Raw genomic sequence first — 72,089 nt, forward strand, 5'->3', positions numbered from 1 at the left:
GGGTGATGTCAGCAGAAAGTTAGCCAGCAGGGAGCTGCCTGTGTGACAGTCTAGCCATATTTCCTAATACTCCCAATTACTGAGAAGCTGGGAAAACATATAGTGAACACTATCAGAGTTTCTAGATTCAATTTCCTCCATTAATTGTTTTCAATTTTAGACCAATGGTCAGGGCAAGAAGAAGAGTAGAAGTTTAGACTAGAATTTAAAGAAATTCCCAGGCTTAGAGCTGCACATACCACTCTCTTTCCTTCCTGAGACATCAGAAATTAGAAAACCATCTGTTATGAACTTTTTTGTCTTTGTCCTTTTTATCTGTTGGTATTAGCATAGACAGCCCTATTCAGGCAAAAGTACTAAAACCAAGGAGGAATTCATAGAATTACTCCAGGAACTGTTTTAGGGTACTTAGGCATATTCTATAAATGCTGACACGCTCCTCAATTGCATTGACTTTATTATCACTTCCATTTCTTTGTCCGTTTTCATTTTTTGCCTTTGGAAATGAGATGAGAATGTAAGATCAAATGTAGATTTTTAACAAATGAACTTATAAAATGTGTTTTTTTCTAATCATAAAAAACATGCATGATGATTGGGAATATAAATTATTAATAATCTTGCTACCCAGAGAAAACTCCCCTTAATATTTTGGTTTTGTTTCTTGTAGTCATTTACACATGTTGTTTGTGTATATGTTTGTATTTCTCTGTGCAATTAAATATTCTTCTACAGCTGGAGTTTTCTTGGCTAGATAATGTAAAATTTACATAAACATTCATGAAATTTTAGACTTTCAATGTATTCCTGATTTTTTTCCATTATGGATATCACTACAGTGAACCGTCTGGTAGTTCAATTTTTGTTCACGTATATGTTTCCTTAGGGTAGATTAGTGAAATTAAGATGTACCAGGTCAAAGGGTATGAACATTCTTCAGACTTTTAATACATGTTGCCAAATTGCCCTCCAGAAATGTATACCAATTCAGGCCCATCAACTATGCAAATGAATGGAAATCTGGATGTTCCAACCACAAGAAATAACACATCATGTTGAGTGAAATAAGCCAGACACAAAAGGACAAATATTGCATTATTTCACTAATATGAAATAATCAGAATATGCAATTCATAGAGACCAGAAAGTAATTACAGGTTATGGTGGAGGATGAGGGGCAGGGGTGGAGAACGGGAAGTTAATGCTTAATGGATACAGTTTCTGTTTGGAGTGATGGAAAAGTTTTGGTAATTGATGGTGGTGATGTTAGCACAACAATGTGAATGTAATTAGCACCACTGAACTGTATACTTGAAAGCAGTTAAAATGGGAAATTTTATGTTGTGTATATGTTACCACAATGAAAAATTTAAAACACAGAATAAAAAAAGAAACAACACAAAAACTATAATAAAATTTGATTCTGATGAAAATCAAAGAAATAAAAATGAATCCTGCTTTAGCAACATTTACATGCATAAGTACCAAAGATTATTACCTATTCTGACTGGGATGCCTTTTAGGAAATAGAAAAATATTTATGTTGGTATCCAGTTTATTGAACAGTGGTGGATAAAAACATGAATTTATTTTCCCTGATAACTGCCTTCCACCATGGTCTGTTGACTCTCCATTTCTTGTCCCTTAAAAACACCTCAGGCATATACCACATCTTCTTAGTCACTTTTCGTTATTAAAAAGTCCAACTTGCCTAACCCAGGTTAAAACTTCGCTTCATTGCCAATTTAATATTCATCGTCTCTCCTTCCCCAAGTAACAACCAAACTTCAGCCCTAAGGAATTGGAATGATGAGTGGATATAACCTGATCTTTACTACATGCACAGATAACATCTCTTGAACTTCCTAACAATTCCATGAAACAGATAGCAAAGGTAGCACTGTCCTGATTTTACAAAAAAAAGAACCTGAAACACAAGGAGTGTAAGATTCTCTAGTGTTGCATTTTCATAGGTCTCATAGGTGAGTGGCAGAGCCAGAAGTAAATCCTGGTTCTTTGATTCCTAGGCCTGTGCTCTTTCCAGGACACTACTGGAATACCATTCTACCCTGCCTTCCAGGTTTCTGCATAATACTTCCAACTGCAATAACATGACATTTGGAACTTCTGTAATGAAAACTGCTTGGGCAGGGTCGATTGAAGACAGAGAATCTCATCCTACTATATTAAAGAAAGTTTCCAGTAAATAAAAGTGTACTCATTACATACTCTATACTAAGTGTTATGGGGAAGCTGTCCATAAGGAGCTGGCAGTCTTGCTCAGAAGAGTGTTGGAGTTAAATAAGACAATGAATAATCAGGTACTAAATTGTGGGTACAGATTCTAGTGCTCAGAAGATCAGAATAGCTAGGGAGAGCTTCACAGGAGACTTGAGATAAGCCTTGACTGAAAGAATTAGGACTTATGGGATGAGAAACCTGTCATCAGGCAGGAATGAGCATAAAGCAACATGATTACAAGTCTGACGAGAGCAAAAGATTTTGTGTTGGGGAGGAGTAGAAGAAATGATTGGCTCATTGCAGTAGGATTACCCGACTGCAAGCTTCATGAAGGAGGGAACTTGCTTTTCCACCACTGTAACCCAGTGCCTTGAACAGGACCCGGAGCATAGCTGGCTCAATAGATTGTTGTTTGCTGTGCATGAGGATAGAGTTGCTTGAATCTGGATTCCACCCTGTGGGTAAGAAGGAGCTTTCAGACTCAGCATAAATAACAAAATCACTTGAGAATATTCCAAGGGGCCTTTAGCATTATTTCATATTTTATTTTGTACTCAGTCTTCTTCCTATACTGTTATTCTATCTAAGGATATCTCAAAGTAAATTAGGGCAAAACTGTAGTCCCAGTACATGATTTCCTTAGAGATGAGGTAGCAAAGGATTGGGAGTTAATCTCTCTAAAGGGCATGATATTTAAGAGCTATGGCACATAGTTCTGATCAAGTTCATTATTGTACAAGCAAACCAGCAGTAGGAATGCCTTACAGTGATGGTTTTAAAAGAAGAAATACCAGTATATCAAAGGTGAAAATTAAGCATTCCTGTCCTTTAATGCATTATTACAATATTATCAGATAACTAGATCAAGTTAAAATGTTTATTTATTGTTGCTAACAATTTAAAGAGTTTTTCTAGTGGCTATATAATCAAAGTTTCAGTGTGAAGGAAAGAATGATTATTGATGTCCTGAAGAAAGAAACTCTCTGTCCTGGGTGAGAAAATTCTCAATTTTTTTAAGCCATTTTAGTTCCATTAACCAGAATGATTCAGGGATGCCTTATATTAATGCTTTGGAACTATATTAAACTAGTTTTAATGGAAGATTTTAAAATATAGCCAAAAGACTGTCTTATTTATTATATGGTGTTACATCTTTCACATTTCTTCTAAAAATCAGTATACCATATTGGCTCTCAATTTTTAATGGTCATATCATTTGGGTCATTGATAATCTAAGACTCTTTCAATCCCTTCTTTCTCTCTTGCCCAAGGTTAGGAAAGAAACAAGAAATTTGAATTTGTCAAATATAAATAGAAGAAGAGACCAGGTTAAAAAATATGATCAGGTTTGCAAAATTGTTGCTAGAATTTGAAAACGTTTTTTACTTTTAGGCTGTCTTTGACAGTTTAAGAAACAGAAGTCTCATACCACCTTAGGGTTTAGGTCAGCAATAGTAACAACTAGTGTCCCCTATAGCATCTTAAAATTTATTAATTATAGTTATTATTAATAAAATAATATAATGGGTAGAAATGCATATATGACATGTGTATTAGTTAGGGTTCTCCTTGGAAACAGAATCAATGAGAGATGTCTCTTATTATCAAACTGTAAAAGTGACTCACGCAACACCAGTCGAAATTCTGCAGAGCCGTCAACAAGCTGTCAACTCCAAGGAAGACGTCTGATGAACTCTTCGGGAAACGAACCGACAACTTTGACGAACTCCTCAGGAAACGAACCAGCAACTTTGAAGAACTCCTCAGGAAACAAACCGACAACTTTGACAAACTCCTCAGGAAACGAACTGGCAACTTCGATGAGCTCCCCAGGCAAAGCTTCACTGAGCAGCTGAAGAAGAAGTGAAGGTTCTCTAACCGTCGGGCTTATAAGCCTCCAACTGATCACCTGGACCAAATCCAGCCAATTGCATTCTCTCACTGTGGAAGCACGCCCCTTGATGAGTCATCAGTCAGCTGCAGTCAATTGACTGATGATCCGACAAACCAACCAGCCTCAAATAGCCTCACAGCAATCGTCAGGCCAGTGCCTGCTTGACCAGACAGCTAGGCCACCTAGCCAAGTTGACACATGAACCCAACCATCACAGTCCACCCCTTGTCAACTTGGCAGTCGTACACATCACCTAAAACCATATCTTCAAAATGAACGTTACAGCTTATGCCATATGATAAGGGGATAAGACAGAGAAGAAAGCAAAAATATTTTCTTCACAGACAAATACAAACATAATCATCACAAAACGAGGAGGAAATATTCATATCATCATAGCCCTCGTTTCTGTAACTGGTCACGTGGCCGTAGTTCATATTTATCACAACCTTCTTCCACTACCCATTCCATGTTCCCTTTACCCTCAGCAAGCACTTCAGCTGGCCGTGGTTTTTTGCCTGGTGGGGTGACCCAAACCTTCATTCCTGAAGTTTCTTGGCCATTGGTAGTCCTGCCTGGATTGGGTTGTTGCAGTTTTCCATTGACTTGAATCACGGGGCATGGTAGTACTAAGAGACGCCCCAGGGGATCTCCTGTATGCCAGGAAAACTCTTCTTTACTTCCATTGTGTAGTTGCAGTGCTATTTCCCCTTGATAGTCAGGATCAATCACCCCAGCCAGTACAGTAATCCCCTTACTTGCCTGTTGATTCAGAGGCATAAGAAGCCCAAAGTGGCCAGGTGGCAGCCTTAACTTCCAGTTCAATGGGATTATTGTTGTGTTTCCTGGTGGAAGCACTCCTCCTTTTGGAACCAAGACTTGTAGACCAGCAGAGCTTAAACTTGCAGGGACAGGAAGCAAAAATTTCCCTAGTGGATCACTAGGAGTGATAGTGAATGGTGCTACTCCTGTTTCCACCCCTTGATTCCTGGACCCATGAATCCTGGCTATGGGAGAAACAGCACCATAGAGTGGACGCTGATTCAGAGCATACACAGCCTCCTGAAGAACACTGCCCCAGCCCTGCAAGGTATTGCCACCTAATTGGCGCTGTAATTGAGTCTTCAATAGGCCATTCCATCGTTCTATCAACCCAGCTGCTTCTGGATGATGGGGAACATGGTAAGACCACAGAATTGCATGAGCATGTGCCCATCCCCTCACTTCATTTGCTGTGAAGTGGGTTCCTTGGTCCAAAGCAATGCTGTGTGGAATACCATGACGGTGGATGAGGCATTCTGTAAGTCCACGTATTGTAGTTTTGGCAGAAGCATGTCGTGCAGGGAAGGCAAACCCATATCCGGAGTATGTGTCTATTCCAGTAAGAACAAATTGCTGCCCTTTCCGTGATGGAAGTGGTCCGATGTAATCAACCTGCCACCAGGTAGCAGGCTGATCACCCCGAGGAATGGTGCCATATCGGGGACTGAGTGTGGGTCTCTGCAGCTGGCAAATTGGACACTCAGCAGTGGCTGTGGCCAGGTCAGCCTTGGTGAGTGGAAGTCCATGTTGCTGAGCCCATGCATAACGTCCATCCCTACCACCATGACCACTTTGTTCATGAGCCCATTGGGCAATGACAGGAGTTGCTGGGGAAAGAGGCTGATTGGTATCCACCAAATGGGTCATTTTATCCACTTGGTTATTAAAACCTTCTTCTTCTGAAGTCACCCTCTGGTGAGCATCCACATGGGATACAAATATCTTCATGTTGTTTGCCCACTCAGAAAGGTCTATCCACATACCCTGTCCCCAGACTTCTTTGTCACCAATCTTCCAATCATGTTCCTTCCAAGTCCCTGACCATCCAGCCAAACCATTAGCAACAGCCCAGGAATCAGTATACAGATGCACCTCTGGCCAGTTCTCCTTCCAAGCAAAGTGAACAACCAGGTGCACTGCTCGAAGTTCTGCCCACTGGGAGGATTTCCCCTCGCCACTGTCCTTCAGGGATATCCCAGAAAGGGGCTGCAGTGCTGCAGCTGTCCACTTTCATGTGGTACCTGCATATTGTGCAGAACCATCTGTAAACCAGGCCCGAGTCTTCTCTTCCTCAGTCAACTGACTGTAAGGAACTCCCCCAAATGCCATAGCTGTGGGCTGGGAAAGAGAAGGTAAGGTGGAAGGAGTGGGGGCCATGGGCATTTGGGCCACTTCCTCATGTACCTTACTTGTACCTTCAGGACCTGCTCAAGCTCTATCTCGTATATACCATTTCCATTTTATGATGGAGTGCTGCTGTGCACACCCAACTTTATGGCTTGGTGGGTCAGATAACACCCAGCTCATTATAGGTAACTCAGGTCTCATGGTAACTTGGTGGCCCATGGTTAAGCGTTCTGTCTCTAATAAGGCCCAGTAGCAGGCCAACAGTTGTTTCTCAAATGGAGAGTAGTTATCTGCAGAAGATGGTAAAGCTTTACTCCAAAATCCTAAGGGCCTGCGTTGTGATTGTCCTATAGGAGCCTGCCAAAGGCTCCAAACAGCATCTCTATTTGCCACTGACACTTCCAGCACCATTGGATCAGCTGGATCATATGGTCCAAGCGGCAGAGCAGCTTGCACAGCAGCCTGGACCTGTTGCAGAGCCTCATCTTGCTCCGGTCCCCACTCAAAACTAGAAGCTTTTCTAGTCACTTGGTAAATGGGCCGGAGTAGCACACCTAAATGAGGAATATGTTGTCTCCAAAACCCAAAGAGGCCAACTAAACGTTGTGCCTCTTTTTTGGTTGTAGGAGGGGCCAGATGCAGCAGCTTATCCTTCACCTTAGAAGGAATATCTCGACAGGCCCCACACCACTGAACACCTAGAAATTTTACTGAGGTGGAAGGCCCCTGTATTTTTTTTGGATTTATCTCCCATCCTCTGCCACGCAAATACCTTACCAACAAATCTAGAGTAGTTGCTACTTCTTGCTCACTAGGTCCAATCAACATGATATCATCAATATAATGGACCAGTGTGATGTCTTGTGGGAGGGAGAAATGATCAAGATCCCTGCGGACAATATTATGACATAGGGCTGGAGAGTTGATATAACCCTGAGGTAGCACGGTGAATGTAAACTGCTGTCCTTGCCAGCTAAATGCAAACTGTTTCTGGTGGTCCTTGCTGACAGCAATTGAGAAAAAAGCATTTGCCAGATCAATAGCTGCATACCAGGTACCAGGGGATGTGTTGATTTGCTCAAGCAATGATACCACATCTGGGACAGCAGCTGCAATTGGAGTCACCACCTGGTTAAGCTTACAATAATCCACTGTCATCCTCCAAGACCCATCTGTTTTCTGCACAGGCCAAATAGGAGAGTTGAATGGGGATGTGGTGGGAATCACCACCCCTGTATCCTTCAAGTCCTTAAGAGTGGCATTAATCTCTGAAATCCCTCCAGGAATCCGGTATTGCTTCTGGTTCACTACTTTGCTAGGCAGAGGCAGCTCTAGTGGCTTCCACTTGGCCTTTCCCACCATAATAGCCCTCACTCCAGGAGTCAGGGAACCAATGTTAGGATTCTGCCAGTTGCTGAGTATGTCTATTCCAATTATGCATTCCAGCACTGGGGAAATAACCACAGAATGGGTCCAGGGACCCACTGGACCCACTGTGAGATGGACCTGGGCTAAAACTCCATCAATCATCTGACCTCCATAAGCCCCAACTCTGACTGGTGGACCAGAGTGACGTTTTGGGTCTCCAGGAATAAATGTCACTTCTGACCCAGTGTCTAATAATCCACGAAATATCTAATCATTTCCTTTTCCCCAATGCACAGTCACCCTGGTAAAAGGCCGTAGGTCCCCCTGGGGAAGGCTGGGATGAAGATTAACAGTGTAAATTTTTGGCAGTGTGACAGGGTCCTTCTCCAAGGGTACCCGGCCTTCCCTTCATTCAAGAGGCTCTGGATCTGTAAACTGTCTCAAGTCTGGGAATTGATTAAGGGGCCGTGACTCTCTGTTTTTGTAATTCAAGGGAGATTTTTGTTTACATGGCCTAGAATTCTTCTGCTTATATAGTTCAAACAAGAATTTAGTCGATTGCCCATCTATTTTACTACTTGGTACTCCATGATCCACTAGCCAATGCCATAAGTCTCCGCAAGTCATATTATTTTGATTGCTGCTTTGAGCCTGTTTTCCATTATGGTAGCCATGCCCACCTTGTCTGTGGCGATTAACTGCAGCCACTTGGCTTCTGCTGACTCGGGACCTGATTATCGCCATTGTGTTTAAGGATTCCAGTTCAGTGACAGCAGTTCCTACAGTAATATCTGACCTACAGAGAAGGGCGACTACAGAGCTCTTCAGGGATGATGGAGCTAGTTTCACAAATTTATTCCTTACAGTCCTGGTAAAAGGTGTGTCCTCTGGACATTCCAGGGCTGTGTGAGCAGGTTTTCCATGATAAATCCACTCTAACATTCCAATCTCTCTAAGCCTTTGAATCCCCTCCTCCACATTATACCAGGGCAGTTCTGGCAATTCAACTTCTGGTAATGCCAGCCACCTTTTGATCCATGTTTCAGCCAGCCACCCAAACAAACTGTTAACACCCTTTCTAACCCTTGGAGCTACAACATTGAATGCAGAATCTCTGCTTAGTGGGCCCATATCAGTAAATTCAGCCTGATCCAACCTTATATTCCTTCCACCATTATCCCACACTCTCAATATCCATTCCCACACATATTTCCCTGGTTTCTGTCTGTATAAGTTGGAAAACTCACACAGTTCTTTTGGAATATAGCGTACTTCTTCATGGGTCACACTTTGTACCTCACCCTTTTGGGCTTGTTGGGACTTGAGCCTAGTTATAGGTCTTGAAGCAAAAACTGGTGGTGGGGGTGGGTCATGAAAAGAGTTAGAATTATCACTCAAGCCATTCACCTCAGGACACTCTGTTGCATTTTCATCTCTTAAAACAGGATTAATCTCTCCAGACAAAAGAGTGAGGTCTGCTTCCTCAGGGCAGACTGGAGGTAGAGAAGCTGTTTCCTCAGGACAGCCCTCTACAGGTAAACCTAACAATGACCCAGCAGAATCCAGGGTTCCAATGTCCTCACTGTCATTATTATCAATCCATATGTCCCCATCCCAAGTTTCCAGATCCCATTCTTTTCCAATCAATGCCTTTACTTTAACAGCAGACACCCTGAGAGGTTGAGATTTTAGTTTACATTGTAAATGTGCTACTCGCACAATGAGATACTACATCTGATTTTCAGAAACTTCCAGTCTGCGGGCACAGGAAATAAGATTTTCTTTCTGTCATATGGCATTCAAGTTTTGAATTTGAAGCCTTTAGCTCATCCCTTTCTCTTACAACTGTATCCAAAGTATCTAAGAGCATCCAGCCAACATTATTATACCTCCTAATACTGCAAAACTCCATGAAAGTGTCGAAAACACTGTCACCCAGAGCCTCGCTTCGTACTAGAGCACAATTAGGAGAATCAAATGGTGCTATTTTGCGTATTTCCTTTGCCAACTCCTACCATGGACTATTAGTACCCTCTTGATTATTGGAAATAGAGTCATTAGTGCCTCTGAATCTAATCAGAGTAGAAAACAAGTTGTAAAAGCCCATTTTAAGATTCCGTTTCTCAAGAACCACTCTCGGTACCAAGTTGTATTAGTTAGGGTTCTCCTTGGAAACAGAATCAATGAGAGATGTCTCTTATTATCAAATTGTAAAAGTGACTCACGCAACTGCAGGAGCACACGAGTCCAAATACTGCAGAGCCATCAACAAGCTGTCAACTCCAAGGAAGACGTCTGATGAACTCCTCGGGAAACGAACCGACAACTTTGACGAACTCCTCAGGAAACGAACCGGCAACTTTGACAAACTCCTCAGGAAACGAACCGGCAACTTTGACAAACTCCTCAGGAAACGAACTGGCAACTTTGATGAGCTCCCCAGGAAAAGCTTCACTGAGCAGCTGAAGAAGAAGTGAAGGTTCTCTAACCGTCCGGCTTATAAGCCTCCAACTGATCACCCGGACCAAATCCAGCCAATTGCATTCTCTCACTGTGGAAGCACACCCCTTGATGAGTCATCAGTCAGCTTCAGTCAATTGACTGATGATCTGACAAACCAGCCCATTGGTTTATTAACCAGCCTCAAATTGCCTCACAGCAATCGTCAGGCCAGTGCCCGCTTGACCAGACAGCTAGGCCACCTAGCCAAGTTGACACATGAACTCAACCATCACAACATGGAAGAAAATATTCAAATTAATTTTCCCCCAAATACCTGTCTACAATATGTTGGTAAACTTAGCTTATTTCTTACTACCTTTGCTTCAGGTCTATCATTGGTAGGACTTAAGCTTCTATTAGTCATTGTAATGATGGCATGTACATTGCATCATCTTTACAACAGTAGTCCCTATGGTCTAGTGACTTTCGGGGTTAGCACTGAAGTATAGCAACTTAACTATGAGCATGTTAGGGTTAGGGTTAGGGTTAGGGTTGGGGATTGTGATTGTTAGTGATTGTCTCATGATTTTTAGTAGAATATACTTTGAGGGTTAGTAAAAATGTAATTCCTAGGTATGTTACAGTCCATAATATGACAAATACGTGAGGAAAAAATACAACATAGATAAATGGAATGCACATAATCCAACAGCCCATTTTTAGCCACTGATCCCCACATCTTCTTATTAAATATTTTGTCAATACTTCTAGAATATTTGATCAATAAGTTTAATAGTCTGTCTCTGATTCTTCTTACAGTTTAGCAGAGGTTCTTGTGAGCAATGTTATACCCATTACCCATAAGGTGGGCAGAAAAGAAGCAAAATAATAAAAGTTTTTAAAAACAGAAAGTGGCCTAAATAAACTAAATGTGTCATAGTTTCTAGAAATAGAGATGTAGCTATTAATGCTTTTCCAGAGTTCAGGTTCTTCTAATAAAATCAATAAATCTCTTATTAAAATTGAGTAAAGATCTTTATAATGATTTGGAGAATAATGAACTTAACTGCAGTAACTCCCACTCTGAAGCAATTTAGCATTTTCACCCTAAGACTTAAAATAGGAAATTTATTTTCAAAGGAGAAAGGTGGGAAACTAGCAGTGAATATATACTATGTGCCTGCTATCTTGCCAAATGTTTTCATTTTACTTCAATTGTGTATTTGAACTCTTACCACAAACTTATAAGTTGATATTGTTCTCTCAATTTATGAAGGTTCAGAGATTAAGTAAATTGCTCCAGATACTATAACCAGTGAATGGTGGAGTCAAGATTTTAATTACCTAGCCAGGTCCATATGGCTCCAAATCCTGTGGTCATTCAACTTTTCTAGAGTACTTTTTATAGGCTATTGCTTTTAATACTCACAAAAACCTCTTTAAGTAACAACAGAATCCTCCATTTTATATATGTGAAATCCAAGATTTAGAGATCAACTACTTTCGCACAGAAAGTAGTAAATTTGGGGCCAAACCAAGCCCTCTGATTCTACTATATCAGGATGTTTTAAAAACGTTCTTCTGGTTATCAAAGTGCCATCAAGATTACTAAATGCAACAGTGCTTTGATTCTTTTTTTTTTTTTTAGGTGCCTTCTTGATACCTTCTGCAATTATGCTAGCATTGGCTGATTTACCTTTGTTCTTCCTAGAGTGTTCACTGGGACAATTTGCTAGTTTAGGCCCAGTTTCAGTTTGGAGGATTCTTCCATTGTTTCAAGGTTGGTATTAATGTGTTTTCCTCATTGTGCTTATTGGTCTATTTATGCAAATACTATCCTTATTATGTGGAAGAAAAAAAATGTAAAATTCTGACATGTCAAGGCAAAGAAGCATGCATTTCATATATAGTTTGTCACTGTAGAATTAAAAAATGAACTGTTGATTTTTATTTCTGTTTATCCAGGGCTGCAGATATATTTGGGGGACAGATAGGACATTAGAGAGGTTTATAAGAGTGTCATTATTTTCCTAGTTTCTCCTTTTTTCTCCTTTCAAATTCCCTTGATATACAGGAAATACAGTCCGCTTGTGCATTAACTCTGTGGCTCTGACTTTTTTTCCTTTTCTTTTCTTTTTTTTTTTTTTTTTTTTTTTACTACATATGCAGTCTTTGTTTTACAATTTTTGCATATCTTTCACAAAGACTGATTCAGAAAAGTTGAAGGGCAGGTCACTATTTTTCCTTGGATGCGCCTAATAGAATAGGATACTTGTGAAGTAAAACAAAAAAGATGCCTTGATTGTGATTAAACATCAAACTTCTTTTCCGTCTGAAGATTAGATATCATTCTGGTATGTGCTAGCTGCTGAAAACTATTTATAAAAACCTCAGTGTGACATCAAAAATAAATTCAGAGTGATGGGTATAGAATATTGTGCTAGAATATTGGAAAAGCTACCTCAAAAGCTAGGCTCAAGCACAGGAGTTAATATGTTCAACTGCATTTTGAAACTGAGCTAAAACAACTTCTGAACTTCAAATTCAGATTGTTACTAAGTTATTGAATTTTTTTACATGTACCTGTAGATGTCTTATACACTATCCTTTCAGGACATTTATCCAGATACTTATTTTTTTGCCTGTCAAAATATTGGTTTATAGATGAAGATGTAACTATTGGCCAATGAGTCAATAGGATATGAGCTTTGAATTGCTTTTCTAAGAATAGTGATCACTGTGACAAGAATTTACAGACTGAAAAAGAGTAATAATGGACATGGGGTATTTCTTTATGAGAATCTGATGGGCTTAATGCAGGTCTTCTGCCCTTGGCCTTAATACTTTTTTTCTAATCAACTGAGAAAAAGTCCTATAAAGCCAATCATCAAAATAATTCTAAATTTAGGATCTAAGCTACCCAGGCAGTATACTGTACCCCTGCTCCAAGCAATTATTTGAAATGGTCTTTTTCAAAGAATTTGTGGAACCGGAGAGGCAACTTTTTATGAATTAGCAAAGGCAATTTCACTTGAGTTTATTTTTTATTTTTATTGTTCTATTTTCCAGGTGTGGGAATTACAATGGTGTTGATTTCCATTTTTGTGACCATCTATTATAATGTCATAATTGCCTATAGTCTTTACTACATGTTTGCTTCTTTTCAAAGTGAATTACCATGGAAAAATTGTTCTTCTTGGTCAGATGAAAACTGTAGCAGTTCACCTATAGGTAAAAATCATGTATTTATTTTTAAAATACTATAAACTCCACATCATCCTTTTACATTTTCTAAATAAGTTTACAGAGTTAAATCATCCTCTACACATTTATGTGCAATTTTAAGTGCACCACAGTTCACTGGTGAAAGAATAAAGCATCTATAACCTGAAAATTGATTAATGTAAAATATTACTTTCTGAGGGCAGCCAGCAAGGTTAAGCCATGCCTAGGCATACTTCTTGCAGGTCTCAGGCCTGGGAAGGAGAGAAGGGAAAAAATGAGGAAGTGATAAAGAGAGAAAAATGCTACCGATAATAGTAGTAGCTCGTCTCAGGAGACAGTGATTATTGTCCATGTCATAAATTGCTAATCTTTGAGGTAATGCAGCATCAATATTGTAGACTCTTACCACTGGGAATACCTGTGGATGTCAGATAGTAAATTTATAAAGATTTACCACTTCTCAGGAATTTGAAGGTGCCACTTTACCTATATGTGTAGATAAGGTCACCTGCTAAAAATTACTTAGAGCACTAGGACCCAACTGAAACAGTTGTTACTTTATAGCTGTAATTGCTATAAATATAACACAATTTGAAAAGGCATAGATATTCATACTACCCCCAGCTTAGTATTAAAGAAGATTTAAGATGCTGAAAGCACATGGCTTACTTCATTTATAAGATTTCTACTTCACCTTCAGCTAGTAACAACATAGACAGTAACTAAAGTATTTTACCATTAAAATTTTTTTCCAGGAGAGTACTCTTCTAATACTAAGTATGTGTCAGTGTTTGTGTGTATTTTTCTCTTTTTATGATTTTTAGTAACTCACTGTAATGTGAACACAAGCATAGGTGAGATCATCCAAATGAATAAAAGCTGGGTAGACTACAACAATTTTACCTGCATCAATGGCAGTGAAGTTTCTCAGCCAGGGCAGCTTCCCAGTGAGCAATATTGGAAGTAAGTACCCTAGATGATATAGTTCTTAAGCAGATGTTACTAAATATTTTTATAAGCAACAAAAATATTGATCATCCCCTTGTTTAACTCACATAAATAGGAAAAAATGGGAAATCAGAGTAGATTATTCTTCACTTAATCCAAATGCTTACCTATTCTGGGTGAGTAGATGAGTATTAGTTACCTGTAAAATTAGCTCAAAGCCAATAATTTATTTATAAATTAATTATTAAATGGACACAACACTATCAGTAATGATTTTTCTGATGTTTAATAGCCATAAATTAGGGCACTGCTTTGAAAAACATATTGAAATTTTAGACAATAATGAACATGTTTTAATTCTAAACACTTGGGTAATAAGTGATATTTGGGGCAAAATTGCTATTTAAAGCTGAAATTTCCCATTACCCATTTTTCTTACAAATGCCATTGTATGGTACAAATAGATATTTTGGCTTATACTTACTTTTATTAATTTACAATGATCTCTCTTTACTTGCCTTACCCTATACCTACCCCATTACCTTTACTTAACTTCCTTGACTTTCCTGCTAAAATTAGCTGTTCTTCATACACATGTTAATACCCTTTGTTACACTTTAAAATTTTGGAGCTTAAGATGTTCCTGAATATCAAGCTAATAATTAAGATCCTAGATTCATGCATGCCCCTAGTGGCAATTGTAGAATTTAGAGAAAGACTTTGAAGAAGGTATAAATCATAGAACCATTTGGATTTGATAACATCTAGAAATGTGATAAGGAAAATAGTTAATAAAATTTAAAGCACTTTTTCCTTTATTTTAGCTTGAGAAAAAATATTGGAATGAATAAAACAAAGTACTCTGATGTAAGGTTAGTTTCTTTTCAAAAAGGAGCTTTGAAATATTACCAAAAGCTCATAGCTATAGTAATCAATTGATATTTTATTTTGGTGTTTGGAACTTTAGTTTTGCAATTAATTCTGAAGTCAGAGCTTGGCTTTTCAATGAAATATTTTTGCCCCTCAAAAAAACAGTATTAATGAAAAGCTCAAAGGGCACTGAGGTATTAATAAGAAATAAAATTCATGAAGCTTCTCTCTAGCTGAAATTTCAATATATTTTTAAGACAAGTGATTCTGTGTTCATAAAAGGATTTAATGTGTTTTCAGTAAAGTGGCACTCCAACGGTCAAGTGGAATGGATGAGACTGGAACAATTGTGTGGTATTTAGCACTCTGTCTTCTGGTTTGGCTCATAGTTGGAGCAGCACTGTTTAAACGAATCAAGACTTCAGGCAAGGTAATTTGGAAAACACATTAGATAGCTACGTAGCTACTTTGCAATTTCACTGTAGTTCAATAACAAGCATTATAAGCATGCTTTTTTCCTATAATGAGAACATTGAAATGTGTGAAAAGCTTCCATTAATTCTAAGTGGGCAGCCGATTTAAGATCAATGCTATTGTTAAAAATAAACAAACAAACAAAAAGCTAGTACCAGAATTATACAATCACTCAAAACTTGGACACCACAAGCTGATACAGCATTCTGAATTGAGGATATATTTTAAAATTTTTTGTTTCCACTATATAAATAAATATCTTGAATGGAATTATACATTGCAATGTTTAGGTTGGAAAGTCTAGATCCTTGGTAAATAGGGTAATAGTGTTAGTACAACCCTACTTGGGGAGAGAAAGAAAAAATGTACTATGCAGTCAATATGAAGTTAAAACTTGACAAAATTGACTCAGAACCGTCTCTCTCAAAGGAAAATGCTCTTTGTAAAATATTGTTATATATTCTGACTCCATTGTTTTGTTCTTTAAACTTTAAGAGAAAATCATGGCAATTTAAGAGAACACCATGCAGTTTTCTCTGTGAACAGTTGAACAGTTCTCAGAAATATGAATATTTTGTGTGTGTAATTAGACTGAAATTTACTTAAAGGAGGGGGATACTGCATACTATCTTTGTATTCCTAGTGCAATACCCAGTGTATTCAGTTAATGTTCAGCTTTAATGAACCATTCCGTTAGATCACAAAAATACTGTGAACATCAGAAAATCAGTGGAAACTTTGCAAAATAATTTTTCAGTTGTACATTTTTGAAGCCCTAGGTTTCAAAATTTTGAAGCACTAGGTTCCTTCTCAATGTTAATTTTGAAAAAGTTCATTAAAAGCCATTTGCCCAGACAATTAATTTTTATTGGTCTCTGGATGCCTAGTTCAAATTATCTCCCTGGGCATATTATCAAATATAGGACCTCTGTGGATCAAAGCAACTATCCACATTCATGAAAAATAGCCTCAAACAATCTGCTCATCTGGAACCACATGATATCCAAAATGCAAGCAGTGAGTGTACTCATATGTTGTGCTATGGAAGTCTCATAATGGTAGCTTCAAAGTTAACAGTAGAAAATGTCCAGTATTCACTTTAAACGGCTTTCATGATATTTGATCATCTACTATGAGATTATTTTCCTTCTCTTTGTGGACTGAATATATAGCAACCATTGCAGGGTTAGAAACCATTTCCCTTCCCACCTCAGTACAGTAAAGAAAGAATCAGTATCCCCAGGCATTTATAAGGATATATGTTTTATATTTTTAAGGAAAGCATTCTTTCTAGAGTCCAGATTATCACTGCTGATGTATTGTTTATTTACAACATGAACCTGGGAAAAATTGCACCGTAAATTGTTTTTGAAAATGGATCATTTAAGACCACTGAAAATAGACAGAAAATAATGTAAACTTTGGTATTGGTATAGCTATACTCATCAATAATCTTACGGACTCTCCATTACTTTTTTTTTTTCATTTTTATTGAGATTGTTCAGATACCATACAATTATCCAAAGATCCAAAGTGTACAATCACTTGCCCCTGGGTACCCTCATACAGCAGTGCATCCATCACCACACTTAATTTTTGTTCAATTTTTAGAAACTTTTCATTACTCCAGATAAGAAATAAAGTGAAAGATGAAAAAAGAAAAAAAGAAAAGGAAACTCTAAATCTCCCCTATCCCTAAACAACCCCCCTCAATTGTTGACTCCTAGTACTGATATAGTACGCTTGTTACTGTTTATGAAAAAATGTTGAACTACTACTAACTGTAGTATATAGTTTGTAATAGGTATATAGTTCTTCCCTATATGCCCCTCTATTATTAACTTCTAATTGTATTGTCATACATTCGTTCTGGTTCATGAAGTGATTTCTAGTATTTCTACAGTTGATCGTGGACATTGCCCACCATAGGATTCAGTTTTATACATTTCCATCTTTTGACCTCCAACTTTCCTTCTGGTGACATATATGACTCTGAGCTTCCCCTTTCCACCTCATTCACGCACCATTCGGTGCTGTTAGTTATTCTCACATCTTGCTACCAACACCCCTGTTCATTTCCAAACATTTAAGTTCATCCTAATTGAACATTCTGCTCATACTAAGCAAGAGCATCTACATTTCTTCCACAAGGCAGGAGGGAGAGTCAAAGAGGGTAGAGAGGCAAAATAAAGAGGAAACAAAAAAAAATGAGAGCTGGGGGGGGCGGGGAAAGATGGCAGACTGCTGAGCTGTATGTTTTAGTTACTCCTCCAGGAAAGTAGGTAGAAAGCCAGGAACTGCGTGGACTGGACACCACAGAGCAATCTGACTTTGGGCATACTTCATACAACACTCATGAAAACGTGGAACTGCTGAGATCAGCGAAATCTGTAAGTTTTTGCGGCCAGGGGACCCACGCCCCTCCCTGCCAGGCTCAGTCCCGTGGGAGGAGGGGCTGTCAGCTCCGGGAAGGAGAAGGGAGAACTGCAGTGGCAGCCCTTATCAGAAACTCATTCTACTGATCCAAACTCCAACCATAGATAGACTGTGACAAGACACCAGAGAATCTGAGAGCAGCCAGCCCAGCAGAGAGGAGACAGGCATAGAAAAAAAACAACACGAAAAACTCCAAAATAAAAGCGGAGGATTTTTGGAGTTCTGGTGAACATAGAAAGGGGACAGGCAGAGCTCAGGCCCGAGCTCAGGCCCTGAGGTGCATATGCAAATCCCGAAGAAAAGCTGATCTCTCTGCCCTGTGGACCTTTCCTTAATGGCCCTGGTTGCTTTGTCTCTTAGCATTTCAATAACGCATTAGATCTCTGAGGAGGGCCCTTTTTTTTTTTAATCCTTTTTTCTTTTTCTAAAACAATTACTCTAAGAAGCCCAATACAGAAAGCTTCAAAGACTTGCAATTTGGGAAGGTCAAGTCAAGAGCAGAACTAGGAGAGCTCTGAGACAAAACGCAATAATCCATTGGCTGAGAAAATTCACTAAACACCACAACTTCCCAAGAAAAGGGGGGTGTCCGATCACAGCCATCATCCTGGTGGACAGGAAACACTCCTGCCCATCGCCAGCCCCATAGCCCAGAAATGTCCCAGACAACCCAGTGTGACGGAAGTGCTTCAAATAACAGGCACACACCACAAAACTGGGCGTGGACATTAGCCTTCCCTGCAACCTCAGCTGATTGTCCCAGAGTTGGGAAGGTAGAGCAGTGTGAATTAACAAAGCCCCATTCAGCCATCATTTCAGCAGACTGGGAGCCTCCCTACACAGCCCAGCAGCCCAGAACTGCCCTGGGGGGATGGCACTCACCTGTGACATAGCACAGTCATCCCTCAACAGAGGACCCGGGTGCACGGCCTGGAAGAGGGGCCCACTTGCAACTCTCAGGAGCCATACGCCAATACCAAGGACTTGTGGGTCAGTGGCAGAGACAAACTGTGGCAGGACTAAACTGAAGGATTAGACTATTGCGGCAGCTTTAAAACTCTAGGATCACCAGGGAGATTTGATTGTTAGAGCCACCCCCCCCGACTGCCGAGAAACACACCCCATATACAGGGCAGGCAACACCAAATATACACGCAAGCTTGGTACACCAATTGGACCCCACAAGACTCACTCCCCCACTCACCAAAAAGCCTAAGCAGGGGAGAACTGGCTTGTGGAGAACAGGTGGCTCGTGGACGCCACCTGCTGGTTAGTTAAAGAAAGTGTACTCCACGAAGCTGTAGATCTGATAAATTAGAGACAAGGACTTCAATTGGTCTACAAATCCTAAAAGAACCCTATCAAGTTCAGCAAATGCCACGAGGCCAAAAACAACAGAAAATTATAAAGCATATGAAAAAAACAGACGATATGGATAACCCAAGCCCAAGCACCCAAATCAAAAGACCAGAAGAGACACAGCACCTAGACCAGCTACTCAAAGAACTAAAGATGAACAATGAAACCATAGTATGGGAGACAAAGGAAATCAAGAAGACCCTAGAAGAGCATAAAGAAGACATTGCAAGACTAAATAAAAAATTGGATGATCTTATGGAAATTAAAGAAACTGTTGGCCAAATTAAAAAGATTCTGGACACTCATAGTACAAGACTAGAGGAAGTTGAACAACGAATCAGTGACCTCGAAGATGACAGAATGGAAAATGAAAGCATAAAAGAAAGAATGGGGAAAAAAATTGAAAAAATCGAAATGGACCTCAGGGATATGATAGATAATATGAAACTTCCAAATATAAGACTCATTGGTGTCCCAGAAGGGGAAGAAAAGGGTAAAGGTCTAGGAAGAGTATTCAAAGAAATTGTTGGGGAAAACTTCCCAAATCTTTTAAACAACATAAATACACAAATCATAAATGCTCAGCGAACCCCAAATAGAATAAATCCAAATAAACCCACTCCGAGACATATACTGATCACACTGTCAAACACAGAAGAGAAGGAGCAAGTTCTGAAAGCAGCAAGAGAAAAGCAATTCACCACATACAAAGGAAACAGCATAAGACTAAGTAGTGACTACTCAGCAGCCACCATGGAGGTGAGAAGGCAGTGGCACGATATATTTAAAATTCTGAGTGAGAAAAATTTCCAGCCAAGAATACTTTATCCAGCAAAGCTCTCCTTAAAATTGAGGGAGAGCTTAAATTTTTCACAGACAAACAAATGCTGAGAGAATTTGCTAACAAGAGACCTGCCCTATTGGAGATACTAAAGGGAGCCCTACAGACAGAGAGACTTGGAGAAAGGTTCAGTACTAAAGAGATTCGGTATGGGTACAATAAAGGATATTAATAGACACAGGGGAAAAATATGACAAACATAAACCAAAGGATAAGATGGCCGATTCAAGAAATGCCTTCACGGTTATAACGTTGAATGTAAATGGATTAAACTCCCCAATTAAAAGATATAGATTCGCAGAATGGATCAAAAAAAATGAACCATCAATATGTTGCATACAAGAGACTCATCTTAGACACAGGGACACAAAGAAACTGAAAGTGAAAGGATGGAAAAAAATATTTCATGCAAGCTACAGCCAAAAGAAAGCAGGTGTAGCAATATTAATCTCAGATAAAATAGACTTCAAATGCAGGGATGTTTTGGGAGACAAAGACGGCCACTACATACTAATAAAAGGGGCAATTCAGCAAGAAGAAATAACAATCGTAAATGTCTATGCACCCAATCAAGGTGCCACAAAATACATGAGAGAAACACTGGAAAAACTAAAGGAAGCAATTGATGTTTCCACAATAATTGTGGGAGACTTCAACACATCACTCTCTCCTATAGATAGATCAACCAGACAGAAGACCAATAAGGAAATTGAAAACCTAAACAATCTGATAAGTGAATTAGATTTAACAGACATATACAGGACATTACATCCCAAATCACCAGGATACGCATACTTTTCTAGTGCTCATGGAACTTTCTCCAGAATAGATCATATGCTGGGACATAAAACAAGCCTCAATAAATTTAAAAAGATTGAAATTATTCAAAGCACATTCTCTGACCACAATGGAATACAATTAGAAGTCAATAACCATCAGAGACTTAGAAAATTCACAAATACCTGGAGGTTAAACAACACACTCCTAAACAATCAGTGGGTTAAAGAAGAAATAGCAAGAGAAATTGCTAAATATATAGAAATGAATGAAAATGAGAACACAACATACCAAAACCTATGGGATGCAGCAAAAGCAGTGCTAAGGGGGAAATTTATAGCACTAAATGCATATATTAAAAAGGAAGAAAGAGCCAAAATCAAAGAACTAATGGATCAACTGAAGAAGCTAGAAAATGAACAGCAAACCAAGCCTAAACCAAGTACAAGAAAAGAAATAACAAGGATTAAAGCAGAAATAAATGACATAGAGAACAAAAAAACAATAGAGAGGATAAATATCACCAAAAGTTGGTTCTTCGAGAAGATCAACAAGATTGACAAGCCCCTAGCTAGACTGACAAAATCAAAAAGAGAGAAGACCCATATAAACAAAATAATGAATGAAAAAGGTGACATAACTGCAGATCCTGAAGAAATTAAAAAAATTATAAGAGGATACTATGAACAACTCTATGGCAACAAACTGGATACTGTAGAGGAAATGGACAATTTCCTGGAAACATATGAACAACCTAGACTGACCAGAGAAGAAATAGAAGACCTCAACCAACCCATCACAAGCAAAGAGATCCAATCAGTCATCAAAAATCTTCCCACAAATAAATGCCCAGGGCCAGATGGCTTCACAGAGGAATTCTACCAAACTTTCCAGAAAGAACTGACACCAATCTTACTCAAACTCTTTCAAAACATTGAAAAAAATGGAACACTACCTAACTCATTTTATGAAGCTAACATCAATCTAATACCAAAACCAGGCAAAGTTGCTACAAAAAAGGAAAACTACTGGCCAATCTCCCTAATGAATATAGATGCAAAAATCCTCAACAAAATACTTGCAAATCGAATCCAAAGACACACTGAAAAAATCATACACCATGACCAAGTGGGGTTCATTCCAGGCATGCAAGGATGGTTCAACATAAGAAAATCAATCTATGTATTACAACACATTAACAAGTCAAAAGGGAAAAATCAATTGATCATCTCAATAGAAGCTGAAAAAGCATTTGACAAAATCCAACATCCCTTTTTGATAAAAACATTTCAAAAGGTAGGAATTGAAGGAAACTTCCTCAACATGATAAACAGCATATATGAAAAACCCACAGCCAGCATAGTACTCAATGGTGAGAGACTGAAAGCCTTCCCTCTAAGATCAGGAACAAGACAAGGATGCCCGCTGTCACCACTGTTATTCAACATTGTGCTGGAAGTGCTAGCCAGGGCAATCCGGCAAGACAAAGAAATAAAAGGCATCCAAATTGGAAAAGAAGAAGTAAAACTGTCATTGTTTGCAGATGATATGATCTTATATCTAGAAAACCCTGAGAAATTGACGATACAGCTACTAGAGCTAATAAACAAATTTAGCAAAGTAGCGGGATACAAGATTAATGCACATAAGTCAGTAATGTTTCTATATGCTAGAAATGAACAAACTGAAGAGACACTCAAGAAAAAGATACCATTTTCAATAGCAACTAAAAAAATCAAGTACCTAGGAATAAACTTAACCAAAGATGTAAAAGACCTATACAAAGAAAACTACATAACTCTACTAAAAGAAATAGAAGGGGACCTTAAAAGATGGAAAAATATTCCATGTTCATGGATAGGAAGATTAAATGTCATTAAGATGTCAATTCTACCCAAACTCATCTACAGATTCAATGCTATCCCAATCAAAATTCCAACAACCTACTTTGCAGACTTGGAAAAGCTAGTTATCAAATTTATTTGGAAAGGGAAGATGCCTCGAATTGCTAAAGACACTCTAAAAAAGAAAAACGAAGTGGGAGGACTTACACTCCCTGACTTTGAAGCTTATTATAAAGCCACAGTTGCCAAAACAGCATGGTACTGGCACAAAGATAGACATATAGATCAATGGAATCGAATTGAGAATTCGGAGATAGACCCTGAGATCTATGGCCGACTGATAAGGCCCCCAAAGTCACTGATCTGAGTCATAATGGTCTTTTCAACAAATGGGGCTAGGAGAGTTGGATATCCATATCCAAAAGAATGAAAGAGGACCCCTACCTCACCCCCTACACAAAAATTAACTCAAAATGGACCAAAGATCTCAATATAAAAGAAAGTACCATAAAACTCCTAGAAGATAATGTAGGAAAACATCTTCAAGACCTTGTATTAGGCGGCCACTTCCTAGACTTTACACCCAAAGCACAAGCAACAAAAGAGAAAATAGATAAATGGGAACTCCTCAAGCTTAGAAGTTTCTGCACCTCAAAGGAATTTCTCAAAAAGGTAAAGAGGCAGCCAACTCAATGGGAAAAAATTTTTGGAAACCATGTATCTGACAAAAGAGTGATATCTTGCATATATAAAGAAATCCTACAACTCAATGACAATAGTACAGTCGGCCCAATTATAAAATGGGCAAAAGATATGAAAAGACAGTTCTCTGAAGAGGAAATACAAATGGCCAAGAAACACATGAAAAAATGTTCAGCTTCACTAGGTATTAGAGAGATGCAAATTAAGACCACAATGAGATACCATCTCACACCGGTTAGAATGGCTGCCATTAAACAAACAGGAAACTACAAATGCTGGAGGGGATGTGGAGAAATTGGAACTCTTATTCATTGTTGGTGGGACTGTATAATGGTTCAGCCACTCTGGAAGTCAGTCTGGCAGTTCCTTAGAAAACTAGATATAGAGGTACCATTCGATCCAGCGATTGCACTTCTCAGTATATACCCGGAAGATCGGAAAGCAGTGACATGAACAGATATCTGCACGCCAATGTTCATAGCAGCATTATTCACAATTGCCAAGAGATGGAAACAACCCAAATGTCCTTCAACAGATGAGTGGATAAATAAAATGTGGTGTATACACACGATGGAATACTACGTGGCAGTAAGAAGGAACGATCTCGTGAAACATATGACAACATGGATGAACCCTGACTACATAATGCTGAGCGAAATATGCCAGGCACAAAAAGAGAAATACTATATTCTACCACTAATGTGAACTTTGAAAAATGTAAAACAAATGGCTTATAATGTAGAATGTAGGGGAACTAGCAATAGAGAGCAATTAAGGAAGGGGGAACAATAATCCAAGAAGAACAGATAAGCTATTTAACGTTCTGGGGATGCCCAGGAATGACTATGGTCTGTTAATTTCTGATGGATATAGTAGGAGCAAGTTCACAGAAATGTTGCTATATTAGGTAACTTTCTTGGGGTAAAGTAGGAACATGTTGGAAGTTAAGCAGTTATCTTAGGTTAGTTGTCTTTTTCTTACTCCCTTGTTATGGTCTCTTTGAAATGTTCTTTTATTGTATGTTTGTTTTCTTTTTAACTTTTTTTCATACAGTTGATTTAAAAAAGAAGGGAAAGTTAAAAAAAAAGAAAAACAAGGAGAAAGAAAAGATGAAAAAAAATGACAGCTAGGAAGCAGCAAAAGGAAAAATAACCTTAAATCAAAGTAGAATAAAGAATCAGACAATACCACCAATGTCAAGTGTCTAACACTTGCCTCCCCTATCCCCCCCTCTTATCTGCATTTACCTTGGTATATCACCTTTGTTACATTAAAGGAAGCATAATACAATGATTCTATTAGTTACAGTCTCTAGTTTATGCTGATTGCATCCCTCCCCCAATGCCTCCCCATTTTTAACACCTTGCAAGGTTGACATTTGCTTGTTCTCCCTCGTAAAAGAACATATTTGTACATTTTATCACAATTGTTGAATACTCTAGATTTCACCAAGTTACACAGTCCCAGTCGTTATCTTTCCTCCTTTCTTGTGGTGTCTCACATGCTCCCAACCTTCCTCTCTCAGCCGTATTCATAGTTACCTTTGTTCAGTGTACTTACATTGTTGTGCTACCATCTCCCAAAACTATGTTCCAAACCACACACTCCTGTCTTCTATCACCCTGTAGTGCTCCCTTTAGTATTTCCTGTAGGGCAGGTGTCTTGTTCACATAGTCTCTCATTGTCTGTTTGTCAGAAAATATTTTGAGCCCTCTCTCATATTTGAAGGACAGCTTTGCTGGATATAGGATTCTTGGTTGGTGGTTTTTCTCTTTCAGTATCTTAAATATATCACACCACTTCCTTCTGGCCTCCATGGTTTCTGCTGAGAGATCCGCACATAGTCTTATTAGGCTTCCTTTGTATGTAACGGATTGCTTTTCTCTTGCTGCTTTCAGGATTCTCTCTTTGTCTTTGACATCTGATAATCTGATTATTAAGTGTCTTGGCGTAGGCCTATTCATATCTCTTTTGTTTGGAGTACACTGCGCTTCTTGGATCTGTAATTTTATGTCTTTCATAAGAGATGGGAAATTTTCATTAATTATTTCCTCTATTATTGCTTCTGCCCCCTTTCCCTTCTCTTCTCCTTCTGGGATACCAATGATATGTACATTATTGTACTTTGTTTCATCTTTGAGTTCCCGGAGACGTTGCTCATATTTTTTCATTCTTTTCTCCATCTGCTCCTTTGCGTGTAGGCTTTCAGGTGTTTTGTTCTCCAGTTCCTGAGTGTTTTCTTCTGCCTCTTGAGATCTGCTGTTGTATGTTTCCATTGTGTCTTTCATCTCTTGTATTGTGCCTGTCATTTCCATAGATTCTACTAGTAGGTTTTTTGAACTTTTGATTTCTGCCATATACATGTCCAGTGCTTCCTTTACAGCCTCTAACTCTTTTGCAATATCTTCTCTAAACTTTTTGAATTGATTTAGCATTAGTTGTTTAAATTCCTGTATCTCACTTGAAGTGTACATTTGTTCCTTTGACTGGGCCATAACTTTGTTTTTCTTAGTGTAGGTTGTAATTTTCTGTTGTCTAGGCATGGTTTCCTTGGTTATCCAAATCAGGTTTTCCCAGACCAGAACAGGCTCAGGTCCCAGAGGGAAGAAATATTCAGTATCTGGTTTCTCTGAGGATGTGTCTTAGAAAACTGCTCCACCCTTTGATGCCTCGGGTCACTGTGCTTTTCTGCCCAGCAGATGACGCCTGTTAGCCTGTAATTCTTGACTGGTGTGAGGAGGTATGGCCGTGTTCCCCCAGGCTCTGGGTTCTGGTTCTGAATGGAAAGGGCCCCACCCCTTTCCTCCTAGAGAAGACAGACCCCTCAGGTGGAGGTCATTAGCATTGCAATGGTCTGGCTCTCTGCTTGTGCTGTCTCCACCCTTCCCCAGGTCACAGCCCTGGAAACTGAAAATGACTGGGGCTTTCTCCACTGAGCCAAAAAAGAAACAGATAGTCCCCTTCAGTCCCAGTCCAAGGCGACCCTCCGGCTCTCCCAGGTCAGTCGTCACCCAAAGCCTCTGTCTGTTTTTTGGGGGATGCATACCTCTTGTGAGCAGTTCACACTCGCTACTTAAAACCCACAGCTTGGGCTATGGGGGAGGGGGTCTCCCAACCTGGATCCGCAGGTTTTACTTACAGATTTTATGCTGTGTTCTCGGGCATTCCTCCCAATTCAGGTTGGTGTATGATGAATGGATGGTCTCATTTGTCCCCCGCAGTTATTCTGGGTTATTTTCTAGTTGTTTCTGGTTTTTTGTAGTTGTTCCAGGGGGACTACTTAGCTTCCACTCCTCTCTATGCCACCATCTTGCCCGAGTCCTCTCCATTACTTTTAATTTACTAATCTCAACTGGCTAATGGCTTTAGCTGTATACAATTATATACCATGATTTAAAAAATAACCTATTAACTTTTGGTTGCTTTTCTTGGTAGGTGGTATATTTTACAGCCCTTTTCCCTTATGTTGTCCTACTAATCCTGTTAATACGAGGTGCAACTCTGGAGGGTGCGTCAAATGGCATTTCATACTATATTGGAGCACAGTCAAATTTTACAAAACTTAGGGAAGCTGAGGTAAGACTTATCTTGGATTTAAAATTATCTGAAGAGGTAAACCTTAAAAGCAAATACCAAAAACCTTTGGTTGCATATAAGTGCCATAATGTAATAGCTTGCAAAAGAATCCACAATGAAGTTTTATTAGTGTTTCTGTCATCTAGGATGTATGATTTAACTCTTTAACATAATACTAATGCTCTCTTATTGCAAGTGAGATAATCATTTTTAGTAATGGGATTTGAAAACTGAGATTATATTCATGTAACTGATTCTATTTGACCAAAGTGATTTGGGGCTCATTAATCTGAAAAAGAGTATTTCACACATAAATACCTCCAAATTGATGACTAGGACTATGTGATTTATTGGATGCAACTAATAGGTAGCTTTAATAATCACAGTTAAAAGTTTAGTTGTCTAACATACATTTTAACTGTCTTCAGAATTAATTTTGCCTAACAGATTATGAAATTAAAATACAAATTTGACTTGGTTTAAACATCCAATGAACAAATCTGAAACATAAACAAGTGTCATGAATAAGGTAACCATCTTCTAATTTTATTCCATCTCTAGACGATGGCTGTGTACCATGGGTACATAAAATCTTTTACAATTTTGACTGCAATAAGTGTATTCTAGATACTAGGTGTCTATTTGTTTAGACTAAGAATGCTTTCACCTTTTTAGTAGTCACATTATATTCTTGACTCATATTAAGCTTCTGGTCAGCTAAAATCCAACAATTTTTCATGTTGAAATAAAAAAATGCTGTGTTAATATCATCTATTATCCAAGTAGTACTATCCAAAATGGAGACTATTTTAATTTATTATGGTATTCTTTGTGGAACTCATGTTAATTTCCAGCCAGTGTTATTTTATTCTAATAAGTATTAATAATCTGGATATTTAATTACTTGTAGAAATTTTTTGGTAAGCAATGTCAAGTTTATCAGCTTGTAGTTGTGGGAATCCAACCTTTACCCTTTTTGAAAATGGATGTCAGTCTCTGGTCTTTGTTTACCTTTCTTGTGCCAAGTAATTTTCACTCAATGATTAATCATAATAGGTCTAAATTATTTTAGAATGATAAAATTGTATAATTTATATTTAGAAATTTACATACTTTTATGTATCCAGGGGCTATCTTAATTTATTTCTTCATTTATCTTGGGCCTCACTCTTTTTAACCTTGTTTGCTAATCTCTTCCCAACTCGAAGACCATTGTTGATGGTGAATAGGAAAAAAATAAAATTGAAATTGGGATTCATCTTCTTCTCCCTGTTATGTATTTAAATAAGATAAAATATGTTAATATGAATTGGAATCTAAACTATGTAAATATGAGCTCATATAAAATTATTTCAATTACTGCTATTATATTATACCATATTATTATATTTGCAAAATTAAGAAATGAACTCACCAATTTTTAAACCCTATAATTTTGAGCACATTTGAAAAGTCCAAGCCCCTTGTGTTGTCTTATATGGCTTTTACAAGCCTAAGATCACCTGGGTTTTATACTTCCTTGAAATTATCCTGAAATTTTTACATGTCTATTTTATATTGGTCAGTGTTTCTTTGTCTCTAGTATCTTTTTAAAATGATAGCTAAACAGAAAGCTTCTTGTAAAACATACAATTTAAGCCCTGCCCCCACCCAATGCATGCTACCCCATTCCTTCTTTGGGTTTGCTGGCAATGAGAGCTCTTTTCTTAAGTTTTTTTTCTATTCCTTGCAACCCATATTCTAAGGAAAAGATCATACCCATACATATTTTTTTCTTTTCTTTAATCTCTGAATTCTACTGAGATGTCCAGGAGAGTAGAGAACCATGCAAGTTTATAGCTAGTGGTAGAGGGATCTTCAGAGAATATTTGACTACCTCCCTCATTTTCCATTGAAGAAACTGAAACCCAAAATAAAATATTTAAATTTAGCCAAGTTTACACAGTATTTTAGGACAACACAAATTAGGGTTTCCTAATCCCTAATCTAATGATCTTTTATATAGCTATGAGACTGGTAGATAAGGAGATTTTAACTACAGGATTTCTCTTCACGTTTATTTGCAACATGGATACACATCATGGTATGTAGTGGCATACTCAAAAGCATTCTTACATAAACCAGTACTGCCACACTCCTTCCACTCCTAAATCACATACACATAAAAAAATGTTCCCAGTGAAAGAGACTCACTGGCTAACATAAGCATGTTTTTCATTTCTCAGTACAGACAACTGCCTAAAGAAATAAGAGGACACATTTTACTAACAAGATTTTTTATATATGAGTGAAATAACCTTGATTGATTGGTATCTATCTATCTATCTATCAATCAGTCATCAACTTATCCATCCATCTCCACCCATCCATCCATCAATCCATCTAACTTGCTTCATACTGGCTTCCTGCCATTATAAAGCAATTATAGCATAATAACAACCTAGCATCATGCATAATAATAACCCAATATAAAGTTGTTTTCTGAAGACCTAGTAATAATAACCCAGTAACATTTATTTTGCTGCCCAACAACTTTGTTTCTATAGAACTTGGAAATAGATCATATACCTTTCAGAGGGTAAAATGATTGTTTTTAATGTCCATATAATAAACTGATTATCAATTGATGATTGTTTTCCATAATAATAATAGCTACATTGAGCACCCTTCTAAGTGCTTTGAATGTGTTATCTAAATTAATTCCCCATCATCCCTAGGACATTACTATTGTTTTTATTATTGCTATTATCTCCATTTTATAAAGGAAGAAAGAGGCTAAAAGAAGTTAAATAAAGAAGTCAAAGAGAATGATGTAGACTTCGTTCTGACTCCAGAGTTAGGACTCTTAATCACCAGCCTTGCTTTCATTGACAAGTCCTGTTTTAAGATGGATTAAGAAGACATATTTGCCCAAATATATGCCAGCCCTTTTACTTGAAATCTGCATTATCTACCACACGAGAGTTCCACACCTAGGTAGGAGACATGCACCAGAACGTTCACAGCTATGTTGTTTGAAATAGCAAATAATTTGAAAACCTAAATGTCCATCAACAGGGCAAAGGATAAATAATGGTATATACAACAGGCAAAACAGAAATGAATACTATGATAAAACTACATGTATAAATTGAGCTATATATTGTTCAACTTGATGATGGATAAATCTCACATACAATATTGAATGAAAAAAGGCAAGTTGCCTAAGTTCAAAACATTACTATAAGTTTAAAATCATGCAAGGTTAAATGCTGTATTGTATAGGTTTATATAGTTATGTAGTAAAAATATAAAGAAAAGCAAGGAAATAATAAACACAAAAGTTAGGATAGCAGTTAACACTGAGGGTGGGAGGGTGATATGATCAGGAAGATGCACAAGAAGACTTTAAAAGACTACTAACAGTCTATTTAAATGAAAATGAAAAATGCATGTTTTAAATATTTTTAACAATGTATGTTTTAAATTTTTAAAAATTTTTTTTCTTACAGGTTTGGAAAGATGCTGCCACTCAGATATTTTACTCCCTTTCTGTGGCTTGGGGTGGCTTAGTTGCTCTTTCATCTTACAATAAGTTCAATAACAACTTCTCTGATGCCATTGTAGTTTGTTTCACAAACTGCCTCACTAGTGTTTTTGCTGGATTTGGTATTTTTTCTATATTGGGACACATGGCTTATATATCTGGAAAGGAACTTTCTCAAGTTGTAAAATCAGGTATTTAATGCTATTTTATCAACTTTGACTAATCAATGCTGCTCAATCAAGAAACTAATATAACTTATAGAAATTCAGTTAAAGCTCTCAAGACTAGGTTATTGCATTTTCTTTCTCTTTTTGTCATATATAATTTGGTTGTTTTAATAATGTAATTTTTAGACCATCTGGAAAAATAAGATTATATTAAAGGACAATTGTTTAAGAAGACATGTTCTTTCCCCCCAGATTTCTTTTAGTCCCTAATATGAACCACTTATGCATAATTATAGGTTTGGGTCTGAATTTCTAAACACACACCAATATCAAATAGATAGAAATCCAGATGCCTTTGAGTATACAGAGTATACACCTCTGTCCAGCTTTAAAGGAATCTGACAAATGAACTTCCTAACTTTAAAGACATTAGCTAGGTTGACTTAAATTATCTGGCTAAAGATTCTGAGGAAAAGAATCCCAGAATTCTTTTAAGTAGTAATTTCTTATTAAATTTTTATTTATAGTTAATATTATTTAATGAAGAGAATAAAGAATGATAATAGAATGTCAAAACTCGAAGGGACTTCGGACATTATCCAGTGTCTAGCTCTTCATTTATAGAGGAGTGAATTGATGGCACCAGAAAGGTTCTATAGCTTGCAGAAAGTCAAAGAATGAAGAAATGATAGAGACTAATCTAGAAGTTAATTCTCTTGAATCCTAGGCCAGTTCTCTGGGAGGTTGGAGAAATCAAAATACTTAAATCTAAGGATCTCATAATAGAACCGAAGTGGAGGAAAAGCATCTATAAAGGTATAACATATGTAAAATAGAAAACAAGATTCAATTTATAGCTTCTTTACACACAGTTTTGTACTTATTTATATACTGATTAAAATGCCACTGCATATGGTAATTCCGGGTAAACATTTGGAGAAAAAGTTGAAGGTTAAAACATTAGTTCCATAAATTTGTCTTTCTTGATAGTGCAATTCTTTTAGAATTTCTAGGCTAAGATAAGGTGACCTAGTTCAGGTTTCTTGAGTTTAACAGTTATTATTCTTCATTAATTAAAAAAATGAAAGCAGTTAAGCAATGCCATTAAAAGAGCTAACAATTCTTTAGAAATGTACCGTATACAAAATTTCTTTCACTAGCTTAGTTCGTCACATATTTGCGTTACCACTTCATAGAACAACCAAATCAAATATTATAAAAAGTGAGAGTTGGTAACGAATTATGCCATGGAGTGGGTTACCAAATTGAAAAGAGATTTTTCTAGTATCTATTTTGAAAATGTCCAATATGTGAATTTTCTTGGCATCTAATTTAAGTTAAAATACCAAACATTTTTCTTAGGTTTTGATTTGGCATTCATTGCTTATCCAGAAGCTCTAGCCCAACTCCCAGGAGGTCCATTTTGGTCTATATTATTTTTCTTCATGCTTTTGAGTTTGGGTCTTGACTCTCAGTTTGCTTCCATTGATAAGTAATACTCTCAGTTTTAAAATTCCCTACTATATGTAACTCATTTCCTCTTATTGAAAACATCCTTTTCTTGCCCCAATTTCCCCCTCTGGCTGTTACTCTCAGAATGATCTTTCTAAAAGTATCTTTTTTTTACCTAAATTTTAAATAAAGCAAAATACAAATTACCCATGTACCCAGTACCCAAAAGGAGTGAACATTAATATTTTATGGTATCTGCTTTAGATATTCTTAAGGAGCTAAACTATTACAGGTGGAATTGAAGTCCCCTTTGTTTTTCTCCTTAATACAGTAAACGTATTCTACAGTCTATGTTTACATACATTTTGTATATATCCATAAATAACATAGATTTTTAAAATTTCACAGAAATGTAAGGTATAGCATACATATTATTCTGAGAGTTTTTTAATATGTATTTTGAAACCATGTTAATACATATACATATAAATCTTGTTCATTCCAGTCTGTTTGCTGCCATAGCAATGGGCATTTGGATTTCCAATTTTTTAATAACACAATGCTACAGTGACTATCCATGCACAGCTTTATATACACATGGGCATTTTTCCTGGGGTATATGCATACATATTCAAACAATTTTCATCATATCACTCTCTTAAGCAAAATATTTTAATAATTTTCTTTATTTCCAGGATAAAGTCCAGATTCTTCTGGTCAGCTTTCAAAGCCCTCTAAAATCTCAAACATATTTCCTAATCCTTTTTCTTATAAATCATTCTACTCCTAGCCCAGTTCCCTATTTCATGAACACATTTTGTAAACATAGAATGTCTTTCTGTCTCCATGATGCTTATTCAAATATTTGCCTTATTTGAAAGTCTTATTAGAAATCTTCCTTCACTATAAACTTTTTTTAAACTACTTCAGCTCACATGAGCCTGCTCCCTTACGTTTTATTTTACATAATAAAAACAACAAATAGAGCTGCATTTAGTTTTCATCATAAGCAACAAATGGTGACTGCTAAGAGAAAGGGTTCTATACATTTTTAAAAGCGAAGGTCAGGGTCCAAAGTATATTCTTAAAATTATATTTGTGAATTTGTTTAAGGGAATTTGAATTCTTTAATTAACCTTATTGGCAAATTACTTGACATGTAATGTCATCTTTTTTTCTTTTCCTCTAAAGAAACAATTACAACGATTCAAGATTTATTTCCCAAAATGATGAAGAAAATAAGAGTTCCAATAACTCTGGGTTGCTGTTTGGTTTTGTTTCTTCTTGGTCTCATCTGTGTGACTCAGGTATACTACACCATTTTCTCACAGACAAAATATTAGTTGGAAGATACTTTATAATCTAAGTGAGGAAAAAAGGCCCAAGAGGATGTTTAGTGACAAGTCCAAGTCTGACTTGGATCAGGATTTTCTGAATTTTAGCCAGTTTTCTTTTTTCCCATTACAACACAATTTCAATAAGAAGTACATTTTGCAGAGGAGAAGGAGACCCAATAATGGACAATTTCCCCAATTAAGATAAGTGCACACTATACGCTTCTTGGCGGCTATTACATAGCATGCAGACACTGCATACCATTTTGAAGATCAACTGTTTTAAATGGTTATTGTTTTCCAGTGGCTCAGTATAGAATGGAAGAAAACTGCATACTTTTTGAGATATTTAAAGACTTATTTATATTTACATTTGTACACATTCCTTTTCACATTTTAGCAGAAGTGAAACTAAGAATAATATATTAAGATTAAATTAATAGATTCAGTTTTGAACACCACATCAAGCATAAAATTTATAAACATATTTAGAAGTAATTTATACTTTTTTGGTAGGCTGGAATTTACTGGGTTCATCTGAGTGACCACTTCTGTGCTGGATGGGGCATTTTGATTGCAGCTATACTGGAAATAATAGGAATCATCTGGATTTATGGTAAATATTGACTATAGAACTATTTTTAAGATTTATTAAAATAACTTATCTTGATTCATTTTCATTATGCTTACTATAATTTAAAGTAGAATATATGTATTTTGAAGAGAATATAGTTAAAGGTGCAGGCTCCATTGCTGTCGTACAGGAAAATGGTTAGAGAAAGCTAATTTGGGGTCATAATGATCATAGAAGGAAAATATGAGCAAAGGTCAACATGTATTCTTTGATGTTATTTTCTTCAGGAGGAAACAGATTCATTGACGATATAGAATGATGATTGGAGCAAAGAGATGGATATTCTGGCTATGGTGGAGAGCTTGCTGGTTTGTCATTACACCAATCCTTTTGATTGTAAGTATTAATATGACAGGAATTTGGTGCTGATAATAAACACGTAAACGTTTCTAAAATAAACTTGAAGAATAATACAGATTGAGACAATAATGCAAACTAACATCTTAGATGAATGATTTTCATATTTTTCAGTATTTCTTACGTCTGGTACCACTAAGTTGCCTAAACTAAAAGGCTCTGAGTTAAAATGCCTTTATGTTTTTGAGGACATAATGGGAAGTAGTACAGATTTAAAAATTATCAATAGGATACATAAAAATAAATCATTCATTTGCTCATTCCTTAAACATATGGTGAATCATCTGTATCTACAATGTTCCTAACCTATTTGCTAGGTATAGAAAATGCAAAGATGCACAAGATCCAGACCTTGTTTCCAAGGAATTCACAGACTAAATATACTTATTACTAAGAAATAATACTCAGATTTTAATACACATTTTTCTCTCTTTATGGAAGGCATTTAGTATCTGAAGTTACTAAAAGAAATTCACTTTTGTCAAGAGGTGTAATGGTTTATGTTAAACAATTGGCACTCTTTCGGGGCTGCAGAGAAGCAAAAGACATGTCATAGACATGAAATCTTTAAATAACATTTCAGGATAGTATATGACTGAGTGTGAAAATAACACTTAATGGGAGGGGGATTTATTATGCAGTAGAAATAATGGGGAGGGGAGGGCAGTGACAAAGCTTAATTTGGGTTCTCATTGCCTTCATGATTCAAAGGTTTCCTTAAAACAGACCAGTAAATAACTTGATCCAGGATTTGCTTTACATATGACGTATCACGTTTGTTTGTCTTTAGGGGATATTAGGTTGTTTGTTTTTAACATTACAAGAGCAGGTCCAAGTAATGAGCAGTTTGGGACTGGGTGTGCTGAATTAAACTACTGGCAGCTCCATGTATTTGCTCAAGTACTTTGAAAGTGCTGCTAAATATTGAGTTTTCCTCATTTAACAGTTCTCCATAATAAGCTCCTTTTCAACTAAGATCTGACTAGACTTCTTAACCAACAAATTTTCATTGATTACATAAGGTTTGACGCTTGGATTTATGCTAAAATGCTCAAGTGTTAAATATTAAATACTATACAGGAACATCTCCAACTCTTCTCTTGCAGTTAGGTACAATTTTGGTTATTGTGAAATATAAACTACTGTAATTAAATTAAATTAACTGGACTAATCCATTCATTCTAAAATTCAACTTTATACCTATTTTATAAAGATTCTTACATTCTATTGTATTCTCATTGATTTTAGCAAAACAAAGAGCTAAATTCAGGAAAACTACTAGGCAATTTTTGGTTTTTGTTTTGTTTTGCTTTATTTTGTAGATTTCTAAATAACTAGTTTTAATTTTTCTATGTATCAAGTAGTTATTTAAAAAAAACATATTTTTCAACCCAGCCTTAAAGGATTTTCATCTTTAAGACTCAAGATTCTTACCTAAACATACATTGAGTTTGTTATTTCTTGAAAAGAGACTGAAAGTGGAGTGTGCTTTGGTAGATATGTACCAGTAATGTGTGTAAATACCTGTGCATTTTGGTGCTGGGGCAAGGAGTGCTTTGTGCAGTGGAAAACAATAGAAACAATTGCTAAGCAAGGAGAAGCAGCATGTCCAAAAAAGTATACTTTACATTCCCATTATTCAATTAATTGATATGATACCTAGTGCAGGGTATAGAATAAAGCCGTGCTATTATAAATGAAAATTAACAGGCAAATAACATAAAATATTTGGTCAAATATTTTATTGAAATATGTTGATAAGTACTTGTTATCTTTTATAAATATATAGAGGTGCTCATTTTGGAAATATTTATTTAATGCCAAAATACAAGTTCTTTGGTTTGGTTCATTTAGTATTGTTTTCTTCTGCCTAGTTACCTGATTATTTTAGTTGCCTGAATGTGTTTTTATTTTAACTGACATTGATAAATGATTTCTAATGAACAAAATCAAACTGCTAATCATTAAGGCACTGAAATAGTTAGTGAAATAGAATCTAATCTTTAGCTTTGTCTTTTCATATTTATACTTTCACAGGCAATTTTTATCTGGTCACTGGTGAAATTTCACAGACCTGATTATGCGAAAATCCCGTACCCTGATTGGGGAGTTGCTCTAGGCTGGTGTATGATTATTTTCTGCATTATCTGGATTCCAGTTGTGGCTATCATGAAAATAATTCAGGCTAAAGGAAACATTTTTCAAGTAAGCATATTAAATTTAAATTTAGCTAAAAGATTTTTTTTACTTTATATAAAGTGCTTGTGATCAAGTACTCATTACTCATGTGATGAATATGAGATTTTGAAGATAAGATTAATAACTCTCTCCTCCAAACTCATTCTATACTTGATACAATCATCTGTTACTATATGCAGAGCATTGTATTATATATATTTCTATGTCTACCTATGCTAGTCTAAGTTCCTTGAGGAACTTACTTTTTGCCCTGTCCTCAGACACTAGTACAGTGCTTAGCACATCAGAGCTGTGATATCTATATATTACATAGATATACAATATATATTCTTTTACTGAGTTATCCCTAAAGAAGTCACAGAGAAAATTATCTTTTTGTTTTTTTTTCATCCCCACTTTTAAAACCTCATCTGCTTATCATACGAGTCCTAATAGTATGTTTAGACTGGAATATGCCTGGTAAATTACCTTAAACTCTATCTGGACCTGAATCATCCCTATTTGGAGGCCTACGGAGATGAAGTTGATTTTCGCTACACTACAATGGTAAGGTAGCTTCAGGAGTCTCGGATTTAAATACATTCCCAACCTCACCCAAGAGTGGATTCAAATCAATGGCTTGACCCTGGAGTTCCCTTCTTTGGTTTCTGAAACACATCCCCAGGTACACACTGGTTTGAACCCTCACCTTACCCTCAACCTTAGGCCAGAATGGAAATGTCTGAGAATTCAGTGAAGGTGTGTGGAGAAAAGTTGTTGCTCAAATGAGCTTACACACCTTTTTTAAAAATCATTTCCATATTCAGATATTTTGGCTTAATAGTTAATACAATTCTATTAACAGTTAAATTTGATTTTAATTTTTGGTAGGCTGTGCAATATTAATGATTTAGATTATTACTGCAGTATTAATGATTTAGATTACTTTTTGCTTTCTTATGCTTATTTCATTTCACTTAGCCAAGATCAACTTAAAAATTTTAAATGAAAGTGTAATTTAATATTTAATTGTTTATAGATTGTACCAATTAAATTTTAAGACAATCATTTTTGCTTTTGCTTTTCAGCGCATTGCAAGCTGCTGTAGACCAGCTTCTAACTGGGGTCCATACCTGGAACGATATCGTGGGGAGAGATACAAAGGCATGGCAGATCGTAAAACAGAGACTGACCACGAAACACCCACTGTTAGTGGCAGTAGGATTAAAGAATGAAACCTCATATTTTAAAATATGTGGTTAGCTAATGTGATATTTTTTATAACAGAGGAAAAATTTATTTGTATGTTGATTGAGTAGAAGATTGTATATACTATAATAGTGTGAAAAACTTTTTTTTGTATATACTATAATAGTGTGAAAAACTTTTTTTTCCCATTTAAGCAGGAGGGTAATATAAAAAATGTGAATCTATTCATGTTTAGCAATGTGTTTATTACAATTTGCTTTAGATTATCTATCTGTATAACACATACACACCCACACATAAAGAGCTGTCTATTTCACAATAACAGTTTTTTAAGTATTACCATAATGTTCTTATAACTAACTCATTTACGACTTTATTTTGATCTGGTTATTTAGAAAATGGTTATATTTTCTATTACACAAGTTTTTAAAATGTTATATTTGCTTAACATTTTCTAAATGCATAATCTGATTTCTTTTCCACAAAACTGGGAGAAAAATAAGCTAGTACATTTAAAAGAAAGGTGTTAAAAACAGAAGCTCTCAATTAATTAGAAATTCCATACATCTATGGAAAAAATTGACTTGTGTATAGAATATGAGGACTTTAGTTTAATACTTTCAATCCAAATGTCTAAAAATTTCATGCATTTGTAACTGCTTGTTTTTCCTATGTAACCTTAGTGGTTATGTTCTTTATTTACAAAGAGTGAAACAAGACAAAAAAATAAGGGTCTTATGGTCAATAAGTGATAAATCTAGAAAAAGGAAACTAGAAGCTTTGAATACTTCTTTCCCCATATAATGACATTCCTCCCTTTGGTTATATTTGGAAGAAAAATATGACCCATCTACTTGCCATTTTGTTTTACAAAATTAAGCGTAGCTTATTTTGTTTTCTAAAATGTAGGTTTCATTCAAAATAGAACATGGCTTTTATCAAATTTAACATTCTATGATCATAATATATGGCTAATAGATCAAGTGGAGTGATTTCATCTCATTTAAATAAGTTAATACTTAGGGTGATAACTTATACACATACTTATAGGAGATAAATTTGTCAAATTAGTCAACAATGATAGAAGTTAAATTATAAAGTGCTATGTCCCAGTCTCCTTAACAAAGATAATGAAAATATATAACATCACTGATAGGTTTATACATTGATTATATATATTTATATATCTATCTATCACTGACAATTGGTTTAAATATCACAGCCTAGGACTATGAACACTGCTTAAATATTTGAGTAAAATTTTGGCAATTATTAAGTTTCTAAACCTGGACTTTAGGGAATATATGACACTGAAATTATACATATATGTTTATAGATTATAAACATATATAATTATAAATGTTATACATAACATTTTCTGTAGGTGTATGTTCATTTTTCTAGGGAGAGAGTCCGTAGATTTTATCAGAATATCAAAGGGATCTGGGACCCAAAAAAGTTTAATAAATAAATGCACTACTGCTGGCTTTTTGTGCTTGGCAAGGGAGTGAAAATTAAAGTAATAATGTTAAGTCTTGATTTATTAAATATTTTAGGTTCCTTTTCCTCTTGATTTTGATTGAAAATTGAAGCATAAAAGGAATATGTTTCTTTCATAGTCGTCATTTATTTTGGGGTGAGGCAGGGATGAACGTAAGTAAATAGGCAGACCTATAATTGAACCATCTAGATAAGTTATGTGCAGATATATAAAATAAACTCGTGTTTGATATTTTAAGGGTTTTCTTTGAGGGTAGGCTAAATGCTGTTAGTGCACTCCAAGAGAGTATAAATTCCTTAGTTATACTGGATTTTATAAAATATTATTTGAAATAGATGACTGACTTGAGTTTAGAAATCTTAAGACAGTTTTGATCCACACTGCATTATATGCATTCTAACACTGTATTTTGTTATTTGAGGTGTGGATTTTTCACAAAACAGAAAAATGCATGGAATTTTATATAGGTGACTGGCAATTCAACGATGATTTAGGCACATTTCTAATAGAAGAATGTCTAATTGGTGGAAGGTAGGGGAGGTGGGATTGGAAGGGGAAGAAATCTTCAAAAGCTGACCACAAGGAGCAGTTAAGAATTCGTGTGACTATAATTACAAGTCTGTAAAGCACACCTCCTAACTGAGGGTCTGGCAGTTCATAGGGTACTCAGTGATAACTCTTATTGTTGTAACACAGATTCAGTAATGGTAAGAAACAGCATTCTGCATAATGGAAAAGAGTTTCATCACATCCCACTTACTTTAAAGCAAACTTGGAGAAATATGCCCTATTATGTAAACCATAAGAAAAAAACTTTTTCACATTTGAGTGAAATTAAATTCACTACCTCCTAACTATTATCTTTTTACTATCGCTTTCCATTTAAAAATTAAACTGTTTTTCTTCCTGTGTGCTTCTGTTCCTTTCCCTATAAAATATATATTAGCAATATGTAATCAAGTCTTTAAATAAAATGTGAGAAAGCAATTTGATAAAGTCCCGGATTTTGTATCTGACTTGACATGTCCTGCCCTGTTAAATAATAATTCATTTGGTATAAACACGTATAATCAAGTGAATCCACTCAAAGTGCTTTTAATGATTGCCTTCGCTGTTATTACATTCTGTAAGTTTTTCAATGGATTTCTGGTTAACTAATCCACCATTTAAACCCTTGTTAACTAGGAAGTGTTCCAATTCAGCCAGCTTGTATTCCACGATCCTGAGGTTTACCAGTATTCACTTCTGCATGGCTATCGAGTGTGGAAAATCATTTAAAATATCCTGAGAGAGGCTGCTGACTGAAAGAATATTATCAGTATTGCTCTTAGCTGAGCCAGTAGGAGAGGATGGTCTTACTAGTGCAAGAGAAGTCGAATTTGATGACATTTCACCAATGTTTCTCTGTAAGAGAACGAAATTATACATATGTAGTTTACTGAAATTAGCAATTTCCAGGCACTTAGCAGATGACAACATGATTAGTCTTGATAACCAAAATGAACTGATCATCCTCTCCTAATATGTGTTGAATGACTACATTGATTCAGAAACATGCTGATTCCAAACAGACTGAGAAAAAAAATATGTGAAACTAGCCATTTAGTGCCAAAGTGCAATATCCTTTGGTTACATTTCTTTGGCAGTCTAGTAGGTCTATATTTGGACACCTTCTTTAAACCTTATCTAAAAGCACTTCACTTGCAACTTTAAATAGCACCAGGGATCCCACATTTTTGACTTGACATATCTGTGACTGCCCAGAAAGCTACCATAGAGATGACTAAAAAGGAAAATAAAGGGAAGAGGCAAATAGAAAGATGGGAGGTGTGTAGAAGAAGCAAGAGCCAGCGAGCAAGAGAATGAGAGAAGGTACATATTCTTAAAATAGGAAATGGTGGTGGGGAGTGAGCACTTCAACTGGACCCTTCAAGTGAGTGGAAAACTGACTCAGTTACTTGGGCTTTTTACAACAGACCACATGCATGGAATCCCTGGTCAACATGAAGTGTGGGGGTAAAGAATAAAAGTCTGCGACCCTTTCAAGAGCAAAAGAGTAATGATATGACCTCTACTTACTTCTCATTTTACTATACACTACCTTTCTACTCTCTTATATACACATACAAACACACCAATCCATGTATACGACCCACTTCCCATGTCTCTCTCTTATATTTGCCTTTACCTGGAACCTTTTTTTCCAGAATACAAACAGAAAAGTGAGAATAATGCCGCTCATCAGGAGACACATATTCATGACTCTTCCCCCTCTTCCCTCTTCTTGGGAATGAGGCACTCAGCTGGCAGTTGGGAAGCAGAGGGCAGCTAGCGGCCCAGACTTACGCGGGCCAGAATACTCGGCATCCCTCACTGCCTGGTGCAACTGAGGATTGGTTGCGGCACCGCCGCACTTTATAAACTAGAGAGGGCGTGTCACCTCACAATTGGACACGCACGTGGTGGAGGTACGTCACAATTGGACGGTACTTGGTAACCACCCACCTGGTTACTTAGTTACAAGAGACATTGAGGGAGTATGGTATTTTCAGGAAGCTGAAATGTGGTAGACGTACAGACGCTAAATAGACTGGTTAAATATATGACTTAAAAACGCTCCTCTGTCCTTTTTCTTTTCTAAGACAATGTTTGTCTTTGCTGCAACAACTCCATTATTTTTTTCTTAGTTAAAAGAAAAAAAAAAGCAAGAAGGAAATACACTGTAAATAGTAGGTACCTCAAAATATAAGTCTGACAGGAACCATACCTCCTCCACACTCCGATTGCTGTTTTAGGATTTATGCCAATGCTGGTCAGATAAATATTTACATGTGTGCCACTTTACAGTTTAAAATACACTTCCCAGATGCTTATTTCATAATGACTTTGTACTATAAGTGTTTTTAATACTGTGTCTATTTTCTGCAAATGTGGAAACGGATTTGGGTGTTAAGTAACCTCATTTAAAACTAGTAGCAAAAACAGGACATGAATCCACTGATTTTGAGCCCTGAGATGAAAGTCCTCATTTCCCTCACCCTACTCCCACCTCTACAACATCCACCTTCACTCACTTACTTGTAAGTATCAACTAGTATTTCCACCCAAAGAATTGAACAATGAATTTTGAATTAATTTTATTACAAAGAGGTAATAGAGACAGAAATCACTGCACTAGAGCAAGATAGAAACATTCAAGAAATTCAATTAACTGTACAAGATGACACTGAACTAAAGGCCAAAAACTAAATCCAACAACCAGGATGATTTCAAGGAGAGTGTCTCAGCCCAAATTGCTATCTCTACTTGTGGTAAAACTCTCACCTTCTTACAGATAGGAAGGAGAGGGATTACATTTTTTTAAGTGTTCATACCACACTTATTTCCTAATTTTGATTTCAAAGCTTAGAAATTTATTCATTTATCAAATATTTATTAAATGTCTGTGTGCTGAGCACTGGGAATCATATTCAGGAAATAAATTATAACCAAAAATGAAGTCTCTGCCTACCTGAAATATGCACTCTCAAGCGATAAACATTAATCACATACTCACAGAAGTGAATGTAAACCTGCTAATGAGATAAGTGGTAAGAAGGAGAAAGTACACAATGGTATGGGAACTTAAGATACGGGGTGTAAAGTAAAGTGAAGCCCCCAGCTTTTGGGCTTACCCAACTGGATAGATGGGAAATGATACATAAAATTGTGAGTTATCTTCATGTAAATAATACTTGAAGCTCTAGATATGGATGAAATTCCCTAATGTCAGCTTAGGGTACAAATAGAAAAGAAGCTAGGATAGAGGTTTGAAAAGTTCCAATATTTAATGACTGGGTAATATTACTTTCATTAGAATGCTCTTGTGGTTGTCTTGACATCTACATTTCCTGTTTCGTCAAACAAAATTTAATGAGGCCCAGTAATTTTATCTGTAATAATATTTGTGTGCATGTTTGTGGTCACCATCAACTAATTAATTCTTTGTATGTTTATTTTTTTTTTCTATATTAGAGAATTTTGGGTATTACAGAAATTCATGCTTAAAATAAAGGATTCCCACATACCACACTGTATTAGTTAGGGTTCCCTAGGGAAACAGAATCAACAAGAGATATCTGTACATACAAGATTTTATAAAAGCGTTTCACACAACTATGAGAATGCACAAGTTCAAATTCCATAGGGCAGGCAGCAACTAGCAACTCTGATGAAGGAGTTCTATGAACTCCTCAGGCAACGAACTGGCAACTCCGATGAAGGTGTTCCATCATTCCTCAGGAAATGCATCGCTGGCTAGCCGAAGAAGAAATGAAGGTCCTCCTCTCTCTTCCTTAAAAGTCTTCAACTGATTGGATCAAATCCAGCTGATTGAATTCTCTCATTGCAGAATACATACCCTTTGTTGATGTAATCAGACATAGCTTCAGTCAATTGACTGATGATTTAATAAACCAGCCTTCTGGTTTCATACACAGCCACAAATGTCCTTGCAGTAACAGGCCAAGACTTGCTTGAACAGAGATCTGGATACCATCACCTGTCCAAGTTGACACATGAACCTGACCATCACAGTCCAACTCTGTCAACTTGGCAGTTATGCACATCACCTTAAGCTGTGCTTTATGTCTAAGCAGAGAACAGTAAGAACAGACATGTATTTCGACTAACAAAACTCAGCTGACCTGTGTACAACTGGAAATGCACTAAATCTCTCCAGAATAGGGAGCAAGTCCTTGGGTGCCAGTGACCGTTAAACTTGGTTTCCTTTAAATTAAATACTATGAAATGCACAATATAGCTTATGTAATATGAAAAGGGAATAAGATAGAAAAGAAAACAATTATATTTGCTTTATGGACAAATGCAAACATAACAAAACAAGGAGGACATATTCATGCCGTCATAGTCCTCGTTTCTGTAACTGGTCACGTGATCACAGTACATATTTATCACTACCTTCTTAGACTACCTATTGCATGTTCCCTTTACCTTCAGCAAGCACATCAGCTGGTTGTGGTTCTTTGCCTGGTGGAGTAACCCAAATCTTCATTCCTGAAGTTTCTTGGTCATTGGTAGTCTTGTCTAGATTGCCTTGTTGCAGTTTTCAATTGAGTTTAATCACAGGGCATGGGAGTACTAAGAGAAACCCTCAGGGATCTTCTGTATTCCAGGAAAACTCTTCTTTACCTCCATTGTGTAGTTGCAGTACTATTTCCCCTTGATAGTCAGGATCAATCACCCCAGCCAATACAGTAATCCCCTTCCTTGCCTGTTGATTCAGAGGCTTGAGAAGCCCAAAGTGACCAGGGGACAGTCTTAACTTCCAGTTCAATGGAGTTATTGTGTCTCCTGGTGGGAGCACTCCCCCTTTTGGAACAAAGACTTGGAGACCAGCAGAGCTTTGGCTTCCAGGGACAGGAAGCAAAAATTTTCCTAATGAATCACTAGGAGTGATAGTGAGTGGTGCCACTCCTACTTCCACCCCTTGATTCCTGGACATGTGAATCCTGGCCATAAGAGAAATAGTCCCATAGAGTGAACACTGATTCAGAGCATGCACAGCTTCCTGCAGAACATTGCCCCAGCCCTGCAAGGTATTGCCAACTAGTTGGCACTGCAATTGAGTCTTCAACAGGCCATTCCACTGTTCTATCAATCTACCTGCCTCTGGATAATCGGGAACATGGCAAGAAGAGAATTCTATGAGCATGTGCCCATTCCCTCACTTCATTTGCTGTGAAGTGGGTTCTTTGGTCAGAAGCAACGCTGTGTGGAATACCATGATGGTAGATAAGGCATTCTGTAAGTCCACACATCATGGTTTGGGCAGAAGCATTGCATGCAGTGAAGGCAAACTTGTATCTGGAGTATATGACTATTCCACTGAGAACAAATCATGCCCCTTCCATGATGGAAGTGGACCAAAGCAATCATCCTGTCACCAGTTATCAGGCTGATCACCTCGGGGAATGGTGCCATATTGGGGACTAAGTGTGGGTCTCTACAGCTGGCAGATTGGGCACTAAGCAGTGTCTGCAGCCAGGTCAGCCTTGGTGAGTGGAAGCCCATATTGCTGAGCCCATGCATAACCACCATGACTACCACCATGACCACTCTGTTCATGAGCCCACTGGACGATGACAGAAGCGACTGGGAAAGAGGTTGACATATGTCCATTGAATGGGTCATCTTATCCACTTGGTTATTAAAATATTCCTCTGCTGAAGTCACCCTCTGTAGAGCATTCACATGTGATACAAATATCTTCATGTTTTTTGCCCACTCAGAAAGTCCTATCTGCATACCTCTTCCCCAGACTTCTGTCTCCAGTTTTCCAATTATGTTCCAAGTCCCTGACCAGCCAAACCATTAGCATCAGCCCATGAATCAGTATACCAGTACACCTCTGGCCAGTTATCCTTCTAATCAAAATGAACAACCCAGTTCACTGCATGAAGTTCTGCCAACTAGGAGGATGTCCCTTCACCACTGCCCTTCAGGGACATCCCAGAAAGGGGCTGCAGTGCTGCAGCTGTCCACTATCAGGTGGTGCCTGCATATCAGGCAGAACCATCTCTAAACCAGGCCTGAGTTTTCTCCTCCTCAGTCAACTGATTGTAAGGAACTCCCTAAGAGGCCATAGCTGTGGGCTGGGAAGGAAAAGGTAAGGTGGAAGAAGTGGGGGCCATGATCATTTGGACAACTTCCTCATGTAACTTGTGCTTTCAGGACCCGCTCAAGCCCTATCTTATATGTACCATTTCCATTTTATGATGGAGTGCTGCTGTGCACACCCAACTTTATGGCTTAATGGGTCAGACAATACCCAGCTCATGATAGGTAATTCAGGTCTCATGGTAACTTGGTGGCCCATGGTTAAGTGTTTTTTCTCTACTAAGGCCCGATAACAGGTCAAAAGCTCTTTCTCAAATGGAAAGTAGTTATCTTCAGTGGATGGTAAGGCTTTACTCCAAAATCCTCAGGGCCTGCCAAAGGCTCCAAACAGATCTCTATTTGCCACTGACACTTCCAGCACCATTGGATCAGCTGTATCTTATTGTCCAAATGACAGAAGAGCTTGAACAGCAGCCTGGACCTGTTGCAGAGCCTCATCTCATTCTGGTCCCCAATCAAAACTAGAAGCTTTTCTGGTCACTTGGTAAATGGGCTGGAGTAGAACACCCAAATGAAGAATATGTTTTCTCCAAAATCCAAACAGGCCCATTAAGCATTTTGCCCCCCCCCCCTTTTTTTTTTTTTTTTGGTTGTGGGAGGGTCCAAATGCAACAGCTTATCCCTCACCTTAGAAGGGATACCTTGACAGGCACCACACCACTGGACACCTAGAATTTTACTGAGGTGGAAGGTTGTGTTTTTGTTTGATTTATTTACCATCCTCTGACATGCAAATACGTTACCGACACACCTAAAGTAGTTGCTGCTTCTTGCTCACTAGGTCAAATCAACATGGTATTATCGATATAAGGGACCAGTGTGATGTCTTGAGGGAGGGAAGAATGATAAAGTTACCTGTGGACTACGTTATGAAATAGGGCTGGAGAGTTCATATACCCCTGAGGAAGCAAAGTGAATGTATATGGTGGCTTTGCCAGCTGAACGCATACTGTTTCTGGTGGTCCTTACTAACAGCTATTGAGAAAAAAACATTTGCCTGCATACCAGGTACCAGGGGATGTTCTGATTTGTCAAGCAATGATACAACATCTGGAACAGCAGCTGCAATTGGAGTCACCACCTGGTTAAGCTTATGATAATCCACTGTTCCTCTAAGACCCATCTGTTTTCTGCACAGGCCAAATAGGAGAGTTGAATGGGGATGTGGTGGGAATCACCACCTATGCCTCCTTCAAGTCCTTAAGATTGCCATTAATCTCTGCAGTCCCTTGAGGAATCCAGTATTGCTTCTGGTTTACTATTTTGCTATGCTGGGGCATTTCTAGCAGATTCCATTTTGCCTTTCCTACCACAATAGCTCTCACTGCAGGAGTCAGGGAACTGACATGTGGATTCTGCCAGTTACTGAATATGTCTATTCCTATTATGCATTCCAGAACTGAGGAAATAACCACAGAATGGGTCCAAGGACCCACTGGACCCACTGCAAGACAAACCTGAACTTAAACTCCAATGATCACCTGACCTCCATAAGCCCCAAATCTGACTGGTGGACCACAGTGACATTTTGGGTCTCCTGTAATTAGTGTCACTTCTGAACTCATGTCTAATAATGCCCAAAATATCTGATCATTTCCTTTTCCCCAATGCACAGTTACCCTGGTAAAAGACAGTAGGTTCCTTTGAGGTAGGCTGGGAGGAAGATTAACAGGGTCCTCCCCAAGGGTACCCAGCCTTTCCCATATTCAAGGGGCTCTGGATCCGTAAACTCTCCCAAGTCTGGGAATTGATTAAAGGGCCATGACTCTCTGTTTTTGTAATTCAAGATAGTCTTTTGTTCACTTGACCTATAATTCTTCTGCTTATACATCTCAAAAATAATTTAGTAGCCTTCCCATCTATTTTACTTCTAGGTACTCCGTTATCTACTAGCCAATGCCATAAGTCTCTGTGAGTCACATTATTCTGACTGCTGCTTTGAGCCTGTTTTCCCTTATAGTAGCTATGCCCACCTTGCCTTTGTTAATGCATTGCTGTCAGGTGGTTTCTGCCGCCTCAGGATCTGATTATTCCTATTGTCTTTAAGGATTCCATCTCAGCCACAGCCATTCTCACAGTAGTATCTGACCTTCAGATAAGGGGGCTACCAAACTCTTCAGGGATAATGGAGCTAGTCTCACAAATTTATTCCTTACAGTCTTGGTAAAAGGTGGGTCCTCTGGACATTCCAATCTCTCTAAGCCTTTGAATCCCCACCTCTACATTATACCAGAGCAGTTCTGGCATTTGGACCTCAGGTAATATCAGCCACCTTTTGATCCATGTTTCAGCCAACCACCCAAACTGTTAACACCTTTTCTAACCCCTCAAGGTACAACACTGAATGCAGAATCTCTGTTTCATGGGCCCATATCAATAAATTCAGCCTGATCCCACTTTATATTCCTTCCACCATTTTCCCAAACCCTCAATATCCATTCCCACACATATTCCTATGATTTCTGTCTAAATAAATTGTAAAACTCATACAGTTCTTTTGGAGTATAACATAGTTCCTCATGGGCAACATTTTGTACCTTACCCTTTGGGGCCTATTGGGACTTTAGTTATAAATCTTGAAGCAAAGACTTGTGTAGATGGGTCATGTAAAATATTATAAGTATCCCTCAAGCCATTTACCTCAAGACATTCCATTGCAGTTTCGTCATGTGAAACAGCATTAATCCCTCCAGACAGAGGAGTGAGGGCTGCTTCCTCAGGGAAAGTGATTATAAGTTTAGCAGGCATTGAAGGGTTAATTCCTTTAGTTGGAAGTCAGATGGCAGGCTCTTCTGGAAAGACTGGAGTTCAGGATTCTGCTCTGCAAAGCAGGCTGGAGGTTGGGTAGCTGTCTCCTCAGGGTAGACTGGTGCGGAGTGGGCTATTTTCTCAGGACAGAAAAACTACAGGTATATCTAACAAAGACTCAGAAGAATCCAGGGTTCCAAGGTCCTCACTGCCATTAGTATCAAGCCATATGTCCCCATCCCAATTTTCAGGATCCCATTCTTTTCCAATCAACGCTTTACTTTAATAGCAGGTACCCTGAGAGGTTGAGATTTTAGTTTATGCTGTAAATCTGCTACTCACACAGTGAGTCTCTGGGTCTCATTTTCAGAAATCTCAAGTCTGCAGCCACAGGAAATAGATTTTCTTTCAGGGCACACATAGAAACCTTTACATCTGCCGTATGATGCTTAACTTGAAATTTGAAGCTTTAACTCATTCCTGCCTCTTACAACTTTATCCAGCGTATCTAAGTGCAACCAGCCAACATCATTATACCTCTGCAAAACTGTTAAGGTGTCAAAAACACTGTCACCCAGAGCCTTGCTTCATACAACAGTATGATTAGGACAATCAAATGTTGATATTCTGTATATCTCCATAGCCAACTGACACCATGGACTGTCAGTGCCATCTTGCTTATTGGAAATGGAATCCTTAGTGCCTCTGAATCTAATCAGAGTAGATAACCAATTGTAAAAGCCCATTTTAAGACTCTGTTTCTCAAGAACCTCTCCCAGTATCAAGCTGTATTAGTTAGTGTTCTCTAGGGAAACAGAACCAACAAGAGATATCTGTAATATAAGATTTTATCAAAGTGTCTCATGAAACTATGGGAATGCATGAGTCCATATTCTATAGAGCAGTCAACAAGCTGGCAACTCCAGTGAAGGTGTTCAGTGAAATCCTCACACAGTGAACTGACAATTCCAATGAAGGTGATCAATTAATTTCTCAGGAAATTCTTCACTGGCTAGTGGAAGAAGATGGGAAGGTTCCCACTCTCTCTTCCTTAAAGGTCTTCAACTGATTGGATTAAATCCAGCTGATTGAATTCTCTCATTGCAAAAGACACAGCTTTTGTTGACGTAATCAGTCACAGCTGCAGCCAATTGAGTGATGATCTAATAAACCAGACTTCTGGTTTATTATCTAGCCCACAAATATCCTTGCATTAACAGGTCAGTGATTGCTTGACCAGACACCATCACTTGGCCAAGCTGACACAAGATCCTGACCATCACACACCGCAACATGTTGCATTGGTGTGGAATGTTTATTAAAATTGATGATAACACATTTTTATAATTGAATCATTAATTAAAGTTCAGGGTTTAATTTAGATTTCACTATTTGTGAAGCATAGTTCCATGGATTTTTTTAAAAAGTAATTTATTGTGTTAGCATATACACAATCTGTTATTTCCTGTTTTAATCACATTTAGATATATATTTAAGTGCAATTAATTGCATTCACAATGTTGTGCTTCTATCACTACTATCCATTATCCAAAGAATTCCATCATTCCAAATAGGAATCCTGTACATTTTAAGCCTTAATTTCCCATTCCCTAACCCCAACCCATCCTCTGATAACCAATATTCTAGACCCTCATTCTATGAATTTTCTTATTCTGAGTGTTTCAAATAAGTGAGATTATACAATATTTGTCCTTCTGTGTCTGGGTTATGTCACTCAACATGATGTCTTCAAGGTTCACCGAGGTTGTCACATGTATAAAGACTTCATTCCCTCTTATGGTTGAATAATATTCCATTGTATGCATATTCCACATTTTATTTATCCATTCAATGGTTGATAGATACTTGGGCTGCTTCCATCTTTTGGCAATTGTGAATAATGATACTATGAACATCAGTGTGCAAATAATCTGTTTGAGCCCCTGATTTCAATGCTTTTGGTTATATAGCTAGTAGTGGAATTGTTAGGTCGTATGGTAGTTCTATGCTTTACTTTCTGAGGAACAACCAAATTGTCTTCCACAGTGGCTTCACCATTTTACATTGCCACTATGGGTGTTTCTATTTCTCCACATCCTCTCCAACACTTGTCTTCTGTTTTGTTTTGTTTTGCATGTTTGTTTTTTAATAGCAGCCATTCTAGTGGGTATGAAATGGCATCTTATTGTGGCTTTTATTTGCATTGCAGTGATGGCTAATGATATTGAGCATCTTTTCATGTGCTTTCTGTCCATTTGTTTATCTTCTTGGGAGAGAAATCTATTCAAGACTTTTGCCCATTTTTAATTGGGTGATTTGCCTTTTTATTAAGTTCAAGGGTTTCTTTATATGTACTGAATAATACTCCTTATCAAATATGTGGTTTCCAAATATTTTCTTCCATTTTGTGTATATTGTCTTTTCATTCTCATGATTAAGTCCTCTGAGGAGCAAAAGTGATTGATTCTAATGAGGTCACATTTATCTATTTTTTTTTTCTTTTGTTACTTTTGCTTTGGATGTAAAGTCTAAGAAACTATTGCCTAACAGAATGTCCTGAAGATGCTTTCCTACATTTTATTCTAAGAGTTTGATAGTTCTTGCTCTTATATTTAGGTCTTTGATTCATTTTGACCTTATTTTTGTGTATGATGTGAGGTATGGGTCTGCTTTCTGTTTTTGCAAATAGAGAACCAGTTTTCCCAGCACCATTGGCTTAAAAGACTATTCTTTCCCAGTAGAGTAGTCTTTGCCACCTTGTCAAAAATCAGATGGTCATAAATGTGAGGGTTGATTTATGAGATCTTGTTTCTATTCCGTTGGTTTATATGCCTGCCCTTGTGCCAGTAACATGGTGTTTTTGGTTTTATTGAGGGGTCAATAAATAATTCCAGTTTTTAAATTTATTCCTTATATTAGAATGTATTACCTCCTTTATGCGCAATGCATTTTTCCTTTATTTACTTTTACTAACAAGGAAACTTTTTATTAAAGCAGTTGTGGTTTTACAGAAAAATCATGGTAAAGCACAGATTTCTCATATACCCTGAACAGTTTTCCCTATAATTAATATTTTTCATTCATTTGGTAACATAGTCACAATTGATGAACCAGTATTATTATATTAACTATAGTCCATAGTTTACACTAAGACACACTCCGTATTTTACAGTTCTATGTTTTTGTTTTTTAATTTTTCCTCTGGTAAGATATATACAACACAAAATTTCCCATTTTAAACACTGTCATGTATAAATTCAGTGGTGTTAATTATATTCACAATGTTGTGATACTACCACCACCATCCATTACCAGAACATCCCCCACCCCAAACATTCTGTACCAATTAAGCTTTAACTCCACCCCCCCAACAGCTCCTGGTAAATTGTATTATAATTTCTGACTCTGAATTTGCAAAATTAAATTATTTCATCTAAGTAAGGTCATACAATATTTCTCCTCTGATGTATGGCTTATTTCACTCCACATATCTTTAAGGTTCATTCATGTTGTTGCATTTATCAGAACTTCCCTTCTTAGAGCTTAAAAATATTCCATTGCATGTATATAACACATTTTGTTTATTCAGTCATTGGTTGATGGACACTTAGGTTGCTTCCACCTTTTGGCAATTGAGAATAATGCTGCTATGAACATCATGAGTAAATATCTGTTAAAGTTCCTGTTTTCAATACTTTGGGGTATATACCTAGAAGTGGGATTGTTGTGTCATTTGGTAATTCTATACTTCACTTTTTGAGGAACTGCTGAAATATCTACCACAGCAGCTGCACTATTTTAAGTTCCCATAAACAATGAATGAGTGTTCCTATTTCTCCATATCCTCTCTGATACTTATTTTCCATATTTAAAATGATAGCGATCCTTCTGTGTGTAAAGTGGTTATCTTGTGGTTTTGATTTGCATGTCCTTAATGGCTACTGATGTTGAGTATCTTTTCATGTGCTTATTGGCCAGTCATATAACTGCTTTGTAGAAATATTTATTCAAGTCCTTTGCTCATTTTTAAATTGAGTTGTTTGTCATTTTGTTGTTGAGTTGTAGTTCTTATATATTCTGGATATGAAACCCTTATCAGATATATGGTTTCCATATCTTTTCTCCCATTCTGTGGTTGTGTTTTCACTTTCTTGATAATGTCTTTTGATGCACAAATGTTTCTAATTTTGATGAAGCCCCACTTATCTATTTTTTTCTTTTGTTGCTTGTGCTTTTGCCTATAAAGTCTAAGACCCCATTGGCTGTACAAGGTTCTGAAGATGCTCTCCTATGTTTTCTTCTAGGAATTTTATAGTTTTATTTCTTGTATTTAGGTCTTTGATCCACATTGAGTTAATTTTTGTATACAGTGTGGTAGGGGTCCATTTTCATTCTTTTGTATGTGAATATCCAGTTTACCCAGCACCATTTGAAGAGTCTATCCATTCCCCATTGAATGGATTTTTGTATCCTTATCAAAACAAATTGGCCATAGATGTGAGGGTTTATCTCTGAACTCTTAATTCTATTCCATTGATGTATATGTCTCTCCTTGTGCCAATACCACTCTTTTGATTACTGTAGCTTTGTGATAAATTTTAAAATTTGGAAGTGTATGTCCTCCAACATTGTTCTTTCTCAGGATGGTTTTGGATATTTGGTGCCCCTTTCCCTTAACATAAAATTTGAAGATTTGCTCTTCCATTTCTGCAAAGACAGCTGTTGGGGTTTTGATTGGGATTGAATTGAATCTGTAAATTACTTTGGGAAGAATTGACATCTTAACAATATTTAGTATTCCAATCCATGGATATAGAATTTATTTCCAATTATTTAGGTATTGTTTAAATTTTTCAACAATGTTTGGAGTTTTGGGCATATCAGTCATTTACATCCTTGTTTAAAGGTATTCCTAGATATTTAATTTGTTTATTAACTCTAGTAGTTTTTTTTGTATTTTTCAGGATTTTCTATATGTAGGATCATGTTATCTGCAAATAGTGAAAGTTTTACTTCTTTCTTTCCAGTTGGATGCCTTTTATTTCTTTTACTTGCCCAATTGCTCTGGCTAGAACTTCCAGTAAAATGTTGAAGAACAGTGGTGAAATTGGGCATCCTTGTTTCATTCCTGATTTTAGGGGGGAATCTTTTGTTCTTTCACTGTTGAGTAGGATGTTAGCTGTGAGTTCTTATGTGCCTTTGTCATGCTGTTGATGTGCAATGCATTTTTTTTTTTAAACTGCTATCTTCTAGTGCAAGGGAATTCACAGACATCTTGGTGGCTGTCGTTAGATGGGGAAGAGGACTGGGCTGGCTGGCTGCCTCACTTCTCCTCATCTTCCCAGCTCCCCCAGGCTCACAGCTGCTCAGCAGCAGAATGCAGCAGGAAAGTTCTGGTTGTCTTCTTGACAATTACCTTCCTCTCTGGAAACGGCTTCACTCAGGCCCTGTAGGTCATTGAGAAACACTTTTTGGGGTTTCCCTGGTAGGGACTGCCATCACTGGAGGTGAAGATTCCCTGAGAGCCAAGGTGACAAAGTTCCTGGAGGCTTAGGGCTGGACCCATGGATTTCCTCTAATCCAGTAAGGAAAGAAGAACTACCAGCAACTGTTTATGCCTGTAACTGGAGAGAGAATCCTCCTGAGCCCCTGGTTCCTTTGAGCTTGATCAAGCATTAAGAGACCATGGCATTTGAGTGATTCCTCTGAACTCATTTAGTCTCCTCTCCATTTCTGATAGTTGCTCCCCCAGCAGAGTTTCCACTTTGGCCACCTTGTCTTACAGAACTTTCTCATCGATCTGCTGCTGCTGGGTTATCTCCCACTGGAGACTGGCTACCAAATCCATTCTAACTTTCTGGCCCTGGTGAGCAGCTTCCAGCTGCAGCCCCACCTTTGTCCAGGGACTGCTGGGTTCACTGCAGCTCCTGTTCCTGCTGCAGCTCCTGATCCTGCTGCTAGATGACCTTGCACAGCTGCTGCTGCTCCACATTGCCTTGCTCCCTGACCCTGCCCACCTCCTGCAGGATGATATGGGCCCTCAGCAGCAGTTCTGCATCCAGGTGTCTATGCTCTTCTCTAAGCTGCTGCAACTCCAGTACCATGGTGTTTTGATTATTGTGGCTTTGTGACAAGTTTTAAGATTGATAAGTGTGAGTCCTCCAACATTCTTCTTTTTCAAGATGGCCTTTTCTATTCAGGGTCCCTTACTCTTCCATATAAATGTGATGTTTGGCTTTTCCATCTCTGTAAAGTAGGTTGTTGGAATTTAAATTAGGATTGCATTGAATCCATAAATTGTTTAAGTAGTATTGATATCTTAACATTATTTAGCCTTCTAATCCATGAACATGGAATATTCTTCCATTTATTTAGGTCTTCTTTAATTTCTTTTAGCAACATTTTGTAGTTTTCTGCATATAAGTTCAGTACATCCATGGTTAGATTTATTCCTAGATATTTGATTTGTTTAAGTGTTATTGTGAATGGAATTTCTTTGTTGATTTTCTGTTCCAATTGTTTATTGATTGTGTATAGAAGCACTACTGATTTGAGGGTGTTTATCTTGTATCCTGCTGCTTTGCTGAATTCACTTACTAGCTCTAGAAGCTTTCTTATGGATTTTTCAGGATGTTTTGAATATAGAAACATGTCGTCTCTAAATAGGGAAGGTATTACATCTTCCTTTCCAATTTGGATGACTTTTATTTCTTTTTCTTGCCTAGTTGCTTTGGAAAGAACTTCCAGTACAGTGTTGAATAACAATGGTGACAGTGGGAATCCTTGTCTTGTCCTGATCTTAGAGCAAAAGCTTTCAGTCTTTCACCACTAGGTAGGATGTTAGCTGTGGCCTTTTCGTACATGCCCTTTATCATGGGGTTCCTTCTATTCCTAGTGTTCTAAATGTTTTTAAACATGAAGGGTGCTGTATTTTCTCAAATGCTTTATCTGTATTGTTTAAGACAAACATGCATTTTTCCCTCATTCTATTATTCTGGTGTATTACATTAATTGATTTTCTTATGTTGACAGAAACTTGCATACCAGGGAGATAAATTCCACTTGATCTTGGTGATTGTTTTAATTAATATGCTGTTGGATTCAGTTTTCAAGTATTTTGTTGATTATTTTTGCATCTATATTCACAAGAAATATTGGTCTGTAATTTTCTTATGGTATATTTAACTGGCTTTGGTATGAGGGTGCAGTTGACCTTGCACAATGAGTTAAGGAGTGTTCCTTCCTATTCATATTTTCTGGAAGAGTTTGAGCAGAATTGGAGTTAAGTTTTCCTGGAATGCTTGGTAGAACTCTCCTATGAAGTCATCTCTCCTGGGCTTCACTATGTTGGGAGGTTTTTATTACCAATTCAATTTCTTAACTGGTAATTGGTCTGTTGGGTTCTTCTGTTTCTTCCTGACTCAGTGTAGGTAGTTTGTGTGTTTCTAAGAATTTGTCCATTTCATATAGATTATATAACTTATTGACAAACTGTTGTTCACAGTATACACTTATAGTCCTTTTTATTTCAGTGGGTTCAGTGGTAATTTCCCCCTTTTCATTTCTTCTTTTGTTTTTTGTATCCTCCACCTTTTTTTCTTTATCAGTGTAGTTATATTTTATTGATTTTGTTGATCTTTTAAAAGAACCAACTTTTGATTTTGTTGATTCTCTTTCTCTCTTTCTCTTTTGCTTTCTATTACATTTATCTCCATGATATTACATGTCATTTCCTTCCTTCTGCTTGATTTGGGTTTATTTTGCTCTTCTTTTTCTACTTCTTTGAGTTTTGAGGTTAGGTATGTGATTTGAAGTCTTTCTTCATTTTTAAAGTAAACATTTAGAGCTACAAATTTCCCTCTCAGCCCTGCTTTAGATGCATCCCATAATTTTGGTATGTTTTATTTTCACTTTCATTCACCTCAAGTGATTGGTTAAGAGCATGTTTTTTTAATTTCCACATGTTTATGAATTTTCCCTTTCTCCCTCTGTTATTGATTTTAGCTTCATTCCATTGTGGTCATAGAACATACATTGTAAAATTCCGTATTTTTTAATTTATTGAGATTTGTTTTGGGAAACAACATATACTCTATCCTGGAGAATGATCCATGTGCACTCAAGAAGAGTGTGTATGCTGCTTTTGTTGAGTGAAGTGTTCTATATCTTTCTGTTAGGTCCAGTTGTTTTAGTGTACCTTACTTATTGATCATCTGTCTAAATGTTCTATCCATTATTGGGATTGGTGTGTTAAAATCTCCTACTGTTAATGTTAAATTGTCAGTTTCTCCATTTGTATATGTCAGTATTTGCTTCATATATTTTGGGGCTCTTGTGTTAGGTGCATATATATTTAGAATTGTTACATCTTCCTGTTGAGTCATCTCCTTTATCAGTGTGTAATAACCATCACTGCCCCTCATAACTGATTGTGACTTAAAGTCTATTTTATCTGATATTAGTATAGCCACCCAGCTCTCTTGTGGTTACTAATTGCATTGAATACATTTTTGAATCCTTTCACCCTCTACCTATTTGTATCTTTGACTTTAAGTTGAGTCTATTGCACGTAGCATATACCTGGGTCATACATTTTTATCCTTTCTTCCAGTATCTGCTTTTTCACTGGACAGTTTAATCTATTTACATTTAAAAATGCCACTGATCATACAGGTCTTTCTTCTGACACTTTGTATTTATCCTTTGTAAGTCTTATGCTGTTTTTGTCCCCCAATTCCATTAAACTGTATTTTCTATTTATTTATTTTCTTGTGTTGTAACATATTGATTGCCTTCTTGTTTCCAATCATATATATTTCTCACCTCTTTACTTTGTAGTTACCTTAGGGTTTAAATTTAACGTCTAAAATATATAACAGTTATATTAGGTTTGATCCCAGCCTATGTCATTAGCTTGCAAATATACTTTTCCTATACCCCTCTGACATCTCACTGTTTTTTCACTTGTTACCACTTATATCATGTACACTGTATGTCAAAAAACCTAGATTTAAAATTAGTTTTTGCATTTCAATTTTAGCACCTGTAGGAAATAAGAAGTGGAGTTAATACTAAAAATAAAATACAATAATACAGGCATTTAAAATTATCGAAATAGTAACTTTTACCTCAGGTTTTTATTTCTTTATTGTGCTTTGAAACACTATAGTGTTCTTTTGTTTCATTCTAAAGAACTCCCTTTAACATTGCTTTTAGGGCTGGTCAGGTGGTGGTGCAATTCTTCAGCTACTGTTTTTCTGGGAATGTTAATCTCACTCTCCTTTTTGAAAGAAAGTCCCACTGGATACGAAATTCTTGACTGGTAGTTGTTTTCCATCAGCACTTTAAGTATTTTAACAAAATGCCTTCTTGCCCCCATGGTTTCTGATGAGAAATTGGCATGCAATTTAATTGAGACTCCCTTATACATAGCTCATTGCTTTCCTCTTGCAGCTTTCAGAACACTTTCCCTGTCCTCTGCATTTGATAGTATAATCAATATATTATGGGGTGTATTTTCTTCATGTTTAACCTGTTTAGTGTTCTCTGAACTGCTTCAATGTGCATTTTCACATCTTTTAATAAGTGTGCCAATTTGGATCTATTATGTCTCCCAAAACTCAATGTTCTTTAATACAGTCTTATGAGGGCAGATGTCTTAGTGTTGATTAGGTTGGAATCTTTGAATTAAGTTGTTTCCATGGAGATGTCACCCACCCAACTCTAGGTGATAATTCTGATTGAATTATCTCCATGGGTCTGTGGCCCTGCACATTCATCATGGGTCTTGGTTTAATCACTGGAGGTCTATAAAAGAGCTCACAAACAGCAGGACATCAGAGCAGCTGTGAATGACATCTTGGAGAGCAACTGAGAGAGACATTTTGGAGATGGCCATTGAAAGCAGACTTATGCTAGCCCAGAGTTTGCTCCAGAGAAGCTAAGAGAGGACAAAACACCCCAATAGCAACATTTTGAAGAATGCACAGGAGCTGTGAGATGAGCTGGAACACAACCTGGGATCAGCAGATGCCAACAACATGCCTTCCCAGCTAACAGAGGTATTCAAGATGCCATAGGCCTTCCCTCAGTGAAGGCATACTTGTGTTGAAGCCTTAATTAAGGCATTTTTATGGTCTTTAGACTGTAGTTTGTAATCAAATAAGCCCCCTTTATAAAAGCGAATCCATTCCTGGTATTTTGCATAATGGCAGCATTTGCAAACTGGAGTACTAAGTTTGGGAAGTTCTTTGTCATTATTTCTTTAACTATTCCTTCTGTCCCTTTCTCTTTTTCTTCTCCTTCTGGGACTCCCATAACATGTATAATGGCACATTTGATGGTATCCCATAAATGTCTGAGCCTATTTTCACTTTGAATATTCCTTTTTTTCTTTCTCCTCTTCAGCCTTGCTCATTTCAAGTATCTTTTCTTTAAGTTCACTGATTCTTTTTTTCTGCCAACTGCGATTTCCTCTTGAAACCTTCCTGAAAATTTTTCATTTTCGTTATTGTGATCTTCAACTCCATTATTTCTGATTGTTTCCTTTTTTAAACTTTCCATCTCTTTACTTAGACTCTCATATTGTTCATTCATTGTTTTCCTGATATCCTGTAGTTCTTTCACAGTACTTTCCCTTGTATCCTTAAGCATTTTTAAGATCATTTTTAAAAAGGTTTTGTTCAATATGTCCACAGTCTCATCTTCTTTGTTGAATTTTTCTGATTTTTATCTTCTTCCATTGGATGGGCCATCAATTTCTGTTTCTCTGTTTGTCTTGTACATTTCTGTTGCATACCATACATCTCAATATTATAAAATGTTAACTCTTATTTACCTCTTGGAATGTCTGTTTTTTGGTTTTGTAACAATCTGTTGATAAGATAAGTATTTTCTTGAGCTTGAGCCCTCTTATCAGGAAGGTTTGCCCAAGGGGATTGCACTGTGCAGTTATCCCTGTCTTACTGGGCCTCTGTCTTGTCCTGTGCTTTTGCTCTTCAGCTGTTTTTCAGTTCCCCTGTTTATAGGAGTCTGGTTGTCCTCTCTGTTTCCCAGGGGTGATACCATTCTCTCCAGGGTATCTGCAGGGAGCAAGCCTTTCCCCAGAATGTCTGCCTCTGTAGTTTTTTTACACTCCTTTCATTGTTTCATACTTCTTTTACCTGGAGGGCAAATTCTGGGTGGAGGGCAAACCCAGGGAGGACTTTCCCAATTCACTGTTTCCCAGCCTAAACAGGGCCAGGGAGCACAGATTGTCTCCACAATGCCCTGTAGAATTGGTGAGGATGTGCACCAAAGACTTCTCTGACAGCTCCCTAAAGCTGATCTTTTGTTGCCTGCCCAGCAAATGCAACCCTTCAACTATCTTCCCTCTGCAACCCTGAGGAAGCCCTGCATCTTTGAACCTCCACCACCTTCACCCCCATCCTTGGAGTGTTGAAACAATGGCTGTAGCTTCCTTTGTCCAGGGATGATTGAAACAATAGCTGTCCTCAGAGCCAGGACCCAGCTATCAGAATTCGCTAATCAAAAGCTGTGTTCAGTGATCAGCTGTGCAGACACCTGTTCTTAAGGAAGACTGTTTTAATGTCCCTCTCTGTCAGCAGCAGCTAACCAAGACTGGACTGTTTTGTGGCCTGCCACAAGGGTTCAAGATGGGCACCTATAACTTTTGGAAAGAGAGAGTAATTTACAGTTTTTACTGAGATTTATCAGCCTCTTTTTCCCTCTCTTCCCTGCATGCTGTACAATATACTTCTGTTCTCTGGAGTTTGGAGTTTCAAAATCATTTCTATAGTTGATTTGGTGGAAGGACGAAGCCCTCAAAATCCCTACCTTGCCATCTTCCCCAGAAGTTCCCCTCTGATAATAGTATTTTGAATTGTGATCCTATGTGTATCCCAGGGAACACTGCAGATATCTTGGTAAATAATATCATCCAGCACATTATAATACCATTGTTTACCTTTGATTTTTGAAACAGAACAACTTTAGGAAATTGTTGAGAGTATTGAATATACCAACCTGTCAGAAAATCATAAATAAATAAACAAATAAATAAATAAATAAAAATAAAGGGATGGTTATCACAAACATATCATAAGCTTTCAGTTTTGTTTCTTTCTGTTAAATGGATGCTAAAGGTGAATTTCCCATTCATCATTAAGAATTTGAACCCATTAAATGGTTGCTGACACAGGGATCTGGACATGCTCCTCCTTTGTGTCAAGCTCCCTGTGCTGCATTTGCTTGCTCTCAGATCTTTTCAAGCCAAAGCTGACTGGAATTTCCTTCTCATTTGCCTGTAACCACATTGTTGTGACTCCACCACCATGTTCAAGGCACTCAGTGTCCTGGGCTCCATCCTAAAGAAGGTGTTAGAGGCACTCAAGGACCTCATCAGTGATGCCTGCTGGGACATCAGTTAAAGTGGCTGCACCTGCAAGATCATTGTTTCCTCCCATGTCTCCTTGGTGCAGCTCACCCTGTGCTCTGAGAGTTTGAACATGTGCTGCTGGGACCATAATCTGGCCATGGTTATGAATTTCACCACCATGCCTCAAATACTAAAATGTGCTGGGAAGGAAGATATCATTATTATACTAGGACTGAAGATAATGCCCTTGAAGATAATAACATTGGAGCTAGTATTTGAAGCACCAAATCAAGGTAACGTTTCAGACTATGAAATGAAGTTAATGAATTTAGATATTGAACAATGTGGAATTCCAGAGCAGGAGTATAGCTGTGTAGTAATGATGCCTTCTGGTGAACTTGCACATATATGCCAATATCTCAGTCATATTGGGTATGCTATTGTAATTTCCTGTGAAAAAGATGGAGTAAAATTTTATGGAGTGGAAAACTTGGAAATGGAAACATTAAGTTGCTTAAAATGAGTATTGTTGGTAAAGAGGAGGAAGCTGTTACCATAGAGATCAATGAACAAGTTCAGCTAACTTTTGCACTGAGGTACCTGAATTTCTTCACAAAAGCCACTCCACTCTCTCCAACAGTAACACTCACTATGTTTGCAGATGTACCTCATTATAGAATATAAAATTGCTGATATGGGACATTTAAAATACTATTTGTATCTCAAGATAAAGGATGAAGAAGGATCTTAGGCATACTTAAAATCCAAGAAAATAAAGTAAAATTCTTTGTGAACTGCTTCTGAGATGCCAGCATGTCTTTTCTGTCACGAAATTTGTACCTCTAAGTACATATATAAATATTATTTTCTGTAAGTAACCTGCTTTCTGTAAATAACCTATTTCTCCACATGGTACAGTTTAAAGAATGAAGTCCAATTCAAATCTGGTCTTGTTAAACTAGTAATACTTCTGTTTTACCTAGAAATACTCATGATTTTTCTAACAAAAGGGTTTAAGAATGTTTTCAATTTAAATAAAGTTATATGAAATTCAAAAAAATAATTTGAAAATCTCTCCTTTGATTCCATGCTTCATGGAATAATATATATCAGTTTTCTTAAAGCATGGTTTTCATGGAATTGTTATTCACACCAATTATTGCTTAAACTACCCATTGTTATCCCCTTTTGTGAGTATTTGTGAAAATGGGATTTCCTTATGTGAACACTCCAGGAATATCTTTAGTCCATATAAATAGTCAAGAAATTAAACTATTTGTGTTGTGTTACATTAAACACATAGGTTCTCATAGTTTTTTCCTTACTAAAACTGTAACTCAGAGGAAAATTAAACATGACTTCAAAGAACAGCCTAGGTTGCTAGGTAACAAAATAAGCAATAAAGTGAGACACTCAGAGGTTTGGAGATGTTTTCAAGAATTAAAAAGTTTATAAATTTTAAATGTTATAAAATATTGCATGTAATATTCCCAATAAATAAATGACTCTTTAGACAAACCAGAGTAATTTTGGTTTAATAAGTTTTCTGTTTTCTTCCTGACTTTACCACCATGTAAATAGTAATAGAGACACAATGTTTCAGTTAGTATAAGACAAGTTCAATTTATCAAGACTTAAATATTTAAATGTTCTATATTGGTTTATAGTCCAAGTAAATTATTATTATTATGTCTACAAATAGTTTTAAGTTACCAAATAAGCAAATTTGCAAAAATTGATATATTTCGAAGAGTTTAATGTTGTGGGTTTCTATAATGCTACAAATCAAGAGGATTTAATGTGTTGGCTCAAATTGTAATTTCCAGATCTTCAGTTAACTTTAAATTTTTAGCTATATTAACATTAAGCTGATCTAATTAATAAATATTCTTTGGCTATCTGGACAATTCTAAGCAAGAAAACTGCACAAAATCTTGGTCACTAAACATAGCTTTAATTTCCACTATACCTTATTTACAGAATAATATAAATTAATAGGATGAATAAAGCATTTGGATATTAATATACATGCTCATTATTGCTACAGTAAAATTATATAAGTAATATGAAATGTATAGTCATGGAGAAAAATAGCTGGTTCATTTTTGGTTTCCTGGCTTCTAGTTTTCCTCTGTCAGGAAACAAATTTTAATTATTTGGTTGATTCTGGCAAACATAAATGGTTGAGTTGATATTAGGTACAATAGTTGTGGAGTGAAATGAACACATGGGATATAACAGATGTGTCTCTTTGTTTATTGAAGGTATTATTACAGTTTTTAATGGTGGATTCAATATAACATGCACATTGTTTAATATGCTGATAGAGTTAATTATATTTTAAAGATAGATTGAAAGCTTTATATTTATCATGTAAATGTTGGAGATACATATATGTGTAAACACATACATATAAAGCTAGATTAAGGTTAGAAATAAAGGAGGCTTCTGAATCCTTTACTGTAAATTATTACATGAATGGTATTTTAAAAATAAAATCAGAATTTGAGTTTTCTTTCTGTTAAAAGATCAAGTTATAATGTACCCAGAAAACAGAGGTTATTATTTACTATGGAAATATTCTGCGAAGTCCCTGTTTTTCTGGCATGTGCTGAAATCCCCTTTGAGGTGTTCCTTATTTTTGGAAAAAAAATAAAATCTTGTAATAGTTTTCTAGGGCATCTGTAAAAAAGTACCACAAACTGTGTGGCTTAAAGCAAAGGAAAGTTATTCTCTCATACTTCTGCAGGTTAGAAGCCCCAAAACAAGGTGTTGACAGGGCCATGCTCCATCTGAAGTCTCTAGGGAAAAATTCTTCCATGCCTCTTCCCAGCTTATGGTGACTCCATGTGTTCCTTGGCTTGTGGCTGCCTAATTCTGATCTCTGCTTCCTCCTTCATTTGGCCATTTTCTTTTTGTTTGTGTCATTTTTCTGTGTGTTCACATGTTCTTCTCATAAGGACATCATCTTTGTATTTATGGCACACTATAATCCTGCATGGCCTGATTTTAATGCAAACTTTTTGTTTTGAAATAATTTCAAACTTACAAGAGAGTTGCAAAAATAATAAAAAATACATACAGAGAATTTCAACCCACTTCATCACAGATACCCAGATCTACCAAAATTAACATTTTGCAACATTTGGTGTATCATTCTACCTATCCATCTATCTGTCAATCAATTTATCTACATGTCTATCTATTCATTTATCACTTTTATAAACAGTAACTTAACTAATTATATCTGCTAAAGCCCTATATTAGAGTAAGAACACATTCATAGATATCAGGGGTTATCTATTTTTTGGGGGCATATAGTGCAGCTCAGAAAAGGTCCGCATAATCATTGTTGCTTATTAATATGTTTTCAAAATATTAGCAGTAAATATTTCTTGCTTTTAAGCTGTTAAGATGTGTGTATATAGCTTGTCACCTCTGACATTTCTATTTGCCCAAATTCAGACGCAAAATTCAGAATGATAAAACATGATTTTTTATTGCTATAATTTCCTTGGGTTTTATGGAATGGCCACCCAATTTGTTCTTTCACTTTTATAAAAGATAATAGGAATAATTGGGTTTGAGTTTGTTTGATATTCTTCAAATTTTAATTAACTCAAAATTACTGAGAGCTTTTTCTTCCATAGTAAAAATACAAGAAAAAACAATTAATTAGAAGAAGAGTTCAATCTTTATAGTTAATTATGTATCAGTAAAATGTATAATATAAAACCTGTTTCAAATGGTTGTGTACCTTTCAGTTAAAAATAAACATACTCATAATCAAGAATTAACATTAATACAAAACCTAGAGTGCCCCTGGAAAATCACAAAGGATCTTGCATCTTATAAAAAGAGAGTTCAAAAAATATTTATATTTACTTCGTATATTATGAGATGCATGGTGGAATGATTAGGTTCAGGTGTCAACTTGATGAGGTGATGGTATCCAGGTGTCTAGTCAAGCAAGCACTAGCATAACCATTACTAGAAGGACATTTGTGGATGGTTAATAAACCAGAAAGCTGGTTTATTAAATTATCAGTCAATTGACTGCAGCTGTGACTGATTACATCAATGAAGACTGTGTCTTCTGCAATGAGGGAATTTAATTAGCTGGATTTAATCCAATTAGTTCAAGACTTTAAGGGAGATAGACAGAAGACCTTCACTTCTTCAGCTAGCCGGCAAAGAGTTTCCTGGGGAGTTCATTGAACACCTTCATAAGAGTTTTGCATCCCCACAATTGTGTGAGACATTTTTGTAAAATCTTATATTTACAAATATCTCTTGTTGACTCTGTTTTCATGCAGAACCCTAACTAATACTGCTTGGTACTGGGAGTGGTTCTTGAGAAACAGAATCTTAAAATGGGCATTTATAATTGGTTTTCTACTCTGATTAGACTCAGAGGCACTAATGACTCCATTTCCAATAATCAAGATAACACTGACAGTCCAGGACATGAGTTGGCAGTGGAGATATGTGAGATATCACCATTTGATTTGTGTAATCATAATCTTGTATGAAGCAAGGCTCTGGGTGACAGTGTTTTTGACACCTTAACAGTTTTGCAGAGTTAAGAGGTATAATGATGTAGGTTGGTTGCTTTTAGATGTGCTGGAAAAAGTTATAAGAGAAATGGATGAGATAAAGACTTCAAATTTGAAATTTAGGTGCCATAGGACAGATGTAAAATTTTCTATGTGTGCCCTGAAAGAAAATCTTATTTCCTGTGTCCACAGACTTGAGTTTCTGAAAACCAGATGCAGACTCTCATTGTGTGAGTAGCAGATTTACAGTGTAAACTAAATCTCAATCTCTCAAGGTATCAGCTGTTAAAGGAAAGGCATTGATTGGAAAAGAATGGGATCCCAAAACTGAGGATGGGGACATATGGATTGATAATAATGGCAGTGAGGACATTGGAACCCTGGATTCTGCTGAGTCTTTGTTAGATATGTCTGTAGTGATCTGTCCTGAGGAAACAGGCCCCTCCACCTCTAGTCTGCCCTGAGGAGGCAGCTACCCAACCTCCAGAATGCTTTGAGGAAACAGCTTTCCAAACTCCAGTCTGCCCTAAGGAGGCTGCATTGCAACCGCCACACTTCAGTTCCCGCTAAACCTGTAATCACAGCCTCTAAGGAAGCAGCCTTCACTCCTCTGCCTAGAGGGATTAATGCTGTTTCATGAGATGAAACTGCAATGGAATGTCCTGGGTAAATGGCCTGAGGGATACTTCTAATTCTTTTCATGAGCCACCACCACCACCAGTCTTTTCTTCCAGACCTATGCTTAGACTTAAGTCCCAACAGGCCTCAAAGAGTGAGGTAAAAAGTGTTACCCATGAGGAAGTACACTATACTCCAAAAGAATGGAATGAAATTTACAATTTGTATTGACAGGAATCAGGAATATGTGTGGGAATGGATACTAAGGGTGTGGGATAATGGTGGAAGGAATATAAAGTTGGATCAAGCTGAATTTATTGATATGGGCCAACTAAGCAGAGATTCAGCTCAAGGGGCTAGAAAAGGCATTAACAGTTTGTTTGGGTGGCTGGCTGAAGCATGGATCAAAAGGTGGCCAACAAAGCCTGAGGGCCAAATGGCAGAACTGCCCTGGTATAATGTTGAAGAAGGGATTAAAGGTATTAGAGAGATTGGAATGTTAGAGTGGATTTATCATTGAAGATCTGTCCAGAGGACACACCTTTTACCAGGACTGTGAGGAAACAATATATGAGACTAGCTCCATCATCCATGAAGATCTCTCCATTCACCCTTCTATGTAGGTCAGATATTATTGTGGGAACTGCTGTCACTGAGCTGGAATCCTTAAACACAATGGGGATAATTGGATCCCAAGTCAGCAGAAGTCACATGACAGCAGTTAATCAACAAAGGCAAGGTAGGCATGACTACCATAATGTAAAACAGGCTTAAAGCAGCAGTGAAAATAATATGACTCACAGAGACTTATGACATTGGCTAGTAGATCATGGAGAACCTAAAAGTAAAATAGATGGGCAGTCTACTAGATTCTTGTTTGATCTGTATAGGCATAAGAATTCTAGGTCAAGTGAACAAAAGTCTAAATGAATTATAAGAATCAGAGTCATGGCCCCTTAATCAATTCACAGATTTGGGATAGTTTACAGATCCAGAGCCCCTTGAATGAGGGGAAGCTGGGTACTTTGGGGAAGGAACCTATTACACTGCCCAGAATTAACAGCATTAATCTTCCCCACAGTCTTCCCCAGGGGGACCTATACACTTCAACTGGGGTTACTGTGCATTTGGGAAAAGGAAATGATCAAACATTTGGGGGATTATAAGACACTGATACAGAAGTGACATTATTTCCAGGAGACCAAAACATCACTCTGGTCCATCAGGCAGAATTGAGGCTTGTGGAGGTCAGGTGATTGATGCAGTTTCAGCTTAGGTCTGTTTGACAGTGGATGGAGTGTGTCCCTGAACCCATTAAGTGATTATTTCCCCAGTTCTGGAATGCATAATTGGAATAGATGTTCTCAGCAACTGGCAGAATCCTCACATGAGTTCCCTGACTTGATAAGTCTCTGTGACAGGTCCAGGCTGCTGTGCAAGCTGCTCTGACAGTTGGTCCATATGATCCAGCTAATTCCAGTGGTTCTGGAAGTGTCAGTAGCAAATAGAGATGCTGTGTGGAGCCTTTGGCAGGCTCCTATAGGAGAATCACAATGCAAGCCCTTACGATTTTGGAGTAAACCCTTACCATCCTCTGCAGATAACTACTCTCCATTTGAGGAACAGCTATTGGCCTGCTATTGAGACTTAGTAGAGACAGGATGCTCAACCATGGGCCACCAAGTTGCCATGAGACCTGAGTTACCTTACATCAGCTGAGTGTTGTCTGACCCCACCAAGCCATAAAGTTGTGTGTGCACAGCAGCACTCCATCATAAAATGGAAGTGATATATATGAGATAGAGCTTAAGCAGATCCTGAAGGCACAAATAAGTTACATGAGGAAGTTGCCCAAATGGTCGTGACCCCACTCCTTCCACCTTACCTGCTCTTTCCCAGCCCACAGCTATGGTATCTGGGGGAGTTCCTTACAATCAGTAGACTGAAGAAGAGAAAACTCCAGCTTGATTTACAGATGTTGCTGCACTTTATGCAGGTACCACCTGAAAGTGGACAGCTGCAGCACTGCAGCCCCTTTCTGGGAGGTCCCTGAAGGACAGTGGTAAGGGGAAATCCTCCCAGTGGGCAGAGCTTCAAGCAATGCACCTGGTTGTTCATTTTCTTTGGTAGGAGAACTGGCCAGAGGTGCATTTGTATACTGATTCTTGGGCTGTTGCTAATGGTTTGGCTGGGTGGTCAGGGACTTTGAAGGAACATGATTGGAAATTTGGTGACAAAGAATTCTGGGGAAGAGGTATGTGGATAGACATTTCTGAGTGGGTGAAAAACAAAGATATTTGTGTTCCATGTGAATGATCACCAGAGGGTGATTTCAGCAGAAGAAATATTGATAATCAAGTGGATAAGATGAACCATTGGGTGGATACCAGCCAGCCACTTTCCCCAGCCACTCCTGTATTTGCCCAAAGGGTCATGAACAAAGTGGTCATGGTGCTAGGGATGGAGGTTATGCGTTGGCTCAGCAATAGGGACTTCCACTCACCAAGGCTGACCTGGCCATAGCCAGTGCTGAGTGCACAATCTGCCAGCAACAGAGACCCACACTCAGTGCCCAATATGGTACCATTCCCTGAGGTGATCAGCCTGCTACCTGTTGGCAGTTTGATTACATTGTACCACTTACATCATGGAAGGGGCAGTGATTTACTCTCACTGGAATCGACACATACTCCACATAAGGGTTTGCCTTCCCTGCATGCAATGCTTCTGCCAAAACTACCATCCATGTACTTACAGAATGCCTTGTCCACTGTCATGTTACTCCACACAGCATTGCTTCTGACCAAGGAATCCACTTCAAAGCAAATGAAATGAGGGAATGGGAACATGACTATGGAATTCTAGGGTCTTGCCATGTTCCCCACAGTCTCGAGGCAGCTAGATTATTAGAACAGGAGAATGACCTGTTGAAGACTCAGTCATGGTGCCAACTAGGTAGCAATACCTTGCAGGGCTGGGGCAGTGTTCTCCAGAAGGCTGTGTATGCTCTGAATCAGCATCCACTCTATGGGGCTGTTTATCTCATAGCCAGGATTCATGGGTCCAGGAATCAAGTGGTGGAAACAGGAGTGGCACCAATCACTATCACTCCTAGAAATCCTCTAGGGAAAATTTTGCTTCTTTTCCCTGCAACCTTAAGCTCTGTTGGTCTATAAGTCTTAGTTCCAAAAGGAGGAGTGCTTCCACCAGGAGACACAACAATAATTCCATTGAACTGGAAATTGCAACTGCCACCTGACTACTCTGGGCTTCTCCTGCCTCTGAATCAACAGGCAAGGACTGGGATTACCGTGCTGGCTGGGGTGATTGTTCCCAACTGTCAAGGGGAAATAGCACTGCAACTACACAATGGAGGTAAAAAAGAAAAAAAAAAAGAGCTTTTCTGGAATACAGGAGATCACCTATGGCATCTCTTAATACTACCATGCAATTAAATTTAATGGATTATTGCAACAAACCAATCCAGGCAGGACTATCAATGGCCAAGAAACTTCAGGAAAGAAGGTTTGGGTCACCCCACCAGGCAAAGAACAACAACCAACTGAAGTGTTTGCTGAGAATAAAGGGAACATGGAATGGGTAGTGGAAGAAGGTAGTGATAAATATGAACTACAACCACGTGGCCAGTTACAGAAACAAAGACTATGATTGCATGAATTTTTCCTCCTTTTTAATGAGTCTGTTTGTATTTGCCTATAAAGTTAATATCTTTGTTTTCTTCTCTATCTTTTCCCTTTATCAAATGGCATGAGCTGTATTGTTCATTTCACATTATTTAAGTTTAAGGAAATAATGCTTAAGAGTCAATGTCATCTGTGATGGTTAGGTTCATGTGTCAACTTGGCCAGGTGATGGTACCCAGCTGTCTGATCAAGTAAGCAGTGGCATAACCATTGCTGTGAGGGTGTTTGTAGCTGGTTAATAAACCAACAGGCTGGTTTATTAAATCATCTGTCAATTGGCTGCAGCTGTGACTGATGATGTCAATGAAGGCTGTGTCTTCCAAAATGAGAGATTGCAGTCAGATAGATTTAATCCAGTCAGTTGAAGACTTTTTTTTTTTTTTTAATCATCATTTTATTGAGATATATTCACATACCACGCAGTCATACAAAACAAATTGTACTTTCGATTGTTTACAGTACCATTACATAGTTGTACATTCATCACCTAAATCAATCCCTGACACCTTCATTAGCACACACACAAAAATAACAAGAATAATAATTAGAGTGAAAAAGAGCAATTGAAGTAAAAAGAACACTAGGTACCTTTGTCTGTTTGTTTGCTTCCCCTACTTTTCTACACATCGATCCATAAACTAGACAAAGTGGAGTTTGGTCCTTATGGCATTCCCAATCCCACTGTCACCCCTCATAAGCTACATTTTTATACAACTGTCTTCGAGATTCATGGGTTCTGGGTTGTAGTTTAATAGTTTCAGGTATCCACCACCAGCTACCCCAATTCTTTAGAACCTAAAAAAGGTTGTCTAAAGTGTGCGTAAGAGTGCCCACCAGAGTGATCTCTCGGCTCGTTTTGGAATCTCTCTGCCACTGAAGCTTATTTCATTTCCTTTCACATCCCCCTTTTGGTCAAGAAGATGTTCTCCGTCCCACGATGCCGGGTCTACATTCCTCCCCGGGAGTCATATTCCACGTTGCCAGGGAGATTCACTTCCCTGGGTGTCTGATCCCACGTAGGGGGGAGGGCAGTGATTTCACCTTTCAAGTTGGCTTAGCCAGAGAGAGAGGGCCACATCTGAGCAACAAAGAGGCATTCAGGAGGAGACTCTTAGGCACAAATACAGGGAGGCCTAGCCTCTCCTTTGCAGCAACCATCTTCCCAAGGGTAAAACTTATGGTAGAGGGCTCAAGCCATCAAACCACCAGTCCCCTATGTCTGTGGTCATGTTAGCAACCATGGAGGTGGGGTAGGCGAATACCCCTGCATTCTCCACAGGCTCCTCAAGGGGGCACTACATCGTTTTTTTTTTTTTGTTTTTTTTTTTCCTTGTTTGTCTTTTTTCTTTTTTTTTTTTTTTTTTAACTTTCCCTTCTTTTTTCAAATCAACTGTATGAAAAAAAAAGTTAAAAGGAAAACAAACATACAATAAAAGAACATTTCAAAGAGACCATAGCAAGGGAGTAAGAAAAAGACAACTAACCTAAGATAACTGCTTAACTTCCAACATGTTCCTACTTTACCCCAAGAAAGTTACATACTATAGCAACATTTCAGTGAACTTGTTCCTACTACATCCATCAGAAATTAACAGACCATAGTCATTTCTGGGCATCCCCAGAACGTTAAATAGCTTATCTGTTCTTCTTGGATTATTGTTCCCCCTTCCTTAATTGCTCTCTACTGCTAGTTCCCCTACATTCTACATTATAAACCATTTGTTTTACATTTTTCAAAGTTCACATTAGTGGTAGCATATAATATTTCCCTTTTTGTGCCTGGCTTATTTCGCTCAGCATTATGTCTTCAAGGTTCATCCATGTTGTCATATGTTTCACCAGATCGTTCCTTCTTACTGCCGCGTAGTATTCCATCGTGTGTATA

General features: G+C 37.4%; 2 protein-coding genes and 1 pseudogene across 2 annotated transcripts; 2 read left to right on the top strand and 1 right to left on the bottom strand.

The window, feature by feature from the left end:
* The first annotated feature begins 11,770 nt into the window (after positions 1 to 11,770).
* On the top strand, positions 11,771 to 38,049 carry SLC6A14 (solute carrier family 6 member 14). Its single transcript, XM_037822853.1, is given in 13 exon segments — positions 11,771 to 11,894; positions 13,184 to 13,345; positions 14,164 to 14,302; positions 15,458 to 15,587; positions 27,026 to 27,166; positions 30,658 to 30,883; positions 32,222 to 32,354; positions 33,507 to 33,618; positions 34,162 to 34,261; positions 34,507 to 34,527; positions 34,530 to 34,615; positions 36,674 to 36,841; positions 37,903 to 38,049. Coding segments are annotated over 13 exon segments (1,671 nt in total). The 5' UTR covers positions 11,771 to 11,788.
* Positions 38,050 to 40,619: 2,570 nt separating this feature from the next.
* CT83 (cancer/testis antigen 83) lies at positions 40,620 to 41,784 on the bottom strand. Its single transcript, XM_037822694.1, is given in 2 exon segments — positions 40,620 to 40,928; positions 41,713 to 41,784. Coding segments are annotated over 2 exon segments (381 nt in total).
* A 19,498-nt stretch (positions 41,785 to 61,282) lies between these two features.
* LOC119524288 lies at positions 61,283 to 62,077 on the top strand (annotated as a pseudogene).
* Positions 62,078 to 72,089: the final 10,012 nt, after the last annotated feature.

Source organism: Choloepus didactylus, chromosome Y (genome assembly GCF_015220235.1).
Source record: "Choloepus didactylus isolate mChoDid1 chromosome Y, mChoDid1.pri, whole genome shotgun sequence".
NCBI lineage: Eukaryota > Metazoa > Chordata > Mammalia > Pilosa > Megalonychidae > Choloepus > Choloepus didactylus.